This window comes from Phytophthora ramorum (assembly GCF_020800215.1).
Source record: "Phytophthora ramorum isolate Pr-102 chromosome Unknown Phyram_PR-102_s0002, whole genome shotgun sequence".
In the NCBI taxonomy this organism is placed as follows: domain Eukaryota; phylum Oomycota; class Peronosporomycetes; order Peronosporales; family Peronosporaceae; genus Phytophthora; species Phytophthora ramorum.
This window is the reverse complement of record NW_027150648.1, coordinates 2206943-2267890: the sequence shown is the minus strand read 5'-3', so window position 1 is coordinate 2267890 and position 60948 is coordinate 2206943. Positions and strand designations below refer to the sequence as shown.

Sequence of the window (60948 nt, the reverse complement as noted above, 5' to 3'; positions counted from 1 at the left end):
GAAAAACCACTGTTGTCTGCCTTGCGCGAGCGCAAAACCGTGATCTGGAAAGAACATGGATGTGGACTAGAGCAGCGATACTGAATATTGCGCCCACCACTTTTTGATTTGTCGACGACAGCTTGTTTGCCCTTCGAGAGTGCCACATATTGTACAAATCGTGTTGCCGATTTACGGTCCGGAAAAAATTTCCTTTCTGGACTAGTACCCTTTGATCTTGGTTTTGGGATCCTTGATCCTGACCGTCATCATGTCTCCCATTCCCTTCAGTGATCGGAGTGTGTTTTTGATGCAAATTGATTTGTGAGTGCTGCCTCGCCAGAGGCATCCTAGTCTTCACTCCAGTATTTATGGAAACTTTAAAAATAATAATTGTTGCACCCTTTAAAAATGTCGCCCGCCAAAGCCACCCTTTACTACAGTTTGCAAGAAAACGTTAAAAATAAACAAAAACAGACCTCCTAAAAAAATTGTAGTACAGTTTAAAAAAAGATTGCGGCACCCTTTTCGCCAATTATTTTTAATCGGGCCACCACTTTTGCCATCTATTTTGGAGGATGGTACCCATAGACCGAGCCACCACATCTGGCGACGGCTGTCCACTTTGGCATGTTTTTTTTTTTCAAATAGCCACCCTTTTTGGCGAAAGTACTTTAATTTTAGATGCCTGTCCTCAGATTTGAAGTTCGTTTTATTAACGGCCCCTCCAACCGATTTATAATTAGCCACCTCAGAATGCCCATGTTTGGCTGGGCATTCTGAGCGCTCACAACATATATAAACGCACCGTGGAGGGAACGCTTGCTAGAGTCGAAGTAAGAATCATTGGATTTGGAAAGACATGCAGGACTATTGTCCCTGTTGAAGATGCAGAGTTCGATTTTGATGAGGAGCACATCAGCTTTGAGATGGTCTACTCGCGAAGGTGAGCTCGGCTCTAAATATCTACTCTACGAAAACGACTCGTACCGACATGAAGCCAAACCAACACGCGAAGCAGACGCAGCTAGTGGCTGTTACGGCCGAAACGTGGCACGATGTACTAAGTCCAGCCAAGCGAAACTACAAGAAACAGAAGACGTTCAATGGCCCGTTCGTCATGCATTTACTGATGTATGGTGCTAAGGAAGTTCGTCAAGGCATCCGACGGACGACTCCAGCCCGTATTTTCGAGGCTGCAGAAGCCGTCGACTCGTACTGGCCGAGCGTTCAGACATACAGATAGGCGATATCGCATGCACACATTGGGCTGTCAGTCAAGCTCGGCAGCCGGATAACAATAGCGTGACCCTCCCCGATAGCGCCACATTCCGCCAAATACAGCATCTGGACGGAATGCGCGCTCCAGATAGAGAGGAAGATCGAGACAAAAACGTCTTCCGCATCCTGACCGTGCAGCTAAATGGGTCGAGGGATATGCAGCTGAGCATAAATGTGCAGGAGCTCCGAGCTGCATTAGGACTGCCAAACGACAGCTTAATTGCTGACGGTTTGTTCTCCAATTTCCGTCCTCCTTGTGAATCTGCTCACAACGTGGATGACAGTGATAATTTGACTGCCTAAAGAGAGGGGTTTTCACTGCCAAAACACCACCAAATATATTTTTTTTCTCGATTCGCTCCGATCACAATACATATACATAAAAAACAGCTGCCCCTCGCAATGCCTCAAACTAGACAGCGGTTAAATAAACGTTATTCACGATTAAGACTCCACTGCCTACCCGGGCGACGGGCGTCCCGGGGGAGTACATGTACGCAGTTCGTTAGAACAAAAAAAAAGGATGAAAACGCTGATTTCATTTGGCATCGAGTAATTTCAAGAATTGTCTACACGCCGAACCCGAACATTGTAGGCCTTGCTGCTTGAGAGCGTAGATAACATCTACCCCCTTGATGATCTTTCGTCTAGCATACTAACCATACGCGACAGAGTCCTTCAATAGGTTCTGCACGAAGACCTTTAATACAATCCGTGTTTCCTGCACACACAAGTTTTGACATGCGGATAGCACACCTGCACGGCGTGCGACGCGCCAAATAGTGGGCTTCGTAATACCCTGGGCACTTTCGGACAGGACGTAGCGATAGCGCTTCGATTCACTCTTGCTGGAGCCTCTGCGGCCTCTACCGCGATCCGCCATACGACAGACTTTACACGCACTAGAATGAATGAGGTGAAGTGACCTGGGTCAAACTGCCGATGATGGAAAGAGATCGCGCCTGGACTGATTGGACCAGAAGGGTTGGGGTTGGTACCGGATATATTCGGATGACCCCAGTACCTGACTTGGTACCACAACGATGGTACAGGTAATTTCATATGCCTGGTACCACCCTTTCGGTACAGTCGATCACCCGGACACCTGCGATCATCCGAACTCACCTTATCAGATCGACACGGTGGTACAGTTGGATCGGATGGATACTGGGTATAATGGTACTATCATTCCGATACGAAGTCAAGATATACAGATTGAAGTTCAAGTGTGATGTGCAATCGGTGGGCACGCAAGCGGGATGGGGATAGGGAGAGAGATCTTTAAGACTTTTACCTTTGCTTAAATAGATTCTGATTTGCCTTGCAAGACACAAGTGGCGTTCACACATCCAGGGGAAGGAACTATATTAGCCTACCTGACGAAGGACTCACCAAATCAACCAAGGACACGACGCGGACCTGGATAGCTTGGGCAGGGGGCGATCGCATACTCTCATCTCAACTCAAGACCCCGCCAGAGAAGGCGGCAAGCAACGGAAAGGGCTATAGCAGCACACCCCCACGTGATTGACTGGTCCCAAGACCCGATCACAGACAACCGACGACCGCGTGAAGTATACCCGCGTGACCGTCACCCACCCATTCCCCGGAAGGAGCAGTTCAGGTCCACAGTTCTGCCTTGGTCACCCACTTGACGTCCTTCAAGTGAACACCGGAAGAACATAACCCGCCCCGCCGTCGGGTACACAAGGTGACTACAAGACTTTCCGATCACGCCTGATCAACGGAGTACCCCTCCGATAGTCGGCAGTCCGGGCGTACCGCTGGCCAGTTGGATCGCATAATCGATTTTTGTGATCCTGCTCCGCCACATTCTTGTGCTGACGCTGTTTACGCCCACCCCGTCGTTCTTGCCATATTGGAAAGTGACAGCATCCCAGAGCTGCAACTACCACAAAACCGTTAGTCTGAGCTGCACCGCAAAGGACTGGTGTTGTCGGAGACAACGTATTGTTTTCCGGCATGCCATGTGATTGGTCAATACTTCGTGTCGGAATTTACATGTTAGTATACGGTACACCACAAACCAATTTTGGACCAATCACCACCCGAAAGCCAGGCTTCTCTTCGACGTCGCTGTTGTCGATGGCCGCCAATCGCGCTTCAACAGCAGCCCGTCTCTCCGATTTCTACAGGGTATCATAACTCAAAGTCAACTTCACACCAGCAATGAGATGACTCTCCATCCGATAACGCAGGTATATCATATTGCAGAGTGTCCAGACCGCGGCGCTATATCACCGACAAAGCCATCAGAAGAGTCTCTCGCATTCTACAACACTCCACGCACAGCTCACTTCCGCCCTTGCACGTCGATGTCTTCGCTGAACTTGGAGGCCCTGTGGCCGTCGCCGCCCGCGCGCGCGCTCCCGCGCCGCCGTCGCCGCAGCCTACGCTCTACCCTCGCACGCGCCGTGTTCCCGCGCGTGATGGAGTTCAAGGTCATCAGCCGCGAAAGCGACAAGCACGAGTTGATGCCCGTCGTGTACCTCATCGACCGCTCGCCTGCGTGGCGCCGCCGCGTGCCGTCGCTCGTGGAGCGCGAGATCGTGGAGGACTACGTCACGCCGCTCGTGGCTGAGATCCCAGCCGACCACGCGGACATGACGCACCCACTCGCCACTGTCCGCAAAGAGCTCGAGCTGCGCGCTAACCTCATCGACCCGCACAAACAGGACCACGCGTGCACTGACGAAACCGACTACAAGATGGGTGTGCTGGTGGACTTCGCCCCCACGCACGGACAACCCGGCCGGGCGGCGCTCAATCGTGTCGTGTTCCAGATCGCCACGGCGCTGCGCTCCGCGTCGTACAGCCGCGCGCTTGTGGTGCCTGTGGCACTGCACTACTGCTCCGCCGCCAGCTTGCTGGAGGTGCGCCGATACGCCGGCGTCCGATACGGTGCCCCCGTGCTGCTTGAAGAGCGTGAGGTGGCCATCTTCGGAGAAGACCCGACCGAGTTCACGCAGCATTTCAGCGCGAGACTGCGCGCGTCGCTAACTATGCCCCCGCCCCCGTCGGTAGCGCAGATTGAGATGCTTCGGCTCACGCGAACCCTACACGTGTACTGTGCCAAGGTCGTGCGCGACGACTGCTTCTCGCGACGGCAGCGTGCGTCCATGAACGAGGAGATCATGCAGATCCACTTCCGCACGCTCAACCACCCCGCCATGCACGAGCTGAAACGCAATATGATGGCGTATTGCGCAACGCTTAAACACTGGAAGCTGCGCGACGAAGATATCAACTCTGCCAGTGTATTGCTGGCCGTGGAGGATTTGCCCAAGCACCCGCTGCACTTTGTGTGGCTTCTAGCGGCAGTGCTGCGATTTCTCTTTAAGCTCCCGGGTCGCTTGTTCTTGGCGAGCGCTTGTGACCTCATCTACCGCTTCCCGCCGCGCAAAACACACAACAGATCTCTGCCTTTGGGTGCTGCGGCGGTTAAGGCTTCTCTCGGCTGTCTCGCACTGGGCGTGCTTGTGCGTTGCGTGCCTTCAAGTTGGCTGGGGTGTCTTTTTGCGCTGCTGGTGGTGGTTGTGCTCGTTGTAGATGCCGCTACGGCACACACTGCAGCCGCGGACGTGCAGCATCTGACCCAACACTGGAAGAAGCTCCAGTTCTATGTTATGGATGCCGAAGAGTGGACGCGACTGAAGGAAACACGTGCCGTGCTCGCACGCAGTATCCACGATATTGTCGCGCGCTACATGTGCACCGACCTCCCCCCTCCAGTTTTGCAGGATGTGTCGAAGTCCGCCGCTTCGCCGACTTCAGCGCTCCTGGACAACGACGAATACACGCTCAACGCACACCACAAAATATTTATTAACGCGCCGCGCTCATTCCCGCTGTCCTTCGCGGCTAAAATGAATGACCCCGAGACCGCTCGCCGCGTGGTATACGCGCCAAAGATGTTGCGCGACGAGACCTGGCGTAATATCTACGAGACTCTAGCGCCTGGACACCTCCGGTTCCGTGTGCTGCTCGCTGACAACAAGGGCGACAACCTCCCCATGGATGAACTACTGGCTACCCCATTTTTCGGTGCAGTGCTGTCCGCCTACATCATTTACCAGACGCGTTTAGCAGATGGTGAAAGCTGCACGTCGAGCTCTAGTGGCGACGATGCCGCTCACCTGCTGAGCGATGAAGCGCAGAATGGACAGGCTTGTGCGCACACCGATGCTGGGTTCGAGGGAGTGGACGAACAGGCACTTGGAGGATACTGCTCAATCCAGGAAATCATCGATGCAGCACTGTTGATGGCACAGGATGAAGAAGAATTGACAGAGTAAGAGAATGAATAACCTGTGGAATACAAGCTCGACTGTTGAAATGTTCATGTTGAAGCCTGTAAACGAATGCTGTGGTAAACTGGGCAATGGAGGTTGACTTAGTTTGGCACTTCTAACCTAAGCTTACCCTGCGTTCGGCGGCCTGATCCCAAGTCGGACGAGAAGTTTACGGGCGCTGAACCGTACAGGCATTGACTATCTTGCCGGGCACTTTTCATGGATGAGTTCGTCGCTTCTGCTGACATCAGCAGGCTATCAATGGTGTCTCCACTTCTGCATCAGTAGAACAAGTCAGAGATCATACGTAGTTGCACTCTGTTCAAGTCTTACCTAGCCGTAGGAAAGCAGCTTCCTGTTTTCTGAAGAGGCAGCTTGGGCACACCAAAGATATCGAGTTGATCACGCAACTTGGCTTCCTCAGCTTCGAACACCCGTACACGGTGAAAGTTTCCACGGGATACCTGTAGTCAAAATGTCAGAGCTGCTACAGCAACGTTGAACTTGTACGTTGCACACGCTACCTGTCCTTTGTAGCTGCTGGAGTAAGCGGCAACATCTTGGAAAGCGCTTGAGCCACAAATGAATCCATCCTCACTGGTCCCCAGGTCACTTTTCCTAGCAGAACGAGTAGGACTTCTCATCGGATGAACTGATGCTGGTGCATTGGAGGGTGCTGGAGAGTTGCGCGAAACTTGAATCGCCTGGAACTCACGCAACTTGCGCTGCATTAAGTCGCCCAAGCGATCCACCATACCCAGATCGGTGCAGCACTCGTACATCAAGTTCATCTTCGAGTTCTAGGCATGCGGATCCATGTTAGTGCAATGGTGAGGACCGCGTAAAACTGATGAGTATCGTACGAGTCCATACACCTCGCGCTGAAGCTTGTCATTATGCGCTTTCAGCTCTCCGATGGCAACTCGGCTCTCCATTGCCTGTTGAGGATTCATTCATCAGATCATGCGAGTCTGTCTACCACATGACAATAGACTATCTTACCTCACGCATCCACTGGCTGGTTGCTGGATCAAACTTCTTCCCATCGGGGTCACACTCGCCTTGGCTCCGCGGAGAGAACATCTTGCTTCCGTAGCGGAATTCCAAAACAATTCATGACGAGAAAATGAAGCATCAACTCGTCCTCCAGGCATATACCTGCCATAGACTCTTAAAATAAAAAATAGCCAAAGTCAAAAACCATGGCCAATAACAAAGTTCAAAACCGTCTTACAGTAAAATGACCCGACGTGCGAATGCCATCGAAGGCTTGAAACGACTCGGGACACAAGCCATTTCTACAGTCTTCCAGAGATCTAATTCTCTTCACGCTGGACAGCACGGTCGATCGTCACCGTCTGGGAGTACGGGTTGTAACGAGCCTGGAACGGCTTCTTAAGGTCCTCACAGAAGCCGCGCATCTTCTCCTTGGCGTCGAGCTGTCACAATATAATACACGTCGGTCAGCGAAATTGATACCTCACGCAGTAAAACAGCTTTGACAAATCCTTACCAAGCTGTCAGCAACGTAGTACACAGGCTGATACGTTGTAATTGGGTACTTCTGCTTGCAAGCCGAGAACGGGTCCCAAGGACGGTACTCGGGTACTTCAGCGCCAGCAGGGCGATTGCGCTCACAGGCCCACTTCAACTCGCCAAAGCTCGAAAGCAGTCCAGCTCCGTATGCCTGGATACCATTATAGTTCCCAGTTAGTATCGGTTGACGAAGTGATCATAAGCAATGCTGAATCACCATGCAATGTAACGTACCTTGTACTCTCCGTGCTGCTTCGTAAGCCCGAACTCGACCGAAAACCAGTAGCACTGCCACATGAATATTTGTAAATACAGGATTTGGTGCAGAAGCAGCGAAAGATCTTACCGTGGCGAGGCGCTCAATCTCTTCGTCCGATGCTCCGAGCGAGGCCAAGCCGACTTCGTGCGAGAAATCTGCAAAGTCGGGGTCCTGTTCATTACACAAAGTCGCGTTAAGTTCCAAGTCCGCAACATTATCTGCAGTACCATCAAATACATACAGCAAACATCGGGGCGTGACCCATGAGCTCGTGGCAAATGTCGGGCTCCGGCGTGTACAAAGGCATCGAGTGGTGGCGGATGTACTGAAGGCAAGCATAGTGTTAGTGATCTTCCGTAAACAATTGCGGACGGACGGCATATCCATGCAGGTTGTCCAGGACAAGCCATATAACATGGTCGTACCTGCGTCGAGAAAAACACACGGAACGCTAGCCCATTCAGGAAATCTCGTGAAGATAGTAGACCTCCAACCGGACGCAGCGTAAATCCCGTGCACTCCTTGAGGAAGTTCGAGATGTCCTGCTGCTGAGGGATGTTGTCCTCAGCGTAGCCGCAGTTGCTTTCCAACAGCGGGATAATGTAGTTGAACTCATCACACGCGTACTGCTTCCACATTGTCTTCATCCGCTTGTAGATCACCCCCCACGTTTTCACCTGGTACACATCGTGGTTTTCTGGTTAGTAACCCCCTCGAAGCCGCCACAACCGTAATCGCATCACACCTCATCTTCCGTGTAGTCCAGACGAGGGATCTGGTCTCCCTGGCGGTAGTTCTGGGCGATTTCCGCAAACTTGTTGCGGCGACTACGGTACTCTTGGTCCTGCACAGCGCACATAGCTCCTGTCACAACATGTACAGCATTTGACTGCAGCTTTGTCCACCTACACTGAAGCCCGGGTGGTCCGACTCAAGGTCTGTTCCGGCGTCCAGGATGTTGGCCACCGAGCGGTCGAGCTCCTGAATCTTGCGAGGGAACCACGGCACTGTCAATAGCAACAGCAGCCACGGTTAGCTTGCACTAAAGCCCGACCAACAAACCCGAGCCCACCCTTCTTATCGTGGAGCACCATGACATCCAGGCAGTTTTTCTGGAGATCGGCCATGAGATCGTCCACCGTCGGCTGGCCGCGCTTCCCCTGGAAGTCGATGTAGAAGCTGTAGTTCATGTTGTGGCCCTTGGCCGGGCGCGACTCGATGCGCGTCATGTTGACGTCGTGCTTCCAGAAGAATTTGAGCGTCTCCTGCAGCGCTCCGGGGCCGTCCTCCACCTGCAGCATAATCGACGTCTTGTCGTTCTCCTTGAGCGCGCCGTACGCCCGCGTCTGCAGACATGACGCCACCAGCGGCGAAACAGGACGGACCTGGAACTGAATTGACACAAAAGGCAACTTGCGGTTAGGACGCAGTATTAGGACGAGCGTTTTGGCAGCGGCGACGGACTGTGCGCATCAGTAAGGGCGGGCGAGCAAGCGAGGCGAGCGAACGCAGCATCGTGGTCTGCAGCGGGAAATGGGGAATGACCGCCGGTACCGATACGCTTCCAATCGACGTTAACTGCCATGTTGAAGTAGAGATAACTGAAACCATAACAGGTTTCAAATTTTCGACATACAAAAAGCAAGTGTTGGCGGCGGCTTTGTTCCGATAGTATGGGGATCGTTCATAACGCAGTTTCAATAAATAGAAACTGTTAAAGTATCTGTTAATCGGGGCAGTCTAAGCTATATGAAAGGTCGGATATGATATATGAAGGCGTTTATTTTAAACCAATCACGGTCCGCGAGGAAGAGTTGGGGGAAATCTTTTGACACTTTTGCTAAGAAAGAACGGAAGGACGACGATGAAGCTCACGGTGAAGACGCTGCAGGGCGTCGCCTTCTCCCTCGATGCGGAGCTCACGGACGCAGTACGTAGACGCAACATCATGTTCTCCATTCTTGTGCCCGTGTCGGACTCGCTCTCCAGCCGAGCGCATAAAGATCAGCGCGTGTCTGACCCACATCCTTCCTGATTGCGCAGGTTTCCGCCGTCAAGCAGAAAATCGAGCAGCTGCAGAGCTTCCCTGCGTCGCAGCAGAAGCTCATCCACGCTGGAAAAGTGCTCAAGGACGACAGCACGCTGGCCGAGTACAACGTGAAGGAAAACGATTTCCTGGTCGTCATGGTCACGAAGCCCAAGGCCGCCGCCAAGCCCTCGGCTGCTTCCACTGCAACTGCTGCTTCTACTTCTGCTGGCGCTGTGGCAGCGCCCGCCCCTGCTGCCCCCGCTGCGGCTCCTGCGGCGGCGCCCAGCACGTCGTCGGCATCCAGCAGCTCTTCTGCCACTGCTCCGGCGGTGTCGACGCCCTCGGCGGCCCCCGCGACGACTGCTGCCAGCTCATCGGGAGACGGCAGCGGCCTTGTGGCTGGCGAGCAGATGAGTGCCACGGTGCAGCAGCTCGTGGACATGGGTTTCCCGGAGGACCAGGTGCGCAGTGCGCTGCGTGCTGCGTTTAACAACCCGGAACGTGCCGTGGAGTACCTGATGTCGGGTATCCCGGAGCAACCTGCGGCGCCCCCACAAACCGCTGCTCCTTCGGCAGGAGCAGATGCGGTCACTAGTGCTACTGGCGATGAGACGACCAACACGCTGGAAGCGCTGCGCAACCATCCGCAGTTTGACGCGCTTCGCCAATTGGTGCAGTCAAACCCGGCAGCCCTCCCGGCGGTGCTTCAGCAGATCGGTGCGCAGAGCCCGGAGCTGCTGCGTCTGATCCACCAGAATCAGGATCGCTTCGTGCAGATGCTGAACGAGCCCATTGGCACCAGAGAAGCATCCGGATCGGCACCAAGTGGAGCTGGTGCGGCACCATTCGACTTGGGCATGGGAGGTGGTGGCGCCATGCCGACACCGCAGCAGATTCAGCAGTTGGTGGACTCGCTCTCACCAGAGCAGCAGACTCAGATGGCTGCACAAATGGGAATGACCCCGGAGCAGCTTCGTGGACTCTCGCAAATGCTTAGCAACCTGCCCCCTGGCGCAATGGAGCAGATGATGGCATCTATGGGCGGCCAGGGCGGCCTGGAAGGACTCGGTGGAGGCGCCGGCGCTGGTGCTGGCGGCCACCGCATTATGCTGTCCGAGGAGGAAGCGGCGGCCGTCGACCGGCTGTGCGAGATGGGGTTCGAGCGCACGGATGTGATTCAGGCATATCTGGCGTGCGACAAGAACGAGGCGTTGGCGGCCAATTTCCTAATGGATAGCGGAGACAGCTTTGGCGGAGGGGCAAGCGGCGCAGGAGACCAGGGCGACGACAACGATGACATTTACGGCTAAATATCATACACATGAGCGAGCGAGCGGTTCCACGCTGGCAAGACGCGCGATACCCCTCTTGCTTTGTAGTTCGTATGTCGAGCTTCTTGCGGTGGTCAGATTTGCTGGCTTGCTCTCGCTGACACAAATACCGATGGGGTTTTGGCTGATGACGTGTTTTGAAGAGTTTCCCCAGCAATTTATGCTGGTATTCAGTTGCATCTTACGCAGTCGGCCAATATGAGTTGAGCTGGCCGCATCCCATGCGGTCTGATCCACTGGGGATCACCAAATGCTGTTATAGTTGTCCTTGAAGTAGAGGAACCATGGTAAAAATACGCCTCTGCTCGGGTTGTGATGGTAACTTCCTGAAGATGTGGTGGCCAAATTTGGTTTCGGTTTGCCACGCTTTCGTCTTGGCGGAGACATCTCCCGACTTCCGGCGGTTCTTGCACTTGCCTGTAGAGCAGCAGCTCAGTATCAGTCATGGGGGAAGAAGTCGAGAAACACGTGCTGCGCAAGTACGAGTTGTTGCAGAAGTTAGGCAAAGGCGTAAGTACTGCCGGTTGATGAGCTTGACAGCCTTCCCGTCGAGAATGAATGTGTTAACGGGAAAGGATTGTGGATGTTGTGCAGGCGTATGGCATCGTGTGGAAGGCTATCGACAAGAACAATCGGCAGGTCGTAGCTCTGAAGAAGTGCTTCGATGCATTTCGCAATGCCACGGACGCGCAGCGCACCTTTCGCGAGGTTATGTACTTGCAGGAGCTCAATGGCCACAGCAACATTATTCGTTTGCTGAACGTGGTCAAGGCGGACAATGACCGGGATATTTACCTCGTGTTCGACTTCATGGGTGGGCGAGCGAACGAGTTGCGTATGTACTGCGTCAAATTGGTCCTAATGGTCTTGCTGTGTGTCTCTGTAGAAACGGACTTGCACGCTGTCATACGAGCCAACATCTTGGAAGAGATCCACAAGAAGTACATTATCTACCAGTTGTTGAAATCGCTCAAGTACATGCACACAGCAGAGCTGCTGCATCGCGACATCAAACCAAGCAATCTCCTCTTGAATTCGGACTGCCACACGAAGCTCTGCGACTTCGGGCTTTGCCGCTCCGTTGCGGAGATCAGTGGGCCCAACCCGGTGCTCACAGACTATGTCGCCACTCGGTGGTACCGTGCTCCCGAAATCCTGCTAGGCTCGACAAGGTACGCCAAGTCGGTGGACATGTGGGCTGTTGGCTGTATAGTGGCCGAAATGGCCACTGGTCGACCTGCTTTCCCCGGTACCTCGACGATGAATCAGCTCGAGCGGATCTTGGACGTCACTGGATCACCGTCTCAAGACGACATCGAGAGCATCAAGTCCCCGTTCGCCAACACAATGCTGGAGAGTCTACCAAAACCCAAGCAAAAGCCGTTGGAGGATTTTTTTCCTAAGGCTTCACCCGAGGCGCTCGACCTCATCAAACAATGCTTTTGGGTACGTCTGCACTTGCAACCATTTCTATTGAAGATGCGTCGATCTAACTGTTTATTTGGTTGCTGTGCTACTAGTTTGATCCATCCAAGCGGATCTCGGTCATCGACGCATTGAAGCATCCATACGTGGCCCAGTTCCACAATGAAAAGGACGAGCCCGGCGCCCCTGCACCACTGCAGATTGTCGTGGACGATAACACCAAATATTCCGCCGCCGACTACCGCGACCGCCTCTATCGAGAGATCATCAAGAAGAAGAAAGAGGTCCGACGGAAAGCCGGCGAGCAAGAGGCCTCGGGAGCGACAGCCACCGCGCAGCAATAGGCAATGCCAGATGTCATCCCTAAAGTCATTTATACCTAAGGTTTACGTTCTTACATTCCTCTAGTGTGTGATTATGCATTTAACCCCTTGTTCCCCGAAGGGCGTCCTATAGGTATTTAGCCTACAGAGTTCGAAAGGGTTAATGCCTGAGCCGGCTATCGCCATTACAACCCTCCCCACCTGCAGATAGGCACACGGCGACACTAGGAAACTTTTATGCTACGTCTCGTCTTGAAGCAAACTTGGACGGTGCTCAGTCGCGTCATGCAGGTCGCGTGACGTGACATCCGTTGAACAGCTCTCGGGTCGACGTAGCATTCTCCTCCAGTCATACGTCCGCGCTGGGAGGTCCGCCAAGAATAACATTTTTGGATGTGACAGGTATTTCCTCAGCAGTGAACAACGGGCTCTCGGGACCCTTTCAGCGATCTTCTTCCTCTTCCTCCTCCTCCTCCTCACCTCCGCGGAGGACGGCGCTGGAGCTTGGAGCTTGGACGAGTGTGATTGATGGAGCGAAATGAAAAGTGAAAGCTTGCTGGAGCAGTGAAACGCAACCAGGGAAGTCTCGAGGCGTACCCAACAACAACACCTCCGAGAACACCGTCGAATTGGATGAAGACGCTAGGTTCACCAGAACAATGCTGAAGTGCGTACAGGTTGCAGCTTAATGCGTGCGGCATTTGAGCTGGGAGGCAATTGCGTAGGTAATATGACTGGTAATGCAGAGCTTTAGGTTAGACTTGAGAGAGCTGCACGGACAGAACTTCCCAATGTCTGGACTGGGCAGCAGGGCCAGCTCCCCTCGCTAGTGCTTTACACTTTCCTACACTGTGAAACAGACGAAAGTTCATCAATCCATAGCCGACATTCACGTGTCGCCTTTGGATTTCAGACTTGTCGAACCTCTGACATCGGGGAATGGGTGTTTTAACCCCTCAATGAATGGGTGTTTTAAACACGTGTGTTTAAACATGCGTTAAAACCGTGCAATTCGGACAAGACGCTTTAGCAAATACCAATGGCATCCGCGCTGCTGGCTGTTTTGGCGAGTGGGTTGGCGTCTGCACAGCGCCTGCATCCCACCAGTCGACGCGTACAGGACCTGCAGACGCAGGACGATGAGGGCACAGAGCGTTTGCTATCGCCCGAGACGCATAAGGACGAGGGGGACGTGGTCCAGAACCTGCCGGGACTAGACCCGAAGGCAAAAGTGACGCACCACGCGGGGCGGATCGCGCTGGACGACGGCGACAAGAACTTCATTTTCTACTGGCACTTTCAGGCGGCTCGAGACCCGGACAAGGCACCGCTCATCATTTGGTACCGACCAATTGACACATCGACTTCCTGTCTACAATCTAATGAAGTAGTTGCTAATACTAATGTATTTTTTTTTTACACGCAGGTTAAATGGAGGTCCGGGGTGCTCAAGTATCCAAGGATTGTTCCTGTGAGTGTAGTCATTGGTGGACAAGGGGAAGGAATACCAAGACTGATAGATGTTTATGTTTTTTATGAGGCAGTGGCAATTCACCGTTCAAGTTAGTGGACGAATCGACCATCGGGAAGAATGAGCACAGTTGGCATGAATTTGCTAATTTGCTCTTTGTGGACCAGCCCGTCGGGACGGGGATGTCGTACACACGTGGGAACGACTATCGGTCTGATGAAGGAGCAGTAGCTGACGACTTTTACCAGTTCTTGACCAAGTTTCTGCAGCGACATACCGAGTACCTGTCAGATAGTGGTGGCGGTGCCAAACGTTCTCGACCTGTGTACATGTTTGGTGAATCCCACGCGGGACGCTGGATCCCCGAGTTTTCGGAGCATATTTTGCAGCAGAACAGCGACCCGAACAACCAAATCAAGATTGATTTGGAAGGAGTTGGGATCGGGAATGGATGGGTGCACCCGCGTATTCAGTACGAGTACAGTGACTATGCTCACGGACTCGGACTGTTGACTTTCGGTCAGGTGAGGTCGCTCAAGGCCTCGTACGCCGAGTGCTTGGATGCTCTGGATGCTGGCACCTTCTATTCAAGAAAGTGTTTGGATAATATGGATGCTATCACAGGTAGTGTCAAGGCGGGCAACGGAGGAAACAGTCTCAACTTTTACGACGTGCGGCAGTATTTGCACAATGTGGGGGCGTACCCGTCAGGGCACGACTTCATCGTCAAGTACATGAATAAGAGGGAGGTGCGTAAAGCTCTGCATGGCAACGAGGACAAAAACTTCCGGTTCAATATGTGCAGCAATGGCGTGTTCCATGCACTGTCTAAATTCGATGGTGTGAGTACACTCGACAAGGTGCAATCACTGCTTCAAGGCGGTCTTCGAATGCTCTTCTACAACGGGCAATGGGATATGATGTGCAACCACTACGGAACGGAGAAGTTGCTCCTGAATTTAAACTGGAGTGGCTCGGATGCATATCAGCAGGCTCACAAGTACACATGGCGAGTTGAGGGCCGCAAGGAGCCGGCAGGCTTCGCACAGCAAGGTGGTAACTTGACATACTTAGTGGTGACTGGCGCAGGACACATGGTGCCCATGGACGTGCCGGACGTGGCTGCAGACATGCTGCATCGCTTTGTGAACGGACTTGAGTTCAACGACAAGGAACAAAGCGTTGCTAACACGCGCCTCAACGCGACTGATCTCGAAGTCTCTTTCTGTTATTCATCCTCACATGAGTCTGCCACCGATCTCACATACTCCACACAAGATCTGACGAACGGAAACACCAACCAGGTGCACATTGGCATCACGTGGTTGTGGGTCGCATTGGTTATTGCTGCGGTGAGCAGTATTTTGGCGGTGTGTGTGACATTGGCTTGCCTCCGCAATAGAAGGCATGGACAATCAGACCACGAAATGATCACTCAAGTGAGTGATGACGAAGACCTGGATGAGCTTGAAGATGACGACGAAGAAGAGTACTCTGACGAGGAAGATGTTGGAGAGCGTGTGCTAGTGAATAGTGTGAGCCAGCGAGCTCCGAGTCCTCGCTCTCGAGTGACCGAGGTCTAATTGGTTGTGTAGTGTTTTTGGTCCAGTCGGTTAACGTGCAAGTTCAACACTGCACGTCAAATAAGCCAAAATCGTTGATTTTGACTGAGTTTAACATTTGACCTCACCAAACTGGGGATGAGGTTGTCTTAGCGACTTTCTTGCTCACATAACGAGGTAGTTGCAGCCAAGGTGTGCTAATGTAGCATTAAGCCCGTGGGAGTGAATTCCTATTGTCTACATAGTAGTGCCTGTTGTGTCCTCCACTATGAGAATGGCGCTTGATACGCTTGTACCACAACAGCAATCCTCACATTCATTGAGAGTTTGCTTGGAAAAGGCGGTCACGATATTGAATTGAGCGAAGATCTCTCAGCATTCACAATACTACATGTAGAAGTTCTACGTAGTATGTTGAACGTGCGGAAGCTCTGGATGAGTATTGACAATACACCTCACAAAGTTGTGTATATGAGTTTTAGTTCAGAGAGCGTGTGGCACTTCTTAAATTCCTTCCGATCATAAATGAAGCACCGACTAGCATTCGATGTTCCAGAGTTCACCCCTTGCATTGCTGTATTCAGCGTCATGACTATTGCTGCTCGATCTGTATTCGAGCAACTCCAGCGCCATCACTTTTTGAAATCAATCTTGCTGCAATGCTATTCCGTAAGCTCGAGCTAAACGCTAGCGAGCCTGCGGCTTAAATTTCAGAATCCCGACCAAGGCCAGCGACAAATAAAACTACACAAACGGGCGTATCGACGAACATACTGTTTAGTTTAGAGTATCAAGTTTTTTGCCGGATACGTCGAAGCTGTTGCTGCACGCTCTCAACCTGTCGATCCTTGCCCACATACCAACCCGCATATTCGATCCCTCTCATCAAAAGAAAAACTCCAGATCAATGTTTGGAGTATTTTTATTTATGCAGCAACCGAGATTATCTTTCATGTTGTAGTCAAGCGCAAGCTTGGCTTTCCACTGCTGTATCAGCTCGCATCTGTACTGAAGATCGAAACTGAGAGCCGGTATGTTTGCTTGCTGTGTACTTACTACTTCGAAGTACATGCCAACGAGCGCTAGCGAATGCTACTGACTTATATTGCGTGTACGGGACTCGACTTCAGCCTTCGTTTCGCGTGGTTGAACTAATTGACGCGTTTCAGTTAGGATCAACTCCAAGACCGGCTATTTGTATGGATATTTCTTGTGTTGTAGCTTCGTTTGGTGCATTTTGGCGTCTGCGTACAGAACTTGATGTGTTAAACGTGTTGAACATGTCTTGATTGAAGTTTCATTCACAATATTTGGATAACCACTGCCTGTACAGACACATTCAAGCTCCTTACTGCCCCCTGGGTGTATTTGCCTGAATCATCGGGTCGATCACCTTGAGCCAGTCTTCCAGTTTCCAGGACGAGTCCGCATCCTCAAAAGGAGCCCCGTTCAGCGTGTACTGCGGGGTGCCCGTGACCGTACGGGTGCACGCGTACTTCCACGTGACTCGAGTATGCTGATCCGCCTCGGTCCCGCCATACCCCGTCATACCTTCTTCCCACTGCTTGTCTGTTAAACTCGGAAAGGTTTTCTTTGCCAATACTTTCAACTCGTTCGTCACTTGCACCGCACTCAAATCCTTCGTCGCCATGTTCCAAAAGCTGCAAAGTGCCATAAAATAAAAATATCAATAACTAACCCGTGGATCTCACAATTCTAAAAGTAAATAGGGCACCGTACCGCTCCTGATTCTCGTAAATTACTTCGAGCCACGGTGTAAATTGGCCGTCACCCAGAGCCGATGTAATAGTAAACACCGACTCTGCTGCAGTGAAGCCATGTTGGTGGAAGGGAAGCGGGAACACCACCGCTTTCACCCGGAACTCCTCAGGCTCGTAGTGATCAGCCAGAGCCTTCACTCCGGCGTACGCGGCCTTGCTGAAGGGGCAGAGCAGGTCGATGTACGTCTCCAGCTGCACCTTGGCGACTCCGCTGCCTTTGCCGATAGTAAACCCAGGCGGTTCCCCCGGGATCGGCACCTGGGCAGCCCCCAAGTGCAGCACCAAGCCCGCAGTCAGAGCAAGCAAGGCCGACGTCGCCATTATTCGAGATCTTTGAAGGAATCAAATTTTGATTGGATAAATTCAGCGAATCAATGAGCAGTATTTTTACAAACTCAGATTTCACTACTGGAGAAAATGGCGATGGCGATGATATTCGTGCGGCTCTTGCTGCTGTGTACGGTGCTGTGCGGCTTGATTAAGGCTCAGCGGATCCCGCGACGTCCGCCTGGGTTCACGCTGGGGAGTGGCAGCTCGGACGCCGGGGTGCAACTCGAGTCCTACATCGATTTGGTAAGATATTTGCGAGAGGAAGCTGTTGTTAGTGTTTTCTTACGGTCATTTATATTGTAGTTGTGCCCAGACAGCAAGTCAGCCTATCCGGGGCTGAAGAAGCTGGCGGAGCATTACGGACCGACCGAACTGCGTGTCCGCTTCGTGCTGTTTCCCCTGCCGTACCACCAACACGCGTTCGCCACGGCGGAAGCGGCGTTCACGATCACTACTTCATTGGGAGACGCCAGCTTCACCAAGTGGCTCGAGACGATCTACGCTAACCAAGACATGTAATGAACTCCAATCGGATACGGCATGTTCCCATCGGTATATTATTACTAACAGTATTTTTTTGCAAGCTTCTGGAACAAGGCAACCAAGGATTTGAGTCCCGTCCAAGTGGTGGAGAAGCTTAAGACTTTGGCGCAGAAGACGTTCCCATCGTTGACGGACGAGCAGTGGACGAAGCAGATGACGGGGTACGGAGGAACTGATGTGGACGCGCAGGCCCGCGAGTCCTGGAAGTACACGTGTTCCCGTGGCATGTCGGGAACGCCCTTGTACACGCTGAACGGCGTCCCGTTTGACGCTGATGCAGACTGGACTTTTGAGCAATGGTTCCATGTCATTGACCCGTTGGTGAAGGCCAACAAGCCTGCGCTGGAGGTGCACGAGACTCAAATGTGGAAGAACGTTCATCTGAGCGGAGTCCCACAGGCTCAACCGGATCGCGATGTGATGCACCTTGTCGGCACCGGGGACTGGGCTACTACTGCACAGGTGTGTGAGGGGATCGTTGGTGGGGCGAGAGCGTGTGAGTATGTGCCGGGTCGTGCAATGTGTTGCCAAGCCCATGAAGCATGCATCCTTCGCGAAGGGTGCGCGCCACTGCAATAAAATGACGAGAACCTCTACATGTAGTTGGATGCAGGGTCAGATGCCAGTCGTAATTGAAACTTGTTTAAGCCCTTCGTCACGACAAGAAAAGTTATCCAAACGTTGGACAACACAAACCAGCATCTTGAAAGGATGCGTCCGAGTACCGCAGTTGTTTCTGAATAGCTTTTGCGTTCTCCTCATTTTCCTACCCAAGCATGGGTATTTAGCGTAGTAATTTCGCCGTGGATATTTCTCACCAATTCAACGTGTGCAAGTTCTTGACAATTACTCTACATACGCAGGCAGCATTGTTTCAGATTATGTTCGTCTTTGTTTTAATGCTGTGGTCTGTACTGCACTGCTTGGTCTCTTTGTAGCTTGGAGATCCATCACGCGGGTGGAATCAAACTGGTATTACGGAGCGTGGCTCCGATTATGGAATTGCCACTGCTTCCTGTGACGCACGATGGTTTCCAGATTCGAGCACTGACATCTGGACTTTCATAGCCGAAAATTGGTGCTACAGTGTATTGTACTCGAAACAGGAGTGATGGAGTCACTCCTGGAGTTTCCGCGGTATGTTTTTGACAATCAAGAGACTATCCTCACCGTCGACTTGGTCAATCGTCTGTATAGCTCCCACGCCTGTCAGCTCGACCGAAAATACTGGTCGTAAGCGCAAATTTGACTGTTCGCTACTCCAAGGCAGCAGTTTGGAATGTTTGTGTTTTTGCCAGTGATTAAGCGCAGCCTGAAGAACATGGCAGGCCGATGCAGTCGCCAACAAAGAAGAAATTCCAGCGATAGTTGTTTCATCGTTGATGTTTCCAATGGATTGTTCGTACCGACCTGCATTCATCCATCGATATCTATGTGGACTTCACCCATAATTATCGCAATGATCATTTTCAGTCTGGGAGATTGATCGTAGCGTGAATCGCCCCCATTCCGAAGCCGAATAGGCAAGTCCATTGCCTCGGTTTTGCCCGGAGGCAACTTGAGCAGGCTCACAGTTCTTGTCGACACTAGTGAGCGAACGATAACCGGCAAGCCTCAAATTTTCAGAGCCGAGCTTCATTAGCGCTGACAAGAGATTATGTTCCGCCTGGAATATCTTGCCCCTCGTCTTCCTCATGATTGTCAAGCGCAAGTTTGGTGCGTTGCTACTGCATCTACTTGCGTATGTCTTGGGGAGTGAGGCAAACCTCATTCAAGGTCGACTATTTGTCTGGATATTACCAACACTGGAATTCACGCTCGTGCACTTTGGTACGGAGTGCTTACACAGTTCTGTTGATGGTATCACGAAGATTGACGTTCGCTTTTGCTTTTGCATTCAGGTTACGACTTCAGCTTTCGGTTTGACTGGATAAACCCAAGCAACGCAGAGCGGGTCACTTAAAAGTTGATTGCTTCTCGTGTGCGTTAGCTTTGAGTTTGAAGTTTGAAGCTGTCTCCTAAAAGTGAATTACCCAATCGTTTTCGTCAATCCCAAACTGTACCATCGTATCGACGGTCTCAGCTCCGCAATGGAAGTCCTCCAGCACGCAGCAGTTGGCGCCGTCGTGGCCGGCGGAGGGCTGACAGCAGCGCAGAGTTTGCTGTCACGTCGACTGAGACCCCCGACTTCACTGGCGCTCTCGCTCGGGAGCTTCGTGGGCGTCTTCCGGCTGCTGGAGGCGACGGGGTACAAGCGCTCGACTCGAAACGGACATCGTTCCCCCAATGCCTCTCAAGCGGCTGCAGTAGCTGCGGCGGTGGCGTTGATGTTGCTGGAGGCTGAGCGGAAGACGGTTGTGGTCTCGTATGCAGTGGTTGAAGCGGCGTTGGGTCTCGTCAAGGAGTTTACATCAATCGCGGACGCCAAGTTCATCGGTAGAGGTCCAGCATTTGTCGAACGTAGCGGACATGTGGAGCTGATGCTGTTGTATCTGTATGAACAGATCTGCCGCTGGGGGCATTGGCCGCGGGCCCTTTGATCGATTCGTGGATCTACGAAAGCGACGCCATCGCCAAGTCGCAGTTGGCTGCACTCGACGGTCTCTGCCGACTGCCGCCAAGTGTCCTGCATCGCATGCGCGACGAGATGCCGTCGGGGAAACTGGTCTCCCGTTGCGACGTATTCCACCGCGGCCAGACCTGCTCGCAGTTCCATTCTGACTACTTCATCAAAGGCATGGCGTTCGCGATCCGCCTGTACGTGCCCATTTACGCCGCGTCGGTGCTCGCCCCCAAGTACAAGCGCTGGATCTGGGGGCCCCGGCCTGCATTGGGGCCGCTGGTGGTGCGTTACCTGCGCACGTGCTGCTGTCTGACGATGCTGTACCAAGTGCCACTGGGCTTCTCGTGCTTGTCGCCGAGCGATCGACACCGCGCGACGGTCCGACTCGCCGGTGCGCTCACCACGCTGGCCTTCCTCGCCGAGCATGAGCATCGGCGAGGCAGCGTCATGAAGGCCGTGGGGGTCTACACTACAGGCACGGTGGCCACTCGCATTGTGGCCGCTCTCGGCGTGCCGCCCAAGGCCGTGCGACTGGGCCAACTCGCGCTGTTCTCCGCGGCCATGGCCGTGGTCTTCCAGCACACGACGCCGGCCTCGTCTCGCTTGACGCGAATGCTCTACGGGCGCAGTGACAAGTCCGCTGCAACGGACGACGAGCAAGACGGCGCCGTGAGCTAATGAGCTCGACTATTAACAGGGCGGACCGAGCCAATGCAAGTTCTGGTGCACCATCCCTCTGCAGCATGCTGCCGTAGACCCCTTCTCTCCTACATGAACCTTCCACCGCGCAGTGCACGACCCCACGTTGGTCTGTGATCGATCCGTTGACCTTAACAGCGCAAAATGCCTTGCTCAACGCTAGCAACAATAGTGACTGTGTCGGTGCATCCAACTACCGGTACTCTGTTCAGCCCGAAGGCCAGAACCAGCGAGGATGAGTGTCGGTGCGACCAGCATTGAGCGGCAGCACTGAGCTACAGAGGCTGCAGATTCCGCGTCGATTTGGTTTTCCGTGCCAGGCGGCATTGCTGTCTGCCCGACGACGCCGTGAAGAAGCTTACATACCAGAGTGGCACGTGCCAACGCTGTCAAGGCCGCCATTGACTCATGCACAAGGCTACAGTCACCCGAACACGTGTTGAGCGCGGGAGTAGGGGCCATTTGGGTGAGCCGCTGACATTACTGCGCCCCCTCTGGCCGTCACTGGACAGCAAGATGGCAGCGCACCCGAACGAATCGTTCGACGATTGCCACGTGCATGAGGCGGCAGCGTCTAGTGTCCTGGTGTCTCCTGCTGCAGCTTCGAGTGTCAAGCAGCTCGTTGTTACGACATCGTAAAGAGGAAGCCGTGGTGCGGTTTGCTCTTGATTCCAGTATGGTTCGGCGGCCTCACCTTTGTCCGAGGAGTGCTACAGCGCCAGGCCCATCGCCCAGTTGCAGTTCACCACAGTTGGCGCCTGACCCCCATTCGGCCATGAAGCCCAGTGCCGACAAGCACGTACACAGCAGCTCGACGGCTGCCAGCAGCAGCGGCATCACCAGCCCCGGCATGAGCAGCACTGCGTCCGACGCGCTGGGCGCCGCACTCTGGGAGGAGGAGGGCGCGCAGAGCTCCATCATGCTGCCCTACGTGCGCGACCACGGCGAGCGGATGATCGCGCGCGTGCGCCAGGAGGACCCGCGCGTGCGCTACCTGGCGCTAAAGCAGGTGCACGACGTGTGCGTGTACAAGCGGCTCACACAGCCGCAGGACGCGCTCAACGCCGCCATGGTGAACGCCTCGTCGTCTCCGCTGGGGGCGTCGCTCTCGTCCTCCTTCTCTTCGCTGGGCTCGCGCGGCGTGAGCGTCACGCGCGACGCGGCCGAGGGCACCCCCGGGGACTTGGAGTTCCGCGGCATCACGCGCGTGCCCGGCAGCGTGGACGCCGTCCTGGACTTCCTGGCCGCCGAGTCGGCGCGCGAGAACTACTGGGCGGCGCTCAACACGCTCAAGGACGTCAAGGCCGCGGCGCTACTGTCCACTGCGCGGCTGCAGTCTCAGTCGTCCATCACGTCCGAGACGGAGACGGACACCACGGCCTTCCCGCGCTGGAGCCGCAAGTACACGGCCACTAAGTTCTCCAAGCACAGCGCGCATGTCATGGACTGCTGCTATGCGGAGTACGCCACGCGCTGCACAGAGACCAACAGTGAAGGCCACTCGCGGCGACGCGGGTTCGTCTACCGCCGTTCCGTCTCGGAGCACGCACTGAGCACCGCGTCCAGAGTGTCGGCCGAGCCGCTAGCCAAGGCGCGCGTCAAAGGGGCCTCGAGGTTCTACATCCGCGACTGGTTGTTCGACGTCGTTGAGACGCAGGAGCCCTTTGTGTGCAAGCTTGTGCTCACGTGCACCGTGTTCGCTCCGCCTCCGACGGGACGCGGAGCTGGGAGGACGGAGTTCCGCGACTTCTGCACAGAGCTGATGGCGGGCGCGCGTCGCGCGCTGACCCACCAGTGGAAGGACCAGGCAGCGCATGCTGGAGTGCGCGCGTCGTCTTCGTGGCGACGAGAGACTCGCTGCTGCACTGTGTGCTCGTCGCAGTTCTCGCTGCTGCGGAAGCGGCACACGTGTCGCTCGTGCGGAGCTGGCGTTTGCTCGCGGTGCTGCTTGAAAACGTCTGGTGCACCGCAGACTCCCAACTTTACTGCGGACGGATCGCGTAGCGGATTTGGTAGCTCCCTCGTGCCAAGTGCTAGGCCGCAGCAACGTGGACAGCACAAGCGAGAGTGTCTACTCTGTGCGCAGTTTGGCCCCGATAGCGGCCTGGATACATCTCGTGCTAGTGGTGTTGTCACGAGAGCCCGCCACCTCTCAACGTCCACAAACCCTTTGGCTGCGTCTTCATCTCGAGGATTTTCAGCCTCCACGCGAGGGATGCTGTTCGAGACGGAACAAGAAGAAAGCGACCAAGTGCACCCGGATCTGGATATGCACTCGAACGCGTCGGTGTCAGGCTCGAGGCGTCAACGCAGTCAGCGAAGCATCGGTAGTGCCGGTAGCCAGCGTAGTATCAGCGGACCGGATGACGATGATGACGAGTCTGACGAGGACATTCGGCCGTACACGCCGCGACTCGACCTCCGTGCTACAACGTCCAAGCTCCGGACGACATCAACAGACTCGAGTCGTAGCTCGCGTAGCGCTCCAGGGATCGTCCTGTTGTCAGATCTCGAGACGTTGACGTTGTCAGGTAGTTTCCACCGTGCAGCCAGCATGTCTGCACGGTCGTCAGCAAGCTTGTCCGCACGGTCACCTGCGAACGCTGCGTCACGGATGCCGGCCAAGTCATCGGCACCGACTCCTGCAGCCCTGCGGGCTCAGCAACTGCAGCAGCGTCAGGACCGCGCAGCCTCCGAGGACAACGTTCTTCTGGCGATCGTCAAACCTCGCGCTGGTACGAAGGATGGACCGCAGGAGAGCAGCGCTACTAGTACCGAAGATGAGGAGGTTTACGCAGAGGACGACCTGGCCAACTTCACCCTAAAGCTGCTGTAGGCTGCGCAGTGAGACGGGTCTTCATATTTCGTCGCCAGTTGTTTATTTAGTCACCGTGGCCAGAAGCTCCTGCATGCCACGATCAACCGAACCGAATAGCAAGCAAGCTTGTCTGGCGCAACGCTATTTTCAGTCGTCTCTGTTTTTGCTGCCAGGAAGACGAAGGCGTTTGAGACGTTCACGGGGAGGTATTTTGATTCCTGCGCAGGCCATTCGTTAGTTTGTCTAGTGCTGCTACGTGTGGACGATGCCGTCACGAAATTCGCGCATCTCGAATGCGTCGGCACAGCATTTGCGCATGGAGTTGGATGTGGTAGCGGAAGTCGAGACGCGCGTGCAGTATCAACGTTGGTGGTCGTTGCGGTTCGAGCACCCGGTCATGGAGAAGCGCTTTCAGATTTACTACGAGGAGTCCTCGATCGTTTCAAGCAAATGGGCCTGCGGCATCACACTTGTATCAGCCGTAGCGCTGCAGGCTGCCGTTTTCTACGAAGTATTTGCTCACAAATCGCAAGAGAGGACGCCCTGGGTGTTTGTCGACGTCGCTGTCGGTGGCAATGCATTTTTACTCGTGCTTTGGGGAGTTTTTCTTTGGATATCAAGTCGCCCTGGGCGCCTTGGTGCTTACTTTCAGACTCTCGTTTTTCTGCTAGGTCTGGGCATGCTGATGCTTATTCTCGTTCTTGGGTTGCCTTTACCAGCGTACGAGACACAAGTCCCCACGACAGATGGGCAGCAGGCTATGAACCTATTAGCGGACCTGGAAGAAGCTCGACAAGCCCACGATGTCACCCGCACATTGTTCTTCATGCTGATACTCTTAGGAGCCATTGCTACAACGTGGTACGCACAGTTTCTAGCTTACTGTGCCTTGGCAATATGCACATTGTTGGCACTAGGGGGCTGGTTTATCAGCACTTCGGGTTACCTAGAACGCCAATGGCATCTGGTTGTTCTCTTCGTCGGCAGTTTAATTCTTCTTGGGCGTGCGATCTACTGTGGAGAGCGCACCTTGCGCCACAAGTTTCTCCGGGCACGGCATTTGATGCTCGAGAATCTCAAGTTGTCTCAACAAAACTTCGTTATGCACCAGCAGTTGAGTTGCCATGTAGACGCAGTGGGTATTGGCCATGGGCTTCGTGACGATGAACCGCGTGTTATCAGTCCAAGAAATGGGAGCCGTGTGCTTCCTCAGCGACAAGCTCTGAAGATCCAAACAAAGAATTTCCAGTCCACGTCAGAACCGCCTGCAATCGGTGAGAGTTGGATGGAAAATGTCCTCCGTAGCCTGGTTCAATTGCGTGAGCGACTTGAAGGTGACCTGCAGGCCACCGGTGAGCTCGACTTCGTTTTGCAAACGCTAACTTCTGAGCACGATCTTTTCCTTGACACCTGGTCTCGTCAGCGTCGAGTGCCGAATTCCACCAGTACCGGCGAAAAAGCGGGTACGGGTTGGCTATCGCTCCTAGAAGAGAAGCGCAACCGAAGGCGCCGAAGTGATGGTAAGCAGCAACAGATCCCGTCACCTATTGCATTTTTGGCGAGAAATTTACGTCGGACTTCCTCAAGCTCTCGTTCGACTGTGCTGACGCTACTCGAAACTTTTCTTCCCCCCCCTGGTGATATCGAGGCCACGAACCAGCAAAAATGTTGGACCCCAGATAAGTTATTGGTCATATCCGCTTCTTCGCAGGAACTTGACTTGTTCGAGTTTGCACGTGTATGCACATTGCCGCTGACAACGTTGCTACTCGCAACACTGGAGAGCCATCGAGTATTTGTCACCCTACCGCTCAGGATTGAGAGTGTCACCGATTTTGCTCAAGAGATTGAGGCTCGTTATCAGCCGAAGAATCCGTACCACAACGCACTGTACGTACCATTTCCTGTTTGAGATTGTGTCATCGCTTATCTAATAGTATGTTTGATGGCAGACACGCAGCGTCCGTAGTATGGGACGTAAACTTTTTCCTGCGGAAGCTTGAGTCACCAAAGTTAACCCCAGTTCAGCTTTTTTCGGCACTTGTGGCGGCAGCAGTGCACGATGTAAACCATCCAGGTGTGAACAATGCGTTTCTAGTTGCCACCACGGCGCCGCTAGCGATCAAGTATTCCGACGATTCTGTACTGGAGCGGATGCACTTAGCTGAGGCTTTTCAAACCTGCACCAAAGACGGCTGTGACATCTTCGAGGCATTTCCACCTGACCTACGCCGACAGAGCCGCTTGCAGATTATCTCGATGGTGCTAGCTACCGACCTTAGTGGCCATCTCACTCACGTAAATCGTTTGAAGAGCAAACTATACGCAGTGCGCCCTACTACTTCTGAATTATCGATCAGCGGAGGAGAAGAAATGAGTGATCCTGCTGGAACGTCGGGCCTTTTACTGCCTGATGAGCTGGTACTACAGACACTGATGATGATGGCAGACGTTGGCCACGCCATGAAGTCTTTTCCTTTACACTTGGAGTGGTCGGAGCGCGTGGCTGAGGAATTCTACCGACAGGGTGACACCGAACGACAGTTTCGACTGCCGATCTCACCTCTCTGCGACCGATCCACAGGTGTCGAGCGCTTCGAGAAGAACCAGATTGGGTTTCTTGAGTTTCTGGTCCTTCCTCTTTTTAATGCTGCACATGACGTGCTACCCCTCAAGAAGTTTGACGAGGTGATAACGAGCGTCAAGCAGAATGCTACCACATGGGGAAACCGAGCTCAAACAAAGGTATCTGCCAGTAATGGCATGCCCCGATCCCCTGCTGATGCAACCACTTTGGCGATCCCGGCGACCATCGCTGAAGGAGACCCGAATGAAGAAGTGGGAGACTATGCACAGATTGTCGTTGATATTGGAAACGATCCGAAAGCGATGCATGCAAGTTTTAGCGCGTTGAAAGGTGACTAGCGATGCGTAAAATGAGTTCATTATCAAACAAGTAGAAGTTTCAGTGAACTGAATTGATGCAAACACATTCTCGCCAGCACGTAGTCAACGCCAAATATCCGAGTTGTATTACATGAATAAGTGTCAAAACAATGCAAGAAGCTCATTCTCGCTACGTGCACGCGACTTTCAGCAATTCCGTACGTGCGCACACATTACTGTACTAATTCACCGCAGCACCGGGCGTGTGCAACGCCTTGTAGCTCGGCTCGACATCGTCTTCCTTCGGGACGGCGTCCTCGTCCAGCGAACTCAACTCCTCCAGTGTGAGGTTCTTAGTCTCCGGCACCCAGAACGAGAAAAGCAGACCGAAGAAGCAGCAGGCCGCGAAGATGTAGAGCACGCCCTTAAAGCCGAACGAGCCCTTGGCGATCACCGCGAAACACTGCGCGGCGATGATGGCGCCGACCTTGCCCGACGCGGCGGAGATGCCGTGGCCCGTCGAGCGCACCGCCGTGGGGAAGACCTCGGCGGGGATGATGAAGGTCGTGGCGTTGGGGCCGAAGTTGAAGAAGAACTGCGCGAACGAGTACATGACGACGAACACGGCCGTGCTGTCGGTCTTGAGCTCATTGAAGAAGATGGCCATGAAGAGGAAGAGCAGTGTGAGCAGCGTGAAACCCATGTACTGGATGGGTTTGCGGCCCCACTTGTCCACGAAGTAGACCGTGAACCAGTAGCCGGGCACCGTGCCAGCCAGGTTGATGATGGCCGTGCCGACCGAGCGGTTCCACAGGTCGTCGTAGATCTTTTGGTTGCCCGTGGACGTGGGGCTGCCGTAGCCGATGATCTCCAGCACCACCGACGTATTGAGCGACGTGCCGTAGTAGCCGATGTCCAGGAAGAACCACGCGGCCGCACAACCGATGAGCACCTTGAGGTTGGCCCACTTGTTGAAGTACGTCCGGAAGGAGTAGGAGAAGTTGTCGAAGAAGCCGGTCTTGGAGTCGTCGCCGTGGCTGTACATGTCGGTCGTGAGCTTGTCGGAGGCGAGGAACTGCGTGGCTACGCGCGCGCCCTCCTCCGTGTCCTTGAGCACGTCCATGGCGTATCGCGGCGTCTCCGGGATCTTGAGCCGCCAGTACACGGCCGCCAGTGCCGGGACGGCGCCGAACGCGGCCAGTGTCCGCCAGCAGTAGCCGAGCGACGACGCGCCGTTCTCGAGGATGCTGTTCTTGGCGGCGGCCAGCACGATGACGGCCATGACGGCGCCCATGATGATGCCGAACCCCTGCATGGCGAAGACGGTGGCGATCATGGTGCCGCGGCGCTTGGACGAGGCGAACTCGCTCGTGATGACGGCCGAGACGGGGTAGTCACCGCCGATACCGACGCCCAGCACGAAGCGCCAGATACTCAGCATGATGAGCAGGTTGTTGCCCTCGCCGTTCACGGGCCACGACGCGAAGGCGCACAGCAGCGCGCCGGCAATGAGCACCATCAACTCGATGCCGTAGATGCGCTTGCGGCCGAGGATGTCGCCCAGGATGGCGAAGGAGATCTGGCCCACGGCGTTGCCGTAGGAGGAGGCGGCCTTGACCCAGCCGTCGGCGCGCGTCGTGAGGCTGGACTTGTCGAAGTACTCGTAGGCGATCATGGGCACCATGAGGCCGATGACGAAATTGTCATACGAGTCGACGAAGAATCCCGAGCCGGCCACCAGGATGGCCTTGACGTGGGCCTTGGAGAACTTGGCGTTGTCGAGCGCACTGAGCGCGTCGAAGCGCTTGCTGGACGGAGACTGGGTCACCTCGGCCATCTTGCTACTCGCTTGCTTGCTGGGCGTCGATGCTGCCACAGAACAAGTGGGGCTTGGTTCGTGCGAGGCGGATTGGAAAATGAGGACGAGATTTCGAAAGCAGCACCTTGCTGGCCGCCCTCAGCGCTGTGCCCTGGCACACCTCGCTGCCCCCGGCACAACAATGAGTTGGGCACTGCATCCAAGGAGAGCCGGACGGCGACGCTGGGTGGGGCTCATCGCCGCGCGAGGAGCGCTTCGACGAGCAGGTTCAGGTATATATCGCCGTGGCGGATTCGGGTGATCTCGAGTCGCTTGCGTTGTCCCGTTCGGCTGCCAGCGCCGAATCTGTCACTTGTTTTCCTGTGCTACTGGTCAGAAGGTCGTCTCGCGGCGAGATTCGACACACGCTGGGAACGACAGCGGAGACCGTCAAGGTGCGCTGGTACGGCGATCTAACGGCGCCGTGAATCTCGTGCCAGTGGTACGCGTTGGGCTGAGTTCTGCGTCGCCCTAATGACATGAACATATCTGCCTTTTGGACTGGAGCAGCCACGCCGTACTTGCGCGCGCTCGTGCAGGTTTGCCGCGGTGGGCTACTGGGCTGGTCGCTCGGCCGACTGGACAAGATGGCAACCATGTTGAGGAAATTAATGCTGGGATTAAACGGATTAACGACTTACGAGGCATCACCGGGGCATTCGATACCTCCTGGTGGGTTAAGGCCGGGCAAGTCTTGTCGTCAACGTGAAGTGAGGCCGTGCTTGCCCACGCTCAGGTTTCATACATCTCTCTCTCTCTCTCTGAAAAGAGGGACTTCTGCTGTTCTAGGCTCCCCTTCCAAGGGGTCAACGTCGTCGAATAACGACAGACCCGAGTCACCGATGTGCTTGCGACTCCGTGATCAACCACAAGAGTCCTCACAGCCTCTCGTCAACGAGATCAAGATTTTGTACGACTCGCGGACTTTTCGAGAACAGCAGAAGTCCCTCTTTTCAGAGAGAGAGAGAGAGATGTATGAAACCTGAGCGTGGGCAAGCACGGCCTCACTTCACGTTGACGACAAGACTTGCCCGGCCTTAACCCACCAGGAGGTATCGAATGCCCCGGTGATGCCTCGTAAGTCGTTAATCCGTTTAATCCCAGCATTAATTTCCTCAACATGGTTGCCATCTTGTCCAGTCGGCCGAGCGACCAGCCCAGTAGCCCACCGCGGCAAACCTGCACGAGCGCGCGCAAGTACGGCGTGGCTGCTCCAGTCCAAAAGGCAGATATGTTCATGTCATTAGGGCGACGCAGAACTCAGCCCAACGCGTACCACTGGCACGAGATTCACGGCGCCGTTAGATCGCCGTACCAGCGCACCTTGACGGTCTCCGCTGTCGTTCCCAGCGTGTGTCGAATCTCGCCGCGAGACGACCTTCTGACCAGTAGCACAGGAAAACAAGTGACAGATTCGGCGCTGGCAGCCGAACGGGACAACGCAAGCGACTCGAGATCACCCGAATCCGCCACGGCGATATATACCTGAACCTGCTCGTCGAAGCGCTCCTCGCGCGGCGATGAGCCCCACCCAGCGTCGCCGTCCGGCTCTCCTTGGATGCAGTGCCCAACTCATTGTTGTGCCGGGGGCAGCGAGGTGTGCCAGGGCACAGCGCTGAGGGCGGCCAGCAAGGTGCTGCTTTCGAAATCTCGTCCTCATTTTCCAATCCGCCTCGCACGAACCAAGCCCCACTTGTTCTGTGGCAGCATCGACGCCCAGCAAGCAAGCGAGTAGCAAGATGGCCGAGGTGACCCAGTCTCCGTCCAGCAAGCGCTTCGACGCGCTCAGTGCGCTCGACAACGCCAAGTTCTCCAAGGCCCACGTCAAGGCCATCCTGGTGGCCGGCTCGGGATTCTTCGTCGACTCGTATGACAATTTCGTCATCGGCCTCATGGTGCCCATGATCGCCTACGAGTACTTCGACAAGTCCAGCCTCACGACGCGCGCCGACGGCTGGGTCAAGGCCGCCTCCTCCTACGGCAACGCCGTGGGCCAGATCTCCTTCGCCATCCTGGGCGACATCCTCGGCCGCAAGCGCATCTACGGCATCGAGTTGATGGTGCTCATTGCCGGCGCGCTGCTGTGCGCCTTCGCGTCGTGGCCCGTGAACGGCGAGGGCAACAACCTGCTCATCATGCTGAGTATCTGGCGCTTCGTGCTGGGCGTCGGTATCGGCGGTGACTACCCCGTCTCGGCCGTCATCACGAGCGAGTTCGCCTCGTCCAAGCGCCGCGGCACCATGATCGCCACCGTCTTCGCCATGCAGGGGTTCGGCATCATCATGGGCGCCGTCATGGCCGTCATCGTGCTGGCCGCCGCCAAGAACAGCATCCTCGAGAACGGCGCGTCGTCGCTCGGCTACTGCTGGCGGACACTGGCCGCGTTCGGCGCCGTCCCGGCACTGGCGGCCGTGTACTGGCGGCTCAAGATCCCGGAGACGCCGCGATACGCCATGGACGTGCTCAAGGACACGGAGGAGGGCGCGCGCGCAGCCACGCAGTTCCTCGCCTCCGACAAGCTCACGACCGACATGTACAGCCACGGCGACGACTCCAAGACCGGCTTCTTCGACAACTTCTCCTACTCCTTCCGGACGTACTTCAACAAGTGGGCCAACCTCAAGGTGCTCATCGGTTGTGCGGCCGCGTGGTTCTTCCTGGACATCGGCTACTACGGCACGTCGCTCAATACGTCGGTGGTGCTGGAGATCATCGGCTACGGCAGCCCCACGTCCACGGGCAACCAAAAGATCTACGACGACCTGTGGAACCGCTCGGTCGGCACGGCCATCATCAACCTGGCTGGCACGGTGCCCGGCTACTGGTTCACGGTCTACTTCGTGGACAAGTGGGGCCGCAAACCCATCCAGTACATGGGTTTCACGCTGCTCACACTGCTCTTCCTCTTCATGGCCATCTTCTTCAATGAGCTCAAGACCGACAGCACGGCCGTGTTCGTCGTCATGTACTCGTTCGCGCAGTTCTTCTTCAACTTCGGCCCCAACGCCACGACCTTCATCATCCCCGCCGAGGTCTTCCCCACGGCGGTGCGCTCGACGGGCCACGGCATCTCCGCCGCGTCGGGCAAGGTCGGCGCCATCATCGCCGCGCAGTGTTTCGCGGTGATCGCCAAGGGCTCGTTCGGCTTTAAGGGCGTGCTCTACATCTTCGCGGCCTGCTGCTTCTTCGGTCTGCTTTTCTCGTTCTGGGTGCCGGAGACTAAGAACCTCACACTGGAGGAGTTGAGTTCGCTGGACGAGGACGCCGTCCCGAAGGAAGACGATGTCGAGCCGAGCTACAAGGCGTTGCACACGCCCGGTGCTGCGGTGAATTAGTCATGCCTGTCGGATCATTGGTACACTTACGTGCGTGAATGACCTGCTCGTGCACCTTGATAGTTCACGTACAACGGGTACTGTAGTATGTAGTACACACTCGTTGGGACTGCGAAGCTGTGCTGTTCATCGCATCGCTGCTAACGTGGAAGTACTCTTGGTTTGCTCCGCGGCCACCATGAAGTCCCGAATCGAACAACCAAACCCAGTTTAAACCAAAGCTATTGTTGAATCCGTTCATGTTTGAATCCAAACCAAACATTCGTCCAAATCACGCGTTGGTGAGGAAACAACAAGAAACTTCATCAAAAAGGGCTCACAATCGTTGTTCACCACTTGTGAATCACAATCCCGCGTAATACGTGTACGATTTCGGGTCTCTGAAAGTCCTCTATTTTCGAGCAACCATCGAATGTAGCTAATGCACGTTTTGAACTCTTCAGATAAATTGGACTTTATGCTTACTTGTACGTGTTCCGCTTCCGTTTTCTTTCAGATGACTTCTGGTTTGTGTCCCCATTATCCTGTTCTCACAGTCCTCATTGGTATAATACTACGTAGTAACTATCTACGTCGTGTTCGGCATTATTGTCTTCACAAGATATACGTCGGAAGAGAAGATCGAGCTCTGGTGTTCGTTCCTGTCTTGAAACACGGCCTTGTCGGCGACAAGCTGTTGCTTCAACACGTTTCCACTCGGCTTGAGCCACCTCCATTCAGCTCACAATGAAGGAGATATCTGGTTCTTCTGGAATACCTCGCACTGGTATCCTTATCGATTATATTGCGCCTTCCCAGCGCCTAGATACGATCTATCACACACCGCAAGCTGCAAGCTACAATCCACAATAGAGAGCATCGTGGGGTAAGCATCGGTGAAAATCATGACTCTGGTGGCTCAAATTCGGCCTTGCGTCGCTGTACCAACCAGTGTTTGTGCTGGGGAACGACACGTGCAGCTACCGGGCCGACTCGCGGTGTGGATGGATTATCGCCGTGCTGGTGCATTATGTTTGTCAACTAAGCGTGGACTTTAGCTTCCAATTCGAGTGGACGGCCCGCAGATTGACTCAGCCTTCGAACGACACGTCTGACAATGATAGTAAACTTCCACAGCGCAACACGCCATTCAGGATCTGCGGACGCGCGTCGAATCGAGCAACACGTCGCTGACTAGCTTTTCCTGGGTAAATTTTGGGCGCCCGCTCGACTAGCCATACGTTGCATCGTCCCGGAAAAATCATGGCTGTTAGTCAGTCGTCGCCTCGGTGGCACGTCACCGAGCAGCTTTCACCCGCAGCAGGCAAGGCGAGACGCTCGGAGAAAATCTTCGTCGAGGTTTGAAAATCCATCTGGTCCCTGCGCGATCTTCCGAGAGCGGTGCTACCACAAGCCAAGCAACACATCGATCGATGGTCGTCGCCCCGGATTTTATACTTTTGGTGCTCAACGCCGCAGCAGAGACACGGTTGACTCAAGTACAACGCGGCAACCGCAGCGACGACAATGAGGCAACTGCAAAGTGGCTCGCGCTTTCGATCCGAAGTGGACTACAGAAGATCGAGGCCGCTACGTTGCCAGTGTGGCCAACGCTGGAACCGAACCCCCGGTCCAGAAAGCAGCACCACAAGAGTACACGTGTGCACTGCACTGCATACGTCGACCTCAAAATCGACATTTAATGTCGATAATCGCCACGCTGGCCGCGATCGGACGACAAATAGGGGTCGGACCGTGCGAGATGGGGCGGGGCATACTTTGATCAAGTCGTCTGATGGTGTGCTGCACACAATATACCACTGTTTGCACCGACGACACCGGCTGACTTCACTCTCCATTTTATAATCGAGCGAGGAGAAGAAACCGCCGCCGCTCGCCTCCTGTCTGGAGACGTCACCCCACCACCGCGCGTACATCATCCGAACCAGCGCGATCTCCCGCATCTTCTCGTGCTTCTCGCGTCTTCATCCGCTCCCCACAACGCACGGAAAGGCCGTGTAAACACAGCAATCTACTTGAGCATGGACCGCTTCCGATTAGATGGCGTGGACCAGGACGGCGTAGACACCGTAGAGCCCATGCGCCCCAGCTCCTTCGACATGACGTTCTCACTAGGCAGCTACCCGCGTGCGCAGGGCCTGAGCCGGGACAGCGACCAGCAGCAGAGCAACCAACACGACAACGACGACGTGGACAACAGCACAGACGCCAAGAAACGGCCAGGCAGAGGGGAGAAGGGCAGGCTCCACGTGGACGAGCTCTTGGACAGCTCCAGGTCGCAGACCCTCGAGAGCAGCGGCCTCGGCTCGTCGTCGGGCCACGGGAGACACAACACAGCGGGCTCGCCGGCGTCCTCGACGGCGCTCAAAGACGTGGCGAACATTGCGTCGAGGCTCGAAGAGAAAGCGCACGAGGCCATTGACGTCGCTAACCTGTGCGGCAAAGTGTCTTGGAAACTTGTCAAGCGAACGCAGGACGTGCACATTTACAAGCCAGCGAACCTGCCAGCAGAGGAGGACGCCTCCACAAAGCTCTACTTTCGAGTGTCGTGCGAAGTGAAGGCCCACTTGGGGACGATTATGGAGTATCTTACGCCGAGCAATTCGAGGAGCTACTTCGACATTGAGTCGCAGGTGTTTCCAGGTCTACTGCACGCCGCTGTCATTAAGCGAATGGATCTTCCGGAACGCGCACCGACAGGCATGGCGAACTCTGGCCAGACGCTTCTTTTCCCGTCTGGCGCCTCTGCTACGACTACTGCCAGTGGCAGTCACGATGACACGTCCAGTGTGGATGAGGACGCTAGCGAATCGTTCCCGCATCTGCAAGTCAAGTGGCATGCGAGTCGCTTCGCTGGGCGGTTTGTGAAGCCCGTTGACTTTTTCTTTGTGGAGTATGCGAATATCGAGACTATGGCTGATGGACGGAAGCGCGGCTACGGTTACATTCGATCAGTAGAATCGTTCAAAGGTGACGAGTTGGCGATTCGGCTTGCCGGGGAGAATGTGGCTATTCCTCCCAGCGTGGCTAAATGCAAGCGAGCCGTGATCAACAAGGGGGTGTATCTGGTGTCGCCGTCGGCTGATTCGCCAGGCACATACGAGGTAACCTGCATGATGGTGATCGACTTTCAAAAGCAATTCGCAAGCTCTGTGGGAGCCAAGATTATCCACAACTTCACGGAACGACTCATTGGCATTCGCGATCTGCTCTTCAACACGCTCTTCCGTCCTATTGTAGTGCTTCCAAAGACTCAATGGAAAGCAGCACGCGGCAACAAGTGCGCTATTTGTATTTGCTCCTTCTCCATTGTCAAGTCCAAGCACCACTGTCGGTCCTGCGGCGAAGCTGTTTGCGGGCAGTGCAGTCGTAAATGGACGTTGCAGCCTGGCGCCCAGCCTGAAACCCACGCACGACTTTGCACAAGCTGTTCGTTGCAGGCAAGAAGTTATCTCACGCCGAATGGGGACTCCGGACGTTCACCTGCTGCCTCCTCGCGGTTCTCGTCGGCGATTAATAACGATTTTACGGTGAGTCAACTTGCTGGAACTCGCTCTACTCACGTGCCGCGCATGGCTACAGTGTACACATGTGATGTGCAAATTGCAAGTACGGTGTCAAACGATCCGGACACTTTTGCAGCCGCCACATCGGCATTCGCAAAACTTGTAAGCGCCTTGGGCGATCAAGCACCCCACTTCATGTTAGTGTCCTATTCACACCACCACGGCGGTGCTGCAGTTTACGAAGCATTGGCGCGTGCTGCGCCTGACACGCTTTTCATGGGTGGAACGTCGAGTGGCGGGGTATACGTTGGTGCTGGCTCATCATCGTTAGGATCAAGCAAGAGCAAGAACGGAAGCAGCAGCACCAATAACTCTCGACATCGACAGCACAGCAACACGGGAACACACGGTCCTACTGTTGGGCTGTGGGGGATCTATGACCCGGAAGGATCCTATGCCATCTTAAACGCCGATTTGGACCGTGAGGGCCCTCGTGATGCCGCGCGGAGATGCCTTCTGGACGGCATGGGAATGCTGGCAATGGAACCCGAGGAAAGCCCAGATTTCATCTGGACTGTGATGGGGGGCGGAGCTGACCTTTATGATGTTGACGAGCAACGAGATGGCGAGGAAGAGCAAGTCACGCGCGCTGTGAATGAGATTGTGGACTGCTCCTACTCAGTAGTCGGTGGCAGTTCGTCCCGGCATGCAGCGAATAGCCGTGGATATGCGACGCAGTTGTGCTCTGAAGGGGGCAACGTTGGCTGTGTGACGAAGCATGGCGTGTGTTTTGCGATTTGTTGCCCGAGCGTGGAGGTTGCACACGCGTTATTCACGTGCTACGAGGCAACAGACAAGACCTTTGTCGTCACGAAGGCAAGTGGGCGTGACCTGTTCGCTCTGGATCATAAGCCGGCACTGGAGGCCATCAACGAGGCAACCCATGGCATGCTGACTGAGATGACCCAACGACCTGACAAATTCAATCTGGAGTCGAACCTGCTTCCAGCGTACTATCCTGTCGCACGTGAGCGGCGTGGTGCAGTACCTCGTGGTCTCAAGCGCAATAGTTCACGCTTCCAAATGCTGCAACCAGAAAATTCTGCTCGGGATCTGTCCCTGCATTTGGGTGCCGAGGTGCGTCTTGGCGAGCGACTGCACATGATGGCACTTTCGCCGCGAGGAGTGGCTTCTAAGGCACGTCGTGGACTCCGCGATGCTGTTCGAGTATCTATTCCAACGCTTGATCTCCAGGATGTCATCGGCTGCTACTTGAGCGTGGGAATGAGCTATGACCGTGTGCTTCAGGGTGACCTGAATACGATAGCTGACGCGACGGGAAGTGCCTTCCCTCAAGGAGCCTCACTGTTGTCTGTTTCGCATGGGCAGCAGGGTGTCATGGCTGGCGCCAATGAGGCTGTTCATGCGAACAGCATGCTGACTGCATTGATCGTCACCAACCGCAAGAAGGCTCAAAAGCTCAACCCGCTCCGGCCGCTGAATATCCGAAGTACCACCGTTTCCTAAGCTCTGTACTGCGCAGCAAAAAGGTTGTTTGACACTACAACTTCCTAAGCACGTGAACGTGCAATTTATTAACCTAGAGGATTTTGATACCCACAGCGGTCTTGAAGCGATGGTGTTAGGAGGAGATAACGGGGCTCTTGCGTACAAAGTGTCAGCGTTCCATCCATTTACTTGGTAAGGTCCATAAGGGCTCCTGCACTGGTACTACACTCTACAGGTCGGCAACGTCGCCTTCGTAGCGCGCGACAGCGCGGTCCGAGAAACGCGGCTCGGCACGCACAATGAACGCGCCACGGTGGTCCGGGTTGGTGATGAACACGCAGCCAGAGACGCCAATCGCAGCAGCAGCCTCACGCATGGCGTTGGCCACCTTGTTCTCCTGACGCTCGGCCAGCTGCTGCGTGAAGATGTCACCGGCGCGGCCACTGGTGATGGCCAGCACCGTGGGGCCAGCACCACTCAGGAAGCAGCCGTGCGCGCCAGCGCCCAGGGCCGCCTTCATGAGCGGCTCCAGGTGCGGGTACTGTGCGGCACCACGCTGGGGCTGGTGCAGCATGTCCTGCGTGGCGTAACGCAGCTCGTCGAGGTTGCCCGAGCGGAAGGCATTCACAAAGATGGCAGCGCGGCCAATGTTGAACACAGCGTCCTTGCGAGGCACGTTGGGCGGCAGAATGGCGCGTGCCACACTGGTGGGGCCCGTCGAGTCCGGGATGAACACCACACACTGCAGGCCATCTGGGATTTGCACGCGCGAGGAGTACCAGCGGTCGTCGGCGAAGATGCCGAGCTGGAGACCGCCGTAGATGGCCGGCGCAACATTATCGGGATGGCCCTCGATCTCCGAAGACTGTAATAGTTCAAAGAGCTCGATCAGTTAGCTGCTCAACTATCATCCACAAGTCCACATTAGCCACGTACCAGCTGCAGAAGCTCCTCACGACCGTGCACGGGCAGCCGCATGCCGGCGAGGGCAAGGCCGGCGATAATCCCGCCCACAATGCCAGCCGAGCTGCTGCCGAGTCCGCGGGCGAAGGGGATGCGGTTCTTGCAGTGCACCTTGATGTGGCGCGGCAGCTCCTCGCCCGCAGCCTTGAAGGCGGCCTTGATACCTACGATCACGAGGTTGCTCTCGTCCGTGGGCAGCTCCTTGGCACCTTCGCCCTCGTTCGTGAGCGTGACGCGACGCACATTGGGCGCGTCGCCCTCCAGCGGCGCCGCAACCTCTGCCGAGATCTCCGTCCAGATGTCCAGCGCCATGCCGATGGTGTCGAATCCCGGGCCCATGTTGGCTGTCGTGGCCGGCACGCGCACCACCACCGACGTGAGCTTGCGGCGCTCCAGATCCGTAGGCAGTGCCGCCGCCTTGGCCTCCGCCACCGCCTGGATGCGGCGCTCGGCCGTAGAGCGCCGCGCGCTCTTGCTGCGGGAGCCCACGTAGTAGGCCAGCGCAGCTCCGGCCGCGGCCACCGCCACCTGCGTGGCCACCCGCTGCGTCGACGCGTCCGAGTTGCCGCCCGCCATTATTCAAATTGAAAGTGGTGAGCTTTGCCTTGAGGAGCTTTTCAGACCAGGAGATTATTCGCGGTTGCTCAAACACTGTACATAAACCACACATATAATGATGTAGTGTACGCAAGATAACAACCTATCATATCGCATATAGAGGAATAGAACCTCTGGAACCGCATTTCGCTTCGGCAAGCGTCGCCATTTATTGGGGAAAGTGGAGCGGCTTGAAAGGTGGGTTCACGACGAGGGGAGGCGACCTGTTGATGGCTATTTGACTACGCAGTTCGCGAGCGAGTTGACTAAGCGACTTCTGCATCGAGTCTCCCTCGCCTACGCGCCAGGATTGCAGCTTCCTCACCCTCTCTCTCGTTTATACTGCAGCCAGAGGAAGATCTGAGCGCCATGGACAGCAGCGACGACGACCAGATCCCCATCGCCATGTTGCGCAAGAAGAGCAACAAGTCACCATCGTCCAACGGCGCGTCAGCTTCCTCCAGACGCAACGGCGGACGCCCCGTGAAGAAGGAGGCGGTCAACTCGGACTCGGACAGTTTGCCCCTCGTGGCGCTTAAGAAGAAGACGGCGACCAGTAGCAATAGAACAAAGACAGACAAGAAGAAGGCGGCCGTGAAGAAGGAGACGGGCGTCAAGCGGAAGGCCTCCCCTTCCTCCACTTCCTCTTCCAAGAGCAGGAAGACGAAGGCCAACTCCTCGGCGACAGTCAGTAAGACCAAGACGAGGGTGAAGAAAGAGAAGGGAGCCAATGTACGCAAGCTCAAGGTGCACTCCAAGAGCGAGCGGCTGGATATGGCCATCAAGGCCTTCCGCTGGTGGAACGCTGAGGAGCTACCGGAGGGCATCCAGTGGCGCACACTCGAGCACAACGGCGTCATGTTCCCTCCCCCGTACCAACCGCACCATGTGCCACTGATATACAATGACAAGGAGGTCGAGCTGACTCCTACGCAGGAGGAGGTCGCCAGCTTCTATGCTGCGATCCCCAAGGACGGCCCCCAGTTGGGCAACCCGAAGACAGCCAAGATCTTCAACAAGAACTTCTTTACGGACTTTAAGAAGGTGCTGGGGCGACAGCATGACATCAAGACTTTTGACGGGTGTGATTTCTCGCGCATTGCTGTTCATCTGGAAAATTTGCGAGAGGAGAAGAAGAACATGACGAAAGAGGAGAAACTGCCGGAGAAGGAAAAGCGCGAGATGGAGCTGTTCACCAACGGCTTCGCCTTTGTGGATGGCCATTTAGAGAAGGTCGGCAACTTCCGCATTGAGCCGCCTGGTTTGTTCCGCGGGCGTGGTGAGCACCCAAAGACGGGCACACTGAAGGAGCGTGTGATGCCTGAGGATGTGACGGTCAATGTGGGCATCTCGGACCGTGTGCCAATCTGCAATGTGCCCGGTCACGCGTGGAAGCAGGTGATCCACCGCGATACAGTGTCGTGGTTAGCCTACTGGAACGAAAACGTCATGGGTGGCATCAAATATGTGTTCTTTGCGGCTAGCTCAAGCTTCAAGGGAAAGTCGGACTTGGCCAAGTACGACAAGGCCCGGCGACTCAAGAAGTGCATCGACAAAATTCGCCGAGACTATACGAAAGGTCTGCGCGCCAAGGACATGTTCACGAAGCAGCGCTCGACTGCTATGTGGGTCATTGATGTGTTGGCGCTGCGTGTGGGAAATGAAAAGGGTGAAGACGAAGCTGACACTGTGGGCTGCTGTAGTCTGCGCGTGGAGCACATGTCCTTCAATGACGAAACCTGTGCCCTGACCCTGTCGTTCCTGGGTAAAGACTCGATGCCCTACAACAACACAGTCGAGCTGGCTCAATACGGTGATGTTGGCAAGCAAGTGTACAAGAACCTGCAGACATTCTGCGTCAAGAAGGGCAAAAATGAGGATGTTTTCCACGAGCTGTCCGTCACGGAGTTGAACAAGCATTTGAGTTCGCTCATGCCAGGTCTCAGTGCGAAGGTTTTCCGTACGTTTAATGCTTCGTTCACTTTAGAGAAGGAACTGCCTGGTCCCTCGGGGCAGGAGCTGGACCCAAAGGGCAAGATGGAGGTGGCACCAAAGGTTGTGCTGTACAATGATGCCAACCGGAAGGTCGCCATTCTGTGTAATCACCAACGTACAGCACCGAAGTCGTTCGACACGACACTAGACAAGATGAACGCTCAGCTCGACCAGCTAAAGGGCCAACTCAAGGACCTGAAGCAAATGCAGGCGTTGATCGCGAAGGGCAAATCTGACAAGATCAAACTGAAGTCTGCCACCGCTGATAGCAAAGAGGATGACGCTTTAGCAAAGAAGGCCCAGGCTCACTTGTTCCAGCGGGCGCCCTCGGCAGACCAAGTTGCTAAGAAGATTGAGAACTGGAAAAAGAAAATCAAGGCGCTCTCCCTGCGTCTTCAGGACAAGACGGACAACAAGGAGGTCGCACTCGGCACGTCCAAGCTGAACTACATGGACCCGCGCATCACCGTCGCATGGTGCAAGAGGGTACGTTTTCGGGGGTGTTTGTGGTTGCTTAGGCTGGATGCGGTGCTAACGCATTTGTTTCTCTCGATGTGATTCAGAACGAAGTCCCAATTTCAGCAGTGTTCTCCAAGACGCTGCGGGAGAAGTTTGTTTGGGCTATGGACGTCGATCCTGACTGGAAGTTCTGACCAGACTAGCTAGTCTGAAGGCGAATGAAAAACAGGAAACACGCACAGAGAATACAACGCACCGCTCGAATAAACCATTAAAAACTGCTCAGCGGTCATTTCCAACACTCCAGTTCACCGTGAAAGGGCCGTTCCTCATTGTAATTGTCATATCGCGAATCTCCTTTACTGTTGATGCACGTCCTACTGGTCGTCTCGAGACCTACTACGGCTGCATCTCCGCATTCGCGTCCTTGTGCTTCAGTTCCCACTCCTCGCAGCACTTTTTGAGCTTTTCCATGAGCTCCGTGTGCCCTCGGCGCTCCGCGAAGTTCCACGCCTTGTTGTGTATATGGTCTTCGAGGCACGGGTTCGCTCCCAGACTTAACAGCCTGCTGGCAGCGTCGTCGCGACCGTGGTGTGCTGCGGCCATCAAGGCAGTCGAGTGATCAGACTCGACTCGCTGGAAGTTCACGTCCATTCCATTCTGGATCAGACTGAATACCGAGTGGAAGTCTTCCTGGCGGAAGGCATGATAAATGGCTGCGTCCATGACAGAGCCTAGCACCTGCACATTACGGTCCTTCACCGAAAGCGACTTGCCACCAACACCATTTCCTGCCGTCTTCTCGCCATCGCCGCTAGGCGATGACATTGCAGGGCTCACACTTATCGGTTCACACTTCTCCTTTTGTCCGCACTTGGCACAGAATTCGCAGTGCGTGCAGCGCTTTGAAACCATTCGCTTACACTTTCGGCACGGCGAACGCTCGCCGTATTGCATGTCGTGACCGTTCCCTCGAATTTTCTGTTCAAGGGAAGCACTCAGCGCGCCTTGGTTCACATTTGTGATGACACCTTCATCGTCGTCGTCCTCCATATACTCTTCGAGATCATCCTGGCCCTGGTTGTTAGGTCCTCCGTCTTTCTGCAGAAATGACTTTGGCTGATACTGCAGCACGGAGGAAGGCGGGATTCGATGGCTGCTCGTGGTTGTGCTGGAGGAGCTCGTCGAGGACGTGGCGGTAGAAGAAGACGCCGAGCTGGTGGCCTTCCGCGGTGTCGAAGCGGTACTCGTCGACGTTGTGGTGGCCGTGGACGAAGAGATGAATGAGCTTTGTGACGAGCTGTCACCAGTAGACTTGCTGTTGCGAGAGCTGCTTCCATTCGCGTAGCTGCTTGCGGTCCGTCGCGGTTCGCTTCGTCCATCCTTAACAGATGAAGGCACACCGCAGGAGCTCTCAAAGTGCCGACGGTAAATGTTCAGACGGCTCCCCTCCGCCGCGTAGTCTGAGTAAGAAGGCCTGGGGTTACATTTGTGGCAATTGGTGCTGAAATCTTAAGTTGCGACGACATTACCTGGTCCTGCATTATCCAGCAGCTCAATGACCTTGGCGAACGTGCTAGTCAGGTACGAGTTCTGCTTCCTCACAGCGTCAGTCTGCACATTCACGTCGAGAATCTACAGCACCAGCTATCATGTCAGCTGTCATCCCCACCAGAACTAAATCCTCCCAACGATGCGTCTTCCTCACCCGCAGCAGTGCGCGCACTTGGGAAAACATCTCGGTGCGCTTCTTCTCCTTGGACAGCCCGGCCTCCCGTCGCGCGACGCCGTCCACCAGCCACGCATTCAGCACCTTCAGTCCACCTTCTGCGTAGAACCTAATAGCAGCCGCTTCTGTGAGTCTCCACCCATCCGAAGTCTGTAGCAGCCTCTCGCTCACACTTGGGCGTCCGCGTCGCTGAGCTGCGTGACGAGCAGCGCCAGGATCGCGCGGTGCGACAGCGTGTGGATGGACGGCATGAGCTTGCACAGCACCTGCGTGCGCTCCGAGCCCTCTACCGCACCGTCCTCGTTCATGATGAAGCCCAGCACGCTCACGACGCTCATGGCCGCGGCGTCTTCCCAGATGCGCGTGCGCATGTCGGCGCAAATCTCAAACTGAGACTTTGGGTCAAAGTGGCGGGGTCACTCAAAAACGGGACCAATCAGAGGCGCGGAAATCTGCAGTTTACGATGGACACGGCGGCGTTGCGGGACTTCGCCTTCAAGAAGCTGCAGGAGGCCAGAGAGCGCGGCTCGGAGTTGGCGGCCGTGACGGCGGCGCGCGCGGCCTCGTCCATCTCCGGATCTGTGCCGGTCTCGTCGTCCTTCGCCTTCCGCTCGCAGGGCGCGGCGGCGCAGCAGGAGCAGGAACCGGAGCTGCCCGTGCCGCTGGACCAGAAGCTGCAGTCGCTCAGTGCGTTGGCTGCACGCAGTAGCTCGTGAATAAGGAGGAGGCTAGGAACGCTAATGCTGCGTTGATGTTGCTGCTGTTAGAGACATCGAATGATTCGCTGCGCGCCGTGCTGACGGGTAGCTCGTCCGGGGCACTGGACGAGAGCATCTACAAACTAGACCTCATCAACGAATCGCTGGCTTTCACGATCGAGAACATCCAGGAGGGCTCCCACGTGATGAAACTGCTGAACCGCCAGCTAAAGGACAGCGCAGCGATGCAGAACCCTGCGCACAAGGGCTTCTATCAGCGCTCCGAGCAATAGCAATGTAAAGACGTTAATATTTGATCTGCGTTGCCGTGGTTATTGGAGCGAGCGACGCTGATGCAGTACAATGTAGCTACCAGTTGCCAGGCCTCATTAAACGCGGTAATTCCCGCAATTATACAGGTACGGTGAGGGAATATATCAAATAAAGTGAATATAGCATAAAGGTATTGCGTAGTTTACCAATAGTATTGAAATTATTATAGTACAGTCACACCTCTATAAGTGACGCAGCTTACGGCTCAGCGGATGGCCATATCAGCTACTGCGTGTGACCTGCCACGCGACGTGATCGTCCCGTCGTGTCCGCATCGAGGACGCAGTATTTGACAAAGGTTGATGCTTTGTCACAGACTGGACGAGCGTGGACTCGAACCCACGCCAAGCGAGTGGCGAATCGCCTAGCGGCCGAGAGTGTAGCGGGGCTACACATTCGGTTCACCTCCTACCTTAGTGCAACATGCACTAAGGCATACATTCAGGTGACCACCACAGGGTGGTCCACATTCATAGCAAAAGGCATATGACTGGTAGAAAGTAACACCTTTCTACCAATGAGAGTCATTCAATAGATAGGGGTTCTGCCAGCCATCCAATGGCAGAACCTCTCATTAGAAATATCAGTTTTAGGAGGAAACCCCATTTACAATCAATACAGTTCTCATTTACCACCAAAGCTTCCGTTTGGTTCTTTTATCTAGGTTTAAGTATACTTGTGGATACAAGTATACAGAACTTAAGTAAATTACTCCTACGCTTCCTCCTACACGTGCGCACACGTGTAAGCTTAAGTAGTGGGTCTAAGCAGACCCATTACACCTGGTAGCACTTTGTAGTCCGTCCAACGACCGACTAACACGTTCGTATGGAATACGAACGCGGGGCTGAGAACCTGCCCTCGGACAGTAACATGTCCGTGGGTAGCCCAAACACGTCTGCAACGCATGTTGCGCGTGCAGACTGCCCCCACCTGTCGGAACCAGAGTGGGAGGCCCTCCAACGACTGTCAACAGTCATTGGGGAAGCGGCGGTAGCAACGATGTTGCGAACGCTATCACCGACGGAGCAACACGGAGTTGCTCTGGGTTTCATCGTGAAGGAACAGCGTGAAACCGCTGCTCGAACTTCGGTGTCGCCATCGGCCACACCGCGCGTGGAGTCATTAAAACTCCACGTAAGCAGCTACGTTGGAAGAGAGGGCGAACCTCTCCTCCGTTGGCTTGTCGAGGTCGACACTGCCATTACGGCTCGACGTCTCGTCGACCCGTTGTCGAAGGTTGCGTTCGCCATGTCATGTCTTGGCGGACGAGCGAGGAGTTGGGCGTACGGACGCCGACTCACAGATCCTACGTGCTTTAGCACGTACGAAGAGTTCAAGGAGGAGCTCAAACTAGCGTTTGAGCCCCCGCAAAACGAGTTCCGATCGAGGGCGGAGTTCCTCGATCTGCAACAGGGCAAGCATGACGTGCATGCTTACGCCCAAAGAGCACGGTACTTGGTCTCGAACATCGTGACCAACCCGATTGACGAGGCGACAAAGGTCGTCACGTTCATGAAGGGCCTTAGAGATGGGCCTGTGAAGACCTATCTCTTCCGAGAGTATCCAAATACTCTCGAGGCTGCAATTGCGCTTGCAATGCAAGAAGAGTTTAGCCTGCGGCAGGCTAAACTGCATGTGAACGCCCCACGGCTGATGCCACGACCGGTGGCAAGGCCGTCGGGAGGTCCCGAACCAATGGACCTCTCGAGTGCGACAGCTGCTGGTTCCCAGCAGCGTCGTGGATCAACGAATGTGCGTTGTTTCCGCTGCGGAAACATCGGTCACTACGCCCGCGAGTGCACAGCACCTGTGCACGCGGCGAGGAGCCGTCGTGGCGATACTGGGTATCGTCACGGGCAATCAAAAAACTAAAGGGACCAGCAGGCGCGGGGCGCCCTGCTGGTGATGCGATCGAGCGTGTCGACATCGGACACGCTGCAATGAAGATCGCTGCCCCCAGTGAGAGTCAATCTCACTGCAAGAAGCAAGATGACAAGCCGAACCTTGTCATCCTGAAGGTAAGCTCGAAGAGAGAGAAGTCTCTTCGTGCTCTAGTGGACTGTGGAGCGTCGAACAACTTTGTTCGACTGCAGAGCCTTCCAAGGCTTGACTTCGAGGAGGTGGAAACACCTCGAAGTCTATTGGAAGTGAGGCTAGCAACGGGTGTCGTTGTTAGAACCGAGAAGCGTATCGTACGCGTACGCTTCTCTTATCAAGAGAAGGAGTTCGTCGACGAGCTTATCGTCCTGGAACTGGACGATAAGTTCGATATGGTGTTGGGCATGCCGTGGCTTGCACGGCATGATCCGGTGATCGACTGGACGAAGCGCACGATCGTGCGCTTCGGGAGCAGCAGCAGCGCGACAGAGAGCGATGGCCCTGTCGGCGCAGCACATGCACCGCGTGGTGCATGCGGCCCTCCACTAGAGACAGCGCGGAATGCGGCTGTCTCCGGTCACCCCAAGCGAACGCCAACGACTGCGAGAGTCGTTGGGAAAAGATGTGAACCGAATCAGCAGGGCCTGGTTCAATCCGATTCGAGAGGGACTCGAAGCGTCCGGAGCGACGCGGTAGTGTCGACAGCTAATGTCGACACACAATTGGTCGAAAGACACTCCGCCGTTAGGCGTAGAGGTAAAGAAGACGCGTCGGCTCTGGGAGCCGACGCTGCAAGCAGTGCGGACGGTTGCAAACGTCCCGCACCGGAAATGCTTGCGAGCTCGCGTGCAGCCGGGCTGCACGACGAAGCGGTGCGCGATCAAGCCGGGCTTGAACGCGTGCGCCCGCGGGTAGAACCCGCCGGCGAATACAAGGAACAACTGTCCACGGCCGGGCCTGGACAAGAAGAAACTCGCGGAGCCGGGCTCCGCACGAGAAGTGAACGGCGTAAGCGATCAAAGCTGCGCAAGTCTCGGTCAGGGACCGAGACGCTACAAGCAGTGTCTGCCGGGCAGACACAGGAGTTGGAGACGACCGTCGAGACACTCAGTGTCTCGACGCGTACAAGTATTGGTCTCCAATACAAGAAGATGAGGCTGGATAATCCTCCGACGTTAGCGTCGGAGTTGATGTCGCTCCCAGTCACAAGCTGGAAGCGTTTCGCTCGCGAACTGCACGATGGACGCATCGAGCAGATCTGCATCCTCTCGGACGTCGAGAGGATGACGTGTGAAGCAGAAGAGCTGAATCAGCTCATCTCTGAGGGCGCGGACGCCCTCAGCGCGAAGTCGAAGAAGGAACGCTTCGACGAGCAAGGCTGGGACTCGCTCAAGGCGAGCCCCTTTTACAAGGTCTTGCGTGAGTACAAGGATGTACTCCCGGACGACATTCCTGCGGAGTTACCGCAGGACAAGGGTGTTCAGCACGAGATTGATCTCGTGCCGGGAACGAAGTACTGCGTCACGCGACAGTGGCCACTGCCGCGTGAGCAAGTCAAGGCAATCGACGACTTCTTTGAAAGTCGTCGCAATGCAGGACAAGTGCGGGAATCGAAGTCCCCGCACAGCGCGCCTACGTTCTGTGTGAAGAAACCACAGGGCGGGTGGCGCATCGTTCATGCGTATAACAAGCTGAACGATGCGACGGTACCGGCGCAGACGCCGATACCTCGAAAAGATGTGATCATCGATTCGATGACCTCGAGTACTATCTTCAGTACTCTGGATCTGAGAGACGGGTTCTATCAGATCCTCATGCGTGAGAGTGATATCCCTCTCACAGCGGTAAGCACTCCGAGCGGCATGCTCTGGGAGTGGCTCGTGATGCCGCAGGGGCTGAAGAACGCCCCAGCGACGTTCAACAGGTGCGTCACGCACTTGTTGCGCTCGGTGCGCGACTTCGCACCGAGCTATTTCGACGACGTGTTCATTCACAGCCGGGCTGTGAATGGGAAATCGGATGTGGAGATGCATACAGAGCATCTCCGCAAGTTGCTTGAGCTCATGCGAAAGCACAAGCTCTACGCGAACCTGAAGAAGTGTATCTTCGGGGCGACCGAGATACCCGTACTTGGGTGTCTCGTGGGGAAGAACGGCGTACGCCCTGACCCAGGAAAGGTCAGAGTGATCAATGAATGGCCTACGCCTTCAAATGTAAAGGAACTGCGGCAGTTCCTTGGACTCGCCACGTACTTGTGCAAGTACGTGAGCAACTACGCGGGCAAGATTCGCCCGCTGTCGCAGCTCTTAAAGAAAGAGGCTGCATGGGAATGGACTGCTGATTGTCAGCAGGCCTTCGAAGCAGTCAAGCAGGGCTTGACTGAGGCGCCGATCTTGGCGGTGGCCGACCAAGATCGCCCATTCCACGTGGTGTGCGATGCATCCGATTTCGCGATCGGATGCGCACTGATGCAACTCGATCACGAAGGTCGTGATCGTGTGGTTTACTACCAATCGCGTCAGCTGAAGCCAGCTGAGCGCAATTACCCGGTACATGACAAGGAACTCCTTGCCATGAAGTATGCACTCGCAAAGTTTCGAGTGTATCTACTTGAGAGTAGACCATTCGTGGCTACACCGACCACGCATCGTTGCGTACGGCGATCAAGTCGCCGCACATATCACAAAGAATGGCACGGTGGCTGTCATTCTTTGCTGAATACAACTTCCAGGTTGAGTACAAACCTGGAAGGTTGAATGTCGTGGCCGACGCGCTTTCGCGTCGACCAGATTATGCGGTACAAGAGGCCGACGCCAACTGCGTTGGCGTCGTCAGGACGACTACACCCTCGTCGTCCTTGCTGGACGAAGTGAAGGCCGCATACGCACATGATGCGGATGCGAAGCAATTGGTGGAGTACTTCTCCACACCTTCTGACAAGTCTCGTCAGAAGCTGGCCAAACACCTTCGTGCCCGTGTACACCGTTATCGTGTACACAATGGTCTGCTGCTTTACAGCGCAGTCGACGACAACGCAGATCGCATTGTCGTGCCGGATGATCATGAGCTGAAGCTCAAGATCACGTATGAGTACCACGATGCCCCGACATCGGGACATCCTGGCCGTGAGAAGACATATTTGCTTCTCACGCGTGACTTCTATTGGAGTCAGCAGTACAAGTGGGTACGCAAGTACGTTCGTGCTTGCGAGGTATGCCAGCGCGTGAAGCCTGCGCCCAACTCGCAGGCTCCGCTTCAATCACTACCGACTCCGTCGGAGTGCTGGCAGTCCATTTCAATGGACTTTGTTTTTGGTCTTCCGCAAGACAACAAGCGGAGGACTGGTATTGTGGTCTTTGTTGACCGCTTCAGCAAGATGGTGCATCTTGCTGCAGTACCAGCCGAGGTGACAGCCAAACAGACGGCATGTCTGTTTGTTGACCTGGTGTTTAGACACCATGGTATGCCACTCGACATCGTGTCGGATCGGGATCCGCGCTTTACAGCGCGATTCTGGCAAGAAGTGTTTACACTTCTTGGGACGCAGTTGTCCATGTCGACTGCGGATCACCCGCAGACCGACGGACAAACAGAGCGTGTCAACCGCGTGCTGGTTGACACCATGAAGAGCTACGCGCACTCGTTCCATCAATGGAGCGACTGCTTGCCGATGGCGGAGTTCGCCATCAACAACTCGGTGCATGTCTCGACAGGACACACACCGTTCTACGTGAATGCCATGAGGCACCCACGCGTACCGAGCGTACTCGGTGCGGTAGCTCCTTCCTTAAGTGGGGGAGGATATCCGGTTAATTCAAAACAACCGGATAAGCACGCTGATACAAGCAATGTATCAGCTGTGACGACTCGCGCACGTACTGCGCGCAGTCATGACGACAACAAGACAGTGTCTACGACGGGCGTAGACACTTTAAACGACAACGAACATCACGTGCAGGCCGGGCCTGCTGCGAACAAGGAGCACGAACTGAACCAGGGGTTCAGCTCGGATGCAATGGACTTTGTCCAGCGTCGACAAGCCGTAATTCGGTTTGTCCAAGATGCAATAGCAGTTTCTGTCGATCGACAGAAGCTGAATGCCGATAACATCGGCAGGGGAAACACAAATGAATTCAAAGTTGGTTCATTAGTTCTGTTAGCTACTCAGAACCTAGCTAAACATGCAGTTTCCGATTTCGGAGCAAGCAATCTTGCTCCGCGCTTCATTGGGCCATTCACCGTGTTGGCGAAGCATGGCAACGCGTACACACTGGACATACCGTCCAGCATGCGCTTGCACCCAACGTTTTACGTTGGGCGACTGAAGCCGTACGTGCAGCACGAGTCACCTACGTCTGGTGACTCGCCAAAGCGCTCTCGAGCGCGGCGACGCGCTTCGAGACGCCAGAGAGTCTCGTCCCGACCTCGACCTTTACGTTCGAGGTCGTCTGCGCAACTTCCGCGAGCTGAGCCTTTAACAAGCTCAGCTCCTGACGCAGAGCAGCGAACTGCGACGCTTGGAGACGCTCAACAGCCTCCAAGCGAGACTCAAAGTTTGGTTGACCAAACCCGGGGCGTCTTCCCGCCCCCCCCCACCCCCGTTGCGAGACGCACGCGGGGCAACTCGCTGGATCGTCCAGCGAATTGTTGGTCATCGGAACCAGACCCAAGGTCCGGTTCATTTTCGTATTCGTTGGAGAGGATTTCCTCCCCAACACGATACGTGGGAATCACGGAATGTCCTGATGGAGGACATTCCGGAAATGGTGACGGCGTACGAAGGCCGCCACCGCCACCTCCGCCGAAGGGCGTAAAACTTGGGCGAGCGCTGTAGTCGCCTACAGCACTAGAAGACGCCTGCGCCTGAAAACTGGCGCGCAGGGTCTTGAGGTCGTCAGGTACACACATGGACGTGTACCCGTTGACGTCCCGCTCGGTGATGCGTACTGCTCCGGGGTAGCAGTACTCACAAGCAGTGTCATAAGGCACTGCGCAAGGAAGTCCAATACCGACTGCACCATGGTGCAGTCGTTCAAGTTTACCACGCTTCGAGAATTTCTCGTAGCGCTCCCGCGCCTGGCTAATCCGGTCGCGATAGCCAGCGGGGTTCTTGTTGAAGTTTTCAACAAAGGCACTCCAACTTTGACAAAGTGCCTGCCACTCGGGCACTTTGCTTCTGCGAGAAGTCTTCTTGCTCGCAAACCATCGGAGCTCATGGAAGAGCCCGATGTAGTAGTCGCGCCTTTGATTCGTTAACGGATCAAAGTGTACTCGCTTCGCGACGTCATCGTCAACGATGGCGTTGCACGAGTACAGCGCGTACAGATTCGGTGGCGCGGTCGCACCGAATCGGCTGCCGATCTCAGACTGAGACGGCATCCACGGCTCACGCACTGGTTCAGTGCGTGAGGCCGCAACAGCAGCGGATGGAGTGGAGTCATCTCCATCCCGCGGAGTCGACAAGGCTCCAGCGGCAGCGAGCGGTGTTCCACTGCCGCTGCGCGAACGCTTCGAGCTCGAAGCGTTCGGGTCGTCCTCGCGTGGACGACGCAGACCCACATTGGGGTCAGTGTGGCCCGGAGACAAGATGTCCTTGTCTCCTTCGAGTTCCCCTTCCTCGACTTCGCTTCCGTAGTCGAGGGGAACTCCCTCTCCACCCGGAGAGTAGATGCCCACTCCGGTTTCGACAGCAATGATCTTGCCTGTCTTGTTTCGGATGGCATGTTTCTCATGCCATCTCGAGTGGTATCCAGCAACAGAGAGGCGACTCTCTGTTGCCGCGCTTGTCGGCATCGCCGTCGAGGCGATGCCAGTAGCGGTCGTGGCTGAGGCAGCGGCCGTCGTCGCCTTGGAGGCGACGACAGCACTTGCTGTTGCCGAAGCGGCCGGCGTCTTGGACGAAGACGTCGTTGGCGTGCTCATTGGGAATGAGCACGTGTTCACCCGAAGAAATACGGATTGACGTGTCGAGACCGGCACGTCAAATCCTAACGGGGGGATGGTGTAGCGGGGCTACACATTCGGTTCACCTCCTACCTTAGTGCAACATGCACTAAGGCATACATTCAGGTGACCACCACAGGGTGGTCCACATTCATAACAAAAGGCATATGACTGGTAGAAAGTAACACCTTTCTACCAATGAGAGTCATTCAATAGATAGGGGTTCTGCCAGCCATCCAATGGCAGAACCTCTCATTAGAAATATCAGTTTTAGGAGGAAACCCCATTTACAATCAATACAGTTCTCATTTACCACCAAAGCTTCCGTTTGGTTCTTTTATCTAGGTTTAAGTATACTTGTGGATACAAGTATACAGAACTTAAGTAAATTACTCCTACGCTTCCTCCTACACGTGCGCACACGTGTAAGCTTAAGTAGTGGGTCTAAGCAGACCCATTACAGAGAGCGCGGTCTGGCAGCTCTGCAGCAGAAGCTGGAGCGCCGCGCACGTGTGTTGTGGCGTGGTAAGTAAAAAGCAGGGCAGCAAGGCGGTCAAAGAAAGAAGAAGTTGGCCAATGTGGGATTCGAACCCACGCCCTTTCGGACCAGTGCCTTAAACTGGCGCCTTAGACCGCTCGGCCAATTGACCACTGTACGCAAACCACAACCCTCACGCAAACAAAAAACGCCACCACGCACCAACCGCCAACGCCCCCACCACAGCATGCGCACGCCCACAACCATCACACGCGAAGGCACCTCTCCAACGACACTTGCTTCCGCGACCGCTTGCCTGCATCCCATCCCGCCAACACGACTTATGGCCGCCACAACGTCAGCCATATTCGACACTATTGCCGCGCCCACGCTGCGCCAGCAACACCATTACGTGCCAGGCCCTCCACACTGTGGCCACACACGCCAGGCAACAATCTACAGCCTCGTTGCGTCGGTCGTTTTCGGCCATACCCACCACCGAGTCTTCGTGAGATCTGCGAAAAGGAAGTTGGGCTACGAGCTGCGGAGAGTTGAAAGCTTAGAAGACGGCTTCGGGCCGAGATTGCAAAACCAAAAGTGAGATTGATTGAGTGAGTTTTAGCTGCTAGCCTGCCTCCTACGCTCTCTTGTCGGCAAAAAGAAAAACGTCCATGTGGGGGACTCGAACCCACACCCTTCGGATCAAAGACCCGGCACTTAACCCGCTACACCATACTGCATGACCAAAGTCACGCACACCCTACTCCTACATATGTAACTCCTACTATGCACCCACACGCATGTCCACGCCGCTTCAGCACTTGGACACGCTCCCACACGCTTGTTCTCACGCGCACGCAACCTGCGCGTCTCATCATGAGCACTTGACGCCGCCACAAATCCCCCCGCACACGCGTAGAGGCACGCGCACGCACACACGCCTTGCACCCACACCTGGTGCACACACGCACATGCACACGCAGCACCCTCTAACACTCTCCCTTGATGCGCTGTGCTTGGCGTCTTAGGCGTCCATGCCGAGTCCGACGAGAAACTGGCGGTGCTTGGGTCGCGCCAGTGCCTTGGTAAACCCGTCTGCGATCATCTCGTCCGTCGGCTTGTACTCGAGCACGATGACCTTGTCTTCCACCTTCTCGCGCAAGAAGTGATACTTCAAGTCGATGTGCTTGGTGCGTGAGTGGTACGCTGGGTTCTTGGCCAGCGCAATGCAACCTTGGTTGTCCTGAAAAAAGGTAGTCGCACCCACACACTCACACCCCACATCCAGTAGTAGCTGACGCAGCCACACTGCCTCTTGAGTGGCGTTGTACAGTGCCATGTACTCTGCCTCCGTGCTCGAGGTTGCCACTGTCGGTTGCCGCTTCGACTTCCACGAAATTGCACTCCCGTTTAGGAAGAACACGTAGCCAGTAGTCGAGCGCCGGGTGTCCAAATCACCTGCCCAGTTCGCATCCGCGTAGCCGATCAGCTCTCCCTTAGTCCCGCCGTTGAACACGAGTCCTAGGTCCTGAGTGGTCTTCAAGTACTTCAAAATCCGCTTCGCAGCCACCCAGTGAGACTTGTTGTACCGCTCGCAAAACTTGGCCACTTCACCCACAGCTTGAGCAATGTCCGGGCGCGTACAAGTTGCGAGGTACATCAAAGCCCCCACCAACTCGCGATACGGGTACCTGGGCACGAAATCTTCGTCTTCTGACGGCTTCACCAGCTTCGAGTTGCTGTCCGCTGGTGTGTGCACTGCCTTGCACTTTTCCACGCCGAACTTCTCCGCGAGTCGTTGAATATACGCTCGCTGATTCATGACGATGGTCTTGTCGTCGCGGTTGCGGTGGATCTCGATGCCGAGACAGTACTTCAGCTCACCGAGCTCCTTGATGCTGAACTCGCGCTTCAGCGCCTTCTTGATCTCACCGATCTCCGCTTTCGTCCTGCTGAAGATCATGAGGTCGTCCACGTAGACGATAATGATGCTGAACTTCGAGTCCGAACGCCGAACATACACACACGGATCCGCCGCTGACCGATGGAAACCTTGGCCCTCCAGGTGCTTGTTCAGCTTGCTGTTCCATTGGCGTGCCGCTTGCTTCGTGCCGTAAAGCGCTTGCATCAACAGGCACTTCTTGGTTGGGTTGACTTGGTCTTCAAATCCGTCCGGCTGGTCCATATAGAGCTCCTCTTCAACGTCGCCGTAGAGAAACGCGGTGTCCACATCCACGTTTTCAGCCTCCATGTCTTCCTCTGCTGCAATCGCCACCGCCGTGTTGATGGACTCTTTGCGTGCTACAGGAGCGAAAGTCTCCGTGTAGTCGACCCCTGGACGTTGCGTGAAGCCCTTCGCCACGAGACGAGCCTTGAACTTGATGATCTTCCCGCTCGGGTCACGCTTGATACGGAACACCCACTTGCACCCGATCGCCTTCTTGTCTGACGGCATGTCCACCAACTTCCAGGTGCGGTGATCCTCAAGCGACTTCATTTCGCTTTCCATGGCGCGCAGCCATTCGTCCTTGTACTTGCTCCGCATGACTTCATCGTACGACACCGCGCGCTCACCGTCGTCGTCTTCGGTGAGGAAGCAGTAGAGGGAATCGAACTCAGCCTCGTAGTCGTCCAGGTTGAACTCACCCCTTCGAGTCCCGGGAAATTCGTCTTGGTAGCGCACGACTCCACGCCTTTTGCGTGCCGGACGCACCATCCACTCCTCTTCCCCGTCTCTCCCTGGCGTGTTAAAGCCACGCGTTGGCACAGATCCGGTCGGTCCGCTGTGCTCCTCGGGTTCGTGGAGTGTGCGTGTCGGGGGCGTGCTGAAACCGTCGTCAACACTGGGTTCTTCGGTGCGCTTCTCTTCTTCATCGTTGTCGATGATGTCGATCACCTCCTGGTTGCGCGTCTTCGCCATTGTGACCGGTGGCGCTTCAGCAAACGTCACACTCCTTGAAATCACGATCGATCCGTCGCTGGGGTCCAGGAGTCGATATGCTTTGTGTTGCTTGGCGTAGCCGAGAAACACGCACTTGATCCCCGAGTTGTCCAGCTTTTTGCGTTTCTGCTTGGTCACATGGGCGTAGCACTCGGTCCCAAAAACGCGCATGTGCTCCAGACGTGGCGCCCTCTTGAAAACCAGCTGGAATGGGCTTGCGTGTGGGCTTGACGTGTTAGGCAACACGTTCCGAATGTCTGCAGCTGTCATGATGGCCTCGCACCAGTACGACTTGTCCATCCCGCTCTCCTCCAGCATGCAGCGTGTCATTTCGACCAGCGTACGGTTCATCCGCTCTGCCATGCCTTTCTGTTGCGGGTTGTAAGGCACCGTGAACTCTTGCTTGATGGTCTTCTCGTCGCACAGAGCCACCATCCCCGCGTTGCAGTATTCACCGCCGTTGTCACTGCGTAGCACCTTGACCTTGATGCCCGCACTTGTTTCTGCCTCCTTGAGAAACATCTTGAACGCCTCACACACTTCGCTCTTCTTGCGCAGTCGGTAGATTGTCACAAAGCGACTCTTCATCATGATGAAGCTCACAATGTACTTGTAGCCCGACTTGGATGCAGGAGTGACGGACCCCAACACATCAGAGCACACAGTGGTGTCCTTGCGTGCGCTCTCCCTGGCTTCGAGTCCCTCCTTGGTCGACTTGAAAGGCTTGCGTGCCTGCTTCGCAGTCGCACACACGCCACACACGGTTCCAGGCTCTGCCAGCGCACCCTTGAGTTTCCCGTCCTTGATCATGGAGTTCAGCGTGCCGAAAGACGCGTGGCCGAGTCGCCGGTGCCACAAATCCATATTGTCTTCAGCCGCATGGCACTCGTCGCCGCCCTCAATGTTGAGGAACATCAACTTGCCTTGCTTCCTGCCTGTCGCCACCACTTGGCCGCCGCGTTTCACAACGCACTGCTCGCTGTCCATAGTCACGGTCATGCCGCGTGCCGTTGCAGCCGTGAGAGAGAACAGGTTCTTGTTCAAATCTTGAACGTGCAGTGTGTTTTCCAGTCGCGCGTTTATCCACGCACTACCAGTCCAGACACGCAGAACAACTGTTCCAACCCCGAGAATCTTCAAGCTCGCGCTGCTCTTTGCGCTCGATATGGTGCGCGCAGTCTTTACACCCGAGTACTCTTGAAACGCGTCGCGTGTCTTGCACATGTGTGCCGAAGCACCGCTGTCCATCACCCAGCACTCGCTAGCAAAAGCTTCCGTCGCATGGAACGCAACGTTCGACTGGTCTTGGACATCTTCATCGGGACTTGCCTCGGAACGGCAATCCCTCGCATAGTGGCCAGGCTTGCCACAGTTGAAACACTTCCCGAAGGGCCCCTTCTTGCGCATCCCGCGTGCGTTCTTCTTCTTCTGCTGCTGCTTCCCATTGCCCTTGCCGGCAAGAAGCGCAGTCGCCTCTTCGATGCGGTTTGAGTCCTTCTGACGCACTTCTTCCGCAATCAGCTTGCTCACCAGGTCTGCAAGCTTGAACTCACTCACTGACATGCGAAACGCTTGAACCAGAGCCTCGTAGCTCGATGGCAGACTCCGCAGCATCGTCGCGCAGACGTCTTCCTCAGTTGGCTCACACCCCGCGTTCTTCATCTCCATCACGAGCTTCTCCAACTCCGTCACGTGCTTGCCGACGGAGGACGCCGTGAACTTGAACGCCGAGAACTTTTCCTTGAGCCACAGCCGGTTCGCCATGTCTTGAGTCTTGTGGAACTTCTTCAACGTGTCCCACGCCTCTTTCGCAGTCGTGGACGTCACCACGTGCATCAACTGCGAGTCGTTCAGGTTGAGCACAATCGCCGCGTGCACTTGGACACGCTCCCACACGCTTGTTCTCACGCGCACGCAACCTGCACGTCTCATCATGAGCACTTGACGCCGCTACAAATCCCCCCGCACACGCGTAGAGGCACGTGCACGCACACACGCCTTGCACTCACACCTGGTGCACACACACATGCACACGCAGCACCCTCTAACAGCCCTTTCGGACCAGTGCCTTAAACTGGCGCCTTAGACCGCTCGGCCAATTGACCACCGTACGCAAACCACAACCCTCACGCAAACAAAAAACGCCACCACGCACCAACCGCCAACGCCCCCACTACAGCATGCGCACGCCCACAACCATCACACGCGAAGGCACCTCTCCAACGACACTTGCTTCCGCGACCGCTTGCCTGCATCCCATCCCGCCAACACGACTTATGGCCGCCACAACGTCAGCCATATTCGACACTATTGCCGCGCCCACGCTGCGCCAGCAACACCATTACGTGCCAGGCCCTCCACACTGTGGCCACACACGCCAGGCAACAATCTACAGCCTCGTTGCGTCGGTCGTTTTCGGCCATACCCACCACCGAGTCTTCGTGAGATCTGCGTTCGTCGTATCGCCACGCCCTGCTCACTGCTATATCAAGTACTGTCTTAAAGACCTCCGAATTGGATCAGCTACTGCGTGTGACCTGCCACGCGACGTGATCGTCCCGTCGTGTCCGCATCGAGGACGCAGTATTTGACAAAGGTTGATGCTTTGTCACGGACTGGACGAGCGTGGACTCGAACCCACGCCAAGCGAGTGGCGAATCGCCTAGCGGCCGAGAGCGCGGTCTGGCAGCTCTGCAGCAGAAGCTGGAGCGCCGCGCACGTGTGTTGTGGCGTGGTAAGTAAAAAGCAGGGCAGCAAGGCGGTCAAAGAAAGAAGAAGTTGGCCAATGTGGGATTCGAACCCACGCCCTTTCGGACCAGTGCCTTAAACTGGCGCCTTAGACCGCTCGGCCAATTGACCACCGTACGCAAACCACAACCCTCACGCAAACAAAAAACGCCACCACGCACCAACCGCCAACGCTCCCACCACAGCATGCGCACGCCCACAACCATCACACGCGAAGGCACCTCTCCAACGACACTTGCTTCCGCGACCGCTTGCCTGCATCCCATCCCGCCAACACGACTTATGGCCGCCACAACGTCAGCCATATTCGACACTATTGCCGCGCCCACGCTGCGCCAGCAACACCATTACGTGCCAGGCCCTCCACACTGTGGCCACACACGCCAGGCAACAATCTACAGCCTCGTTGCGTCGGTCGTTTTCGGCCATACCCACCACCGAGTCTTCGTGAGACCTGCGTTCGTCGTATCGCCACGCCCTGCTCACTGCTATATCAAGTACTGTCTTAAAGACCTCCGAATTGGATCAGCTACTGCGTGTGACCTGCCACGCGACGTGATCGTCCCGTCGTGTCCGCATCGAGGACGCAGTATTTGACAAAGGTTGATGCTTTGTCACGGACTGGACGAGCGTGGACTCGAACCCACGCCAAGCGAGTGGCGAATCGCCTAGCGGCCGAGAGCGCGGTCTGGCAGCTCTGCAGCAGAAGCTGGAGCGCCGCGCACGTGTGTTGTGGCGTGGTAAGTAAAAAGCAGGGCAGCAAGGCGGTCAAAGAAAGAAGAAGTTGGCCAATGTGGGATTCGAACCCACGCCCTTTCGGACCAGTGCCTTAAACTGGCGCCTTAGACCGCTCGGCCAATTGACCACCGTACGCAAACCACAACCCTCACGCAAACAAAAAACGCCACCACGCACCAACCGCCAACGCCCCCACTACAGCATGCGCACGCCCACAACCATCACACGCGAAGGCACCTCTCCAACGACACTTGCTTCCGCGACCGCTTGCCTGCATCCCATCCCGCCAACACGACTTATGGCCGCCACAACGTCAGCCATATTCGACACTATTGCCGCGCCCACGCTGCGCCAGCAACACCCTTACGTGCCAGGCCCTCCACACTGTGGCCACACACGCCAGGCAACAATCTACAGCCTCGTTGCGTCGGTCGTTTTCGGCCATACCCACCACCGAGTCTTCGTGAGACCTGCGTTCGTCGTATCGCCACGCCCTGCTCACTGCTATATCAAGTACTGTCTTAAAGACCTCCGAATTGGATCAGCTACTGCGTGTGACCTGCCACGCGACGTGATCGTCCCGTCGTGTCCGCATCGAGGACGCAGTATTTGACAAAGGTTGATGCTTTGTCACGGACTGGACGAGCGTGGACTCGAACCCACGCCAAGCGAGTGGCGAATCGCCTAGCGGCCGAGAGCGCGGTCTGGCAGCTCTGCAGCAGAAGCTGGAGCGCCGCGCACGTGTGTTGTGGCGTGGTAAGTAAAAAGCAGGGCAGCAAGGCGGTCAAAGAAAGAAGAAGTTGGCCAATGTGGGATTCGAACCCACGCCCTTTCGGACCAGTGCCTTAAACTGGCGCCTTAGACCGCTCGGCCAATTGACCACCGTACGCAAACCACAACCCTCACGCAAACAAAAAACGCCACCACGCACCAACCGCCAACGCCCCCACTACAGCATGCGCACGCCCACAACCATCACACGCGAAGGCACCTCTCCAACGACACTTGCTTCCGCGACCGCTTGCCTGCATCCCATCCCGCCAACACAAAAGGAAGTTGGGCTACGAGCTGCGGAGAGTTGAAAGCTTAGAAGACGGCTTCGGGCCGAGATTGCAAAACCAAAAGTGAGATTGATTGAGTGAGTTTTAGCTGCTAGCCTGCCTCCTACGCTCTCTTGTCGGCAAAAAGAAAAACGTCCAAGTGGGGACTCGAACCCACACCCTACGGATCAAAGACCCGGCACTTAACCCACTACACCATACTGCATGACCAAAGTCACGCACACCCTACTCCTACATATGTAACTCTTACTATGCACCCACACGCATGTCCACGCCGCTTCAGCACTTGGACACGCTCCCACACGCTTGTTCTCACGCGCACGCAACCTGCGCGTCTCATCATGAGCACTTGACGCCGCTACAAATCCCCCCGCACACGCGTAGAGGCACACGCACGCACACACGCCTTGCACCCACACCTGGTGCACACACGCACATGCACACGCAGCACCCTCTAACACTCTCCCTTGATGCGCTGTGCTTGGCGTCTTAGGCGTCCATGCCGAGTCCGACGAGAAACTGGCCGTGCTTGGGTCGTGCCAGTGCCTTGGTAAACCCGTCTGCGATCATCTCGTCTGTCGGCTTGTACTCGAGCACGATGACCTTGTCTTCCACCTTCTCGCGCAAGAAGTGATACTTCAAGTCGATGTGCTTGGTGCGTGAGTGGTACGCTGGGTTCTTGGCCAGCGCAATGCAACCTTGGTTGTCCTGAAAAATGGTAGTCGCACCCACACACTCACACCCCACGTCCAGTAGTAGCTGACGCAGCCACACTGCCTCTTGAGTGGCGTTGTACAGTGCCATGTACTCTGCCTCCGTGCTCGAGGTTGCCACTGTCGGTTGCCGCTTCGACTTCCACGAAATTGCACTCCCGTTCAGGAAGAACACGTAGCCAGTAGTCGAGCGCCGGGTGTCCAAATCACCTGCCCAGTTCGCATCCGCGTAGCCGATCAGCTCTCCCTTAGTCCCGCCGTTGAACACGAGTCCTAGGTCCTGAGTGGTCTTCAAGTACTTCAAAATCCGCTTCGCAGCCACCCAGTGAGACTT

At 55.5% G+C, this 60948-nt stretch overlaps 18 protein-coding genes across 19 annotated transcripts; 12 read left to right on the top strand and 6 right to left on the bottom strand.

Moving 5' to 3' along the window:
• Nucleotides 1-3596: 3596 nt before the first annotated feature.
• KRP23_2125 (uncharacterized protein) lies at nucleotides 3597-5576 on the top strand (the record flags this gene model as incomplete). 2 transcript variants are annotated; one of them, XM_067886817.1, is made up of 1 exon in its annotated part: nucleotides 3597-5576. In XM_067886817.1, one exon carries the CDS (start codon nucleotides 3597-3599, stop codon nucleotides 5574-5576), a length of 1980 nt encoding a protein of 659 aa, XP_067749464.1. The 2 variants fall into 2 exon arrangements, with proteins under 2 accessions (XP_067749464.1, XP_067749463.1); XM_067886816.1 differs by having other exon boundaries at nucleotides 3990-5576.
• Nucleotides 5577-5674: 98 nt separating this feature from the next.
• Nucleotides 5675-6656, bottom strand: KRP23_2124 (uncharacterized protein; the record flags this gene model as incomplete). Its single annotated transcript, XM_067886815.1, has 5 exons — nucleotides 5675-5849; nucleotides 5907-6037; nucleotides 6098-6373; nucleotides 6437-6511; nucleotides 6576-6656. 5 exons carry the CDS (start codon nucleotides 6654-6656, stop codon nucleotides 5675-5677), a joined length of 738 nt encoding a protein of 245 aa, XP_067749462.1.
• Nucleotides 6657-6889: 233 nt separating this feature from the next.
• Nucleotides 6890-8883, bottom strand: KRP23_2123 (Phenylalanine-4-hydroxylase; the record flags this gene model as incomplete). Its single annotated transcript, XM_067886814.1, has 10 exons — nucleotides 6890-7012; nucleotides 7087-7260; nucleotides 7344-7397; nucleotides 7456-7539; nucleotides 7610-7693; nucleotides 7794-8045; nucleotides 8114-8212; nucleotides 8278-8375; nucleotides 8441-8759; nucleotides 8833-8883. The coding sequence occupies 10 exons, from the start codon at nucleotides 8881-8883 to the stop codon at nucleotides 6890-6892; spliced, it is 1338 nt and encodes a 445-aa protein (XP_067749461.1).
• A 349-nt stretch (nucleotides 8884-9232) lies between these two features.
• On the top strand, nucleotides 9233-10707 carry KRP23_2122 (UV excision repair protein RAD23-like protein B; the record flags this gene model as incomplete). Its single annotated transcript, XM_067886813.1, has 2 exons — nucleotides 9233-9298; nucleotides 9412-10707. The coding sequence occupies 2 exons, from the start codon at nucleotides 9233-9235 to the stop codon at nucleotides 10705-10707; spliced, it is 1362 nt and encodes a 453-aa protein (XP_067749460.1).
• A 465-nt stretch (nucleotides 10708-11172) lies between these two features.
• On the top strand, nucleotides 11173-12497 carry KRP23_2121 (Extracellular signal-regulated kinase 2; the record flags this gene model as incomplete). The annotated part of the gene is made up of 4 exons (XM_067886812.1): nucleotides 11173-11238; nucleotides 11323-11563; nucleotides 11615-12174; nucleotides 12249-12497. The coding sequence occupies 4 exons, from the start codon at nucleotides 11173-11175 to the stop codon at nucleotides 12495-12497; spliced, it is 1116 nt and encodes a 371-aa protein (XP_067749459.1).
• Nucleotides 12498-13515: 1018 nt separating this feature from the next.
• Nucleotides 13516-15530, top strand: KRP23_2120 (Pheromone-processing carboxypeptidase KEX1; the record flags this gene model as incomplete). Its single annotated transcript, XM_067886811.1, has 3 exons — nucleotides 13516-13817; nucleotides 13903-13947; nucleotides 14021-15530. The coding sequence occupies 3 exons, from the start codon at nucleotides 13516-13518 to the stop codon at nucleotides 15528-15530; spliced, it is 1857 nt and encodes a 618-aa protein (XP_067749458.1).
• Nucleotides 15531-16857: 1327 nt separating this feature from the next.
• KRP23_2119 (uncharacterized protein) lies at nucleotides 16858-17611 on the bottom strand (the record flags this gene model as incomplete). Its single annotated transcript, XM_067886809.1, has 2 exons — nucleotides 16858-17170; nucleotides 17250-17611. 2 exons carry the CDS (start codon nucleotides 17609-17611, stop codon nucleotides 16858-16860), a joined length of 675 nt encoding a protein of 224 aa, XP_067749457.1.
• A 96-nt stretch (nucleotides 17612-17707) lies between these two features.
• KRP23_2118 (uncharacterized protein) lies at nucleotides 17708-18742 on the top strand (the record flags this gene model as incomplete). The annotated part of the gene is made up of 3 exons (XM_067886808.1): nucleotides 17708-17863; nucleotides 17924-18135; nucleotides 18205-18742. 3 exons carry the CDS (start codon nucleotides 17708-17710, stop codon nucleotides 18740-18742), a joined length of 906 nt encoding a protein of 301 aa, XP_067749456.1.
• Nucleotides 18743-20253: 1511 nt separating this feature from the next.
• Nucleotides 20254-21404, top strand: KRP23_2117 (uncharacterized protein; the record flags this gene model as incomplete). Its single annotated transcript, XM_067886807.1, has 2 exons — nucleotides 20254-20599; nucleotides 20668-21404. The coding sequence occupies 2 exons, from the start codon at nucleotides 20254-20256 to the stop codon at nucleotides 21402-21404; spliced, it is 1083 nt and encodes a 360-aa protein (XP_067749455.1).
• Nucleotides 21405-22200: 796 nt separating this feature from the next.
• Nucleotides 22201-24261, top strand: KRP23_2116 (uncharacterized protein; the record flags this gene model as incomplete). The annotated part of the gene is made up of 1 exon (XM_067886806.1): nucleotides 22201-24261. One exon carries the CDS (start codon nucleotides 22201-22203, stop codon nucleotides 24259-24261), a length of 2061 nt encoding a protein of 686 aa, XP_067749454.1.
• Nucleotides 24262-24559: 298 nt separating this feature from the next.
• Nucleotides 24560-27168, top strand: KRP23_2115 (cAMP-specific 3',5'-cyclic phosphodiesterase; the record flags this gene model as incomplete). Its single annotated transcript, XM_067886805.1, has 3 exons — nucleotides 24560-25104; nucleotides 26059-26133; nucleotides 26196-27168. The coding sequence occupies 3 exons, from the start codon at nucleotides 24560-24562 to the stop codon at nucleotides 27166-27168; spliced, it is 1593 nt and encodes a 530-aa protein (XP_067749453.1).
• A 202-nt stretch (nucleotides 27169-27370) lies between these two features.
• On the bottom strand, nucleotides 27371-28966 carry KRP23_2114 (Repressible high-affinity phosphate permease; the record flags this gene model as incomplete). Its single annotated transcript, XM_067886804.1, has 1 exon — nucleotides 27371-28966. One exon carries the CDS (start codon nucleotides 28964-28966, stop codon nucleotides 27371-27373), a length of 1596 nt encoding a protein of 531 aa, XP_067749452.1.
• Nucleotides 28967-30726: 1760 nt separating this feature from the next.
• KRP23_2113 (Repressible high-affinity phosphate permease) lies at nucleotides 30727-32322 on the top strand (the record flags this gene model as incomplete). The annotated part of the gene is made up of 1 exon (XM_067886803.1): nucleotides 30727-32322. The coding sequence occupies one exon, from the start codon at nucleotides 30727-30729 to the stop codon at nucleotides 32320-32322; it is 1596 nt and encodes a 531-aa protein (XP_067749451.1).
• Nucleotides 32323-34343: 2021 nt separating this feature from the next.
• Nucleotides 34344-37355, top strand: KRP23_2112 (Hepatocyte growth factor-regulated tyrosine kinase substrate; the record flags this gene model as incomplete). Its single annotated transcript, XM_067886802.1, has 1 exon — nucleotides 34344-37355. The coding sequence occupies one exon, from the start codon at nucleotides 34344-34346 to the stop codon at nucleotides 37353-37355; it is 3012 nt and encodes a 1003-aa protein (XP_067749450.1).
• A 211-nt stretch (nucleotides 37356-37566) lies between these two features.
• On the bottom strand, nucleotides 37567-38876 carry KRP23_2111 (Homoserine kinase; the record flags this gene model as incomplete). The annotated part of the gene is made up of 2 exons (XM_067886801.1): nucleotides 37567-38202; nucleotides 38274-38876. The coding sequence occupies 2 exons, from the start codon at nucleotides 38874-38876 to the stop codon at nucleotides 37567-37569; spliced, it is 1239 nt and encodes a 412-aa protein (XP_067749449.1).
• Nucleotides 38877-39266: 390 nt separating this feature from the next.
• Nucleotides 39267-41545, top strand: KRP23_2110 (DNA topoisomerase 1; the record flags this gene model as incomplete). Its single annotated transcript, XM_067886800.1, has 2 exons — nucleotides 39267-41378; nucleotides 41456-41545. The coding sequence occupies 2 exons, from the start codon at nucleotides 39267-39269 to the stop codon at nucleotides 41543-41545; spliced, it is 2202 nt and encodes a 733-aa protein (XP_067749448.1).
• A 205-nt stretch (nucleotides 41546-41750) lies between these two features.
• Nucleotides 41751-43451, bottom strand: KRP23_2109 (uncharacterized protein; the record flags this gene model as incomplete). Its single annotated transcript, XM_067886798.1, has 4 exons — nucleotides 41751-42814; nucleotides 42884-42986; nucleotides 43060-43189; nucleotides 43252-43451. 4 exons carry the CDS (start codon nucleotides 43449-43451, stop codon nucleotides 41751-41753), a joined length of 1497 nt encoding a protein of 498 aa, XP_067749447.1.
• Nucleotides 43452-43544: 93 nt separating this feature from the next.
• KRP23_2108 (uncharacterized protein) lies at nucleotides 43545-44071 on the top strand (the record flags this gene model as incomplete). Its single annotated transcript, XM_067886797.1, has 2 exons — nucleotides 43545-43767; nucleotides 43848-44071. 2 exons carry the CDS (start codon nucleotides 43545-43547, stop codon nucleotides 44069-44071), a joined length of 447 nt encoding a protein of 148 aa, XP_067749446.1.
• Between the last annotated feature and the right edge of the window lie 16877 nt (nucleotides 44072-60948).